The 64326-nt window shown below is 44.7% G+C and overlaps 1 protein-coding gene across 1 annotated transcript; it reads right to left on the bottom strand.

Annotated features, from left to right (window-relative positions):
• Window positions 1-18100: 18100 nt before the first annotated feature.
• Window positions 18101-57898, bottom strand: DUSP22 (dual specificity phosphatase 22). Its single transcript, XM_033154471.1, has 7 exons — window positions 57482-57898; window positions 51868-51901; window positions 43902-43984; window positions 36942-36991; window positions 30161-30235; window positions 27974-28145; window positions 18101-19484 (listed from the first exon to the last, which is right to left on the bottom strand). Exons 1-7 carry the CDS (start codon window positions 57500-57502, stop codon window positions 19293-19295), a joined length of 627 nt encoding a protein of 208 aa, XP_033010362.1. The 5' UTR covers window positions 57503-57898; the 3' UTR covers window positions 18101-19292.
• Between the last annotated feature and the right edge of the window lie 6428 nt (window positions 57899-64326).

A 64326-nucleotide genomic window follows, 5' to 3' on the forward strand; every position in this document is an offset into this window, starting at 1 on the left:
TAGGACGCATGTGCAGCGGCGCTATGCGTTGTACGTAGCAGTTCACCGCCGGCGCCACCCAGGCACTGTATGGACGGTGGTGGGATCCTCTGCTCGTGGCTGCAGCAGAGGCTCCACATGTGGCTCCACATGCAGCGGTGGTGGCACGATGGCTGCTGAGAGCCCGTGTGGTGTAGTGGTTAAGAGCGGTAGTCTCCTAATCTGGTGAACTGGGTTCGCATCTCCGCTCCTCCACATGCAGCTGCTGGGTGACCTTGGGCTAGTCACACTTCTGTGAAGTCTCTCAGCCCCACTCACCTCACAGAGTTTTTGTTGTGGGGGAGGAAGGGAAAGGAGAATGTTAGCCGCTTTGAGACTCCTTCGGGTAGTGATAAAGTAGGATATGAAATCCAAACTCCTCCTCCTCCTCCTCCTCTTCTTTAGCCGTCGCACGGGGGGGGGCAGGGTGAGCACCCCGCAGGAAGCCTTCTTGTCAGACATGGCACCCAGAACACACCTCCCCCCGCCTCTCCTTGCGACGCCACTGGTTGGACCCACTATTGGTCTTCTCCGCTCAAAGATGCAGGATTATCCAGTATTTCTATTCATTTCAATGGGAACTTTTTTAGCAATGCAAATTGCAGCCTCTCTCCTTCAGAGTCAGGCCCACCTAGAGATGTAGATTTTCTGTATTTTTATGCAGACATGGGAGGGGAGGGAACCTGAGTTTCATCCCAGGGAGGGGGAGGCATTGAAGGGGTAGGGGAAATGTTTTTGCAAAAATGAAGAATAAAAAAGTGCAATATTTCTCTTTAGCTCTCTTTACATTTCAAAAGTCACTTTGTTAATTTAGGAAAATAAAATGCATTCTGCATAACTTGGTTTACTATGGAGTTGTCATGCCTGGTATGTTAAAATTACAGTTTGTTCAGATAATAATTACAAACGGAGTTTCCTTTTCAAAGTTTTTGTTACACGTGGAGCTGAAAGCTGCCGAACTGTTAGGAAACTAGCATCTCTTTGGTTTTGCCACTTTTGAGGAGCCGGCAAAAACAATGAAAGCTGGAACCATCAACATTATAGTAAAACATATTATTATTTATTCTGAAAATTATTATGACTACTCCAGTCCTCCACAGTGTTGAGCAGAGATAAATATTCATTTCCACAGAAAGAGCTGAGAAAAAGAGGGGCGGAGGAACATAGCACCATATAAAATGTAATCAATCTCTTTTTTTAAGGTATCACTATGTTTCTGTTTCTTCCTATTTGTCATCATATTTATCGTGGACTTCTAGAAACTGAAGGCTTGCCCAGATTGAAACAAGCTTCTACACTTTCATATGTCAGTTTGTTTCTTGATTTGCTGTGAGTATTTCCAGACATGGACAAGTTTCTTTCACATGCTGCAGAAGATGGAGGAATTTGAAGTACCGGTAGGTAAAACGCAATAGGTGTCTTTTTTTTTCCCTTTCGGAGATTTACTCAAAAAAAGCTTTAAACCCCCCCCCCCCCATTTTTATTTTTGCCAGATTTTCACTTTTTAAAATATGGCAAACCTAGCTGTGCAAAAGCTTTGCTGTCACGTTGCAGGAGGAATATACTTGGCAAAATCCCAGACCACATTCCTTGGCCAAATACCCAAAGATGTTTTATACCAGGGGTGGCCAACTCCCAAGAGACTGCGATCTACTCACAGAGTTAAAAACTGGCAGTGATCTACCCCCTTTTGGGGGGTTCGGGTCAAAGTTGTTGGGTTTTTTCAGGGAGGAGGTAAAATGTTGAGCTTTTTTTAAGGGGAGCCACAGTTACTCCGTTTCTTTGGGGGGGGGAGCCAATCATCTACCAGTGATCTACTGCAGATCTGCCTGTTGGACATGCCTGTTTTATACCATGGGCGTTATAAAGGGGGAGGGGCAGCTGCCCCCCCATCAAGTAAAACAATTGAAATACTTAACTAACTGACCAATTACGTCAGTTCTTCCCACCCTAACAAAAATCCTGGCCCATGTTCCATAACTTGCAACATTTGAAAGTAACTTTCCAGCATTAATGATGATGATGATGATGATGATGATAATCATAATCATAATATATTATATTATTTATACCCCACCCATCTGGCTGGGTTTCCCCAGCCACTCTGCGCAGCTCCCAACAGAATATTTAACAGGAGAAAACATCAAACATTAAAAACTTCCCTAAACAGGGCTGCCTTCAGATGTCTTCTAAGTGTGCTGCTTGCTTTGTAATTTCGTCAAATGCATATGCTGCATTATCATCATTTACACTTCTGCCTTTGAATCTTGGATCCGGCGAATTTGCAACACCATGAAGTGGATGGCAACAACTTCAGCAGCAGCAGCAACAACAACAACAACAACGGAATAGGATGCACCTATTTTCATCAGATAAATGTTGGAGAGTATGAACTAAGCCAGCAAAAGGGAGGCCACATGCAAATACGACATCCATCTTCCTTCTCTTCAGACCATGTCAGGGCCCTCCAAAAGGCAGAAATGCATCTTGCTCAGGGCTTGCTTGTACTCAGTATACAGAAATTATAATGACCTGACTTAAATAAATGTTTCAGAAATCATTTTGGGGGACTAAATATACGAACACCTTGTCTTAAGTGTTCTGATCATCTTTCTAAAATAGCCTACTATTTCGTAAGTCTTTCTTCTTCAAAAAAATAATTTGGGGGGAGAGAAAGGCTTTGGGGCAAAATGGGGGAAGTCCCCCCACATCTGTCTTTTCCTGTTTGAGCCTTTACATCTTTAGGCCCACCCACACACAGGATCAAAGGGTTAGAGTCCATCTGGCATCCCCCCAAATGTGGGCTCGAGGTCCCAACCGTGTTGTTTTTCTTTTTTCTTTTTAAACCAAGCCAACAAAGCGCAGACCTATGTGACTAACATCGGGTGTCATTTGCCTTTGGTCACAAGGTCATGGGACAGATTTGGGCTCCCATTAAAGGATGTATCTATCTATCTATCTATCTATCTATCTATCTATCTATCTATCTATTTCTATAATATTGTGCATCTCTTCTGTATGATTCTGAGGCATCAACTGACACCATAAAGTCGTGGTATTACCACCTCCATTATTGGTCTGAATCTTCCTCTGGTCTAAGCAGCTCTCTTCTATTTCAGTATGAAGAGTTCCCAGAAGATGTCAAATTCACATAGAAAACAGAAATTAGCCCAGCGCCGATTGGAGTGGGCGGTGTTACATTCATAAAGGATTACTGTAGAGCACAGCCCATGAAGAAGTCCATAGTCTAGGCAGGGCCAGATTAAAACCATGAGTACTTAAAAGAGTTTGGTGCCCCCATATATATCTAATTTGAAATATAAACAATGATAAAATTTCATTTTTCGAAGTGAAACAAAACCTACAGTGAGGTGGAAAGCAATGTTTATTTTACTATACTTCCACTTTATCGGGGGGGGGGGATTTTCCCTACTTTTTCCAATTGCAAAGTCCTTTATCAGACCCTCAAAATTAATCTTACGTAACACATCTGCTTCTATGCTTAGCCTGCCTTGTTGCATGGTTGCTCTGTTGGGATTTTTAAAAATTATACTTCGACTGATAAAATGAATGCTCAGCTGAGCAATTTGTGACCATTAGTGCTAAAAATGTCTGTGGTTGGCCCCCTTCTCTTGATGCCCTAAGCACGAGTTTATTTTGCTGAATGGGTAATCCAGCCCTGAGTCCAGATCTACAAAGGACCACTGCATTTGACCCAACACTCTGCAGAAAATGATGAGTCACTGTTCTCGACAGCTCTTTGGGAAGCAGCATATTCACACAGAAGATGCAAAACAAGAAGGGCCATATCAGGGAGCACAGAATGAGTTCGACACGATTAGCAGTTTAAATGATTTTCATAAGAAAACTGCAGATCTTAATAACCGACCTTATATTTCGTAAATATTTTAATTTATTTTAATTGGAACACGGGGTACTAAAACACATTCCTTAAAAAACCATTTAATTTTAATCTTTGAAAACTTCCTTATCTCATATGCATCCCTTCATGGAGATCAAGCAGATGTACATTTTAGGGCTGTCATATTTTGAAGATCAAAAAAGAGGACACATTTGCCAGCTTTCTACTTTTAACTACTTTTTACGGAAGTGAGAGCTGGACCATAAAGAAGGCTGGTCGCCGAAGAATTGATGCTTTTGAATTATGGTGCTGGAGGAGACTCTTGAGAGTCCCATGGACTGCAAGAAGATCAAACCTATCCATTCTTAAAGAAATCAGCCCTGAGTGCTCACTAGAAGGACAGATCCTGAAGTTGAGGCTCCAGTAATTTGGCCACCTCATGAGAAGAGAAGACTCCCTAGAAAAGACCCTGATGTTGGGAAAGATTGAGGGCACAAGGAGAAGGGGACGACAGAGGATGAGATGGTTGGACAGTGTTCTCGAAGCTACTAACATGAGTTTGGCCAAACTGCGAGAGGCAGTGAAGGATAGGCGTGCCTGGCGTGCTCTGGTCCATGGGGTCACGAAGAGTCGGACACGACTGAACGACTGATCAACAACAACAACTTTTAACTATGGATTGCCATGACGACTCTCATTTTACATGCCCACAAAAAAGAGGACGTGTCCTGGAAAAAGAGGGCACATGGCAACCCTACATTTTATCCTCTTACTCACCCTATAAAGTAAGCTGGGTTGACAAGCTTCACGGTTGTGGGGACAATTGAATCTAGTGAGCTCTAGAAAGAAGTGTTTGAAGTAATTTCTGAATAGTAAACTCTAGAAATGAATATGTACCAATAAATAACCTGCAATGCTTTGGACTAACCCAATGCCTCTAAGTCATAATCCTCTCAACATGGTTGTAATAAGAATCCTGCTCAACGGAAGACAAATTGAAGGGTAAAGTATATGTGCCTGGGTGAGAAATCTCTGGGGCAATGGTGCCATAATTATGACTGAGTACAGTGGTGCCTTGGTTCTCAAACTTAATCCGTTCTTCTGGATGTCTGTTCCAAAACCAAAGTGTTCCAAAACCAAGATGCGCTTTCCCATAGAAAGTAATGCAAAATGGATTAATCTGTGCCAGACATTTAAAAAAAACCCTAACACAGCAATTTAACATTAATTTTTCTAACAAGACAAAGGTACGTATCGTTAAAGCTATGGTTTTCCCAGTAGTGATGCATGGAAGTGAGAGCTGGACCATAAAGAAGGCTGATCGCCGAAGAATTGATGCTTTTGAATTATGGTGCTGGAGGAGACTCTTGAGAGTCCCATGGACTGCAAGAAGATCAAACCTATCCATTCTGAAGGAAATCAGCCCTGAGTGCTCACTGGACGGACTGATCCTGAAGCTGAGGCTCCAATACTTTGGCCACCTCATGAGAAGAGAAGACTCCCTGGAAAAGACCCTGATGTTGGGAAAGATGGAGGGCACAAGGAGTAGGGGACTACAGAGGATGAGATGGTTGGACAGTGTTCTCGAAGCGACTAGCATGAGTTTGGCCAAACTGCGGGAGGCAGTGGAAGACAGGAGTGCCTGGCGAGCTCTGGTCCATGGGGTCACAAAGAGCCGGACATGACTAAACGACTAAACAACAACAATTGTTGTCCCACCCCTGGTTTTTGAAGCTGCATACGCACAACTGTAAGCCACAACCCACACCTATCATGTAGTTTCTTGAAATATACTGCATCTTGATGAATTTCCTCTAAAACCAACCACAGTCCAATTTGAAAATGGAAGCCATATAAAAACATCCACATCCTCTGTGTATGTGTGTGTCCAGTAGTATCAGAGCCAGCCCAAGACATTTTGGCACCTGAGGCAAACCACAGAATGAAGTCCCCCTTCCTGCCAGTGAAGAAGGGATAAGGGAAGATTTAAATCAGGAACAAGGGGCATATAAAGATCCACATCGAAAATAATATGAATGAACAAATGGTTCTCCTCGTCCTTAGAATCTGCAAATTCATTGCTTTTTAGTTTTTAATAGCTTTCAGTAGTTTATATTGAATCTTCATTGTTGTATTCGTTTTGTGAGCAACTTACATTTTGGGCTGGCTGTATAAATTCAGTTAATAGTAAACAAATATATCCTAGTGTGACTGAGGCTTTTTATTTTTGTTAAAACTTTTTTCTGTGTGACCTGTTTCCACATTAAAACCCAACAGAATTTTTGCTGATGTATCCTAGACAGCACTAGAGTTGCCAACTGTTACTAGTCCTTCTTCTGTGTAGAAATTATTCAGGTGACACTTTTCTCACTCGCTGCCGGAAAAAGTTTTCCCTGCTTCGTGTTTCCATGTTTTGAAATACGTGGAATCAAAATCAATAACAACCAGTGGGTCTCATAACAAAAGGTGAATGTAGAGTAGTCTTGGTCAAGCTACCACGTTCTATTCTCTCTCCCACAAATGCGACAATTATGATACAATAAAAAGCAATAATCAGTATTCTGTGGCCACTGAATATGCTCATTCTTCATTGGACTATACTGATGGGGGTCCCCACTTTAGGATTTCCCCCTCTTTTTAAAAAAAAGTACATTAGCAAACTCTGGGGTTTTCCTGAGCGTGCAAACACCCTCCTCTTCTGCGTGGGCAGTACTGTTTTGGTTACATAAGGACCAGTGCTAAGAAAATTAAGTTATTTTGTTAGTATACAATGCTGTGGAATCCTAGACATTGTGACCATGTAACAGGAAGAGTTCTGTCATTTTAAAATTAAATAACGAGGGAGGGAGGGCCATTAACAGATCATGAATGGAGTAAATTATAATCTTCATGGATATAGCTTGAGGAAAATTGAGCCTGGGTTTTTTTCAGCCAGCTTGGATAACGATATGCAGCGTCATTCTCGTTTTGTGACAAGTTCAACAAGTATTTTTAGATAATGAAAAGCCAACTTGTGACCCAGATAATATGAAGCCGTTGAGCTGGAGGCGTGAGGGGTGATTTCTGGACACGGTTGCGCCTCAAGGTAATACAGAAATCATAACAAGCTGTCACAGGATCATGACAATGGACTAGTTCATATATTACACATGCAGGTTTAACATCAAATACATACATGGCAGTCAGCTACAGCCAATCCCAGCTTTCTGATAACTGGGGGTCTGTAATGCATATGTTTTTAAACATACGTCACTTGGGGTGGGGGAAAGACATGCTCTTTTAATAAACCATAGAGTTATATCTTTAAAAGTAACATTTAAAAAAAACCCACAAAGGGAACAATGTTGCAAAAGCAATCAGGACGCATCACTCAGATCAAACTGGATTTTAAAACAGGTGGGTAGCCATGTTGGTCTGCCATAGTCAAAACAAAACAAAACAAAATAAAAAATTCTTTCCAGTAGCACCTTAGAGACCAACTAAGTTTGTTCTTGGGATGAGCTTTCGTGTGCATGCACACGAAAGCTCATACCAAGAACAAACTTAGTTGGTCTCTAAGGTGCTACTGGAAAGAATTTTTTATTTTATTGGATTTTAAAACACGTGCATCATTGGTTGGCATTTTCTAAAGAATGGAAATACATCCCAGTAAACTTAGCAGAATGTCTGAGTCAACATTTTTGGGGAGATAAGGTGGTCCATCAAAGACATTTCATTTGCTTCCGCCTCTGTTAGGAACATAGGAAGCAGCCTTATATCAAGTCAGAGCAGTGGTTCATCTACTCAGTATTTTCACTGGTTGGTAGCAACTCTCTGTTTGAGATATTTTCTTAGGTCTGCCTGGAGATGGCAGGGACAGAACCTCTTGCATGCAAAGGATGTGCTGACTCCTAGAAAACTCCACAGAGTTGTTGCTACGCCACAGTCTCAAATGTCGGCAAAAGGACCTTTTAGCACATGCACTCTGATCCTATGCCTCCTTGCCTTGAATTCAGTGAAAGAAACATACATCAGGTTGCAGCCTTAAAGAGGAACACATAGAGCATCAACAATCTGGCACCCCGTATCCCCCATGAAAGACTTTTGCTGGTTTAGAAAACAGTTGGAAGATCAGTAACTCTGCCTGCTCCACTCAACGATGAAATTATGAACAGGTTCTGAACGGATTGCAAATTTTGTCTGACAGTTAATGGTGACCCACAATTTATTCCCCTCCAACAAGCAGCTGCAACGGCTGTTGGCAGCTGATAGAATCTCAACTGCATCTCGCTAAAGCCCAGAGAGAATCGCCTTCCTCTCTTCTTCATGAAAAAAAAGTGCCACTAAATGCCTGACTGCTCACCGTGAACAGGAAGGAGACTCAAAAGGTTGAGCTCCCAGCATGGTTGAGCGCTTTGCTTTTAATTGTTTTAAATGATACACTTACAGGAGTTTTTTTTAAAAAAAAAATACAGAGAGCAACAACAACAACAACAAAAGTGGACTATGGACATATAGCCAAAGTAAAGTGAAAAGGGAGTCAAGAGAGGGGCATTGCATGTGAGTCACAAAAAGTGGGAGCTATCAATCAGACCATTGACGGAGAATTGAAATCGGAGAGGAGACAATGTGCTTTTTGCAACACTTTGGTAATGTTGTAGCAATGGCAATCTTCTGCTTGTTGTAGCAATGGTAATGTGCTAGATCAGGCATAGGCAAACCTGACCCTCCAGATGTTTTGGGACTACAACTCCCATCATCCCTAGCTAACAGGACCAGTGGTCAGGGATGATGGGAGTTGTAGTCCCAAAACATCTGGAGGGTCGAGTTTGCCTATGCCTGTGCTAGATGGTAATCCAGCTAGATGCTGGATGATTTTAATTGCATTTTTACAGACATGCCATGGACTACCTGAATGAAGCTTGCTGACCACTGGTGATCCACAGGTGACATTTTGAAAACTCTTGTCCTAAGTCATTTCCCCAAGTTTCCCTGAGCACTTGGGGATTCTATTAGCAATGCCAAAAAGGCTTTAAAATGTTTATTTTTTAAAAAAAATATTATATGGGTAATTTTTCTATTCAATAAAAAGAAAATGTATAAGCTACTTTTTCCAAGGGGTTCACAGATAAAACTATAGATATAACATGGCTAAAATCCTCAAGCCAATTAAAAAACCAAATACAGTGGTACCTCTGGTTACGTACTTAATTCGTTCTGGAGGTCCGTTCTTAACCAGAAACTGTTCGTAACCTGAAGCACCACTTTAGCTAATGGGGCCTCCCGCTGCCGCTGCACCGCCAGAGCACAATTTCTGTTCTTATCCTGAAGCAATTTTCTTAACCTGAAGCGTTATTTCTGGGTTAGCGGAGTATGTAACCTGAAGCGTCTGTAACCCGAGGTACCACTGTATACAGAAAAGCAAATATACCAAAATTTTAAAAATGCTTGAGGATAAGTTACTCAAGTTACTTGAGGATAAGTTATTCAAACCCTGAGGGGTTCTCTGCATACTCGATCAAGTCCCTGATTGTCGGTTAATGCCGACACATCAAGCTGCTGTTAATGGCACAGCTACAGAAATAGGCTGAATATTTGGCAATCTTGATAGACAGATGCCATTTACAACAGGGTTCCTGTACCATTGACAGCTGCATCGAAGTGGGAATTTCCTCAGGTGCACCCCTGCATGACAGGCTGCACCTGCCAGTTCTCCCCTCTCCCCCCACCCCCCACTGCAGTAACTTGGCATCTGGTTGCTTTATGTTAAACTTTAATACCAAGGCTGCAAGCTTTTAATGTTCCTAACATTTTTACTGACCCTTGCCCCTGGGCCTTTAATAGCAGCACAGCACACAAACCTTTCAGGCAACACTCTCCATGGCAGGAAACGTTGTGCCTGGTTCATTTTTGCCTGTGGGCACTCTCTCTTAGATGCAGAAGCAGGTTCAAGGTAGAAGGTGGCAGCTCTAACACTTCTCTGCAAAATGGATATCCCTGTCTTGCTTCCAAAATCACGGAAAGCTAAAAACAAATAACAAAAAGCCCAGTGTTCCCATAACAACAACGACACCCGATGCCTAGGGACAGCAGACGAAAAAGCTTTTTAAAAAATATAAAAAGAAACAGGGGGAATATTCAGGCCAAGGCCTTAAAAAACAACAACCAGGGTTTTTGTTTTTGTTTTTTCTGGCATCCTAAATCAAGGAAGAGACAGAATGTGGTGAAGCTCAGAGGAGCATTCCATAACGTGGCTCTCAGTGCAGAGAAATCTCTGTCCATGGTAGCTGCCCGTGAGGCAGACTTGAGGGACCCAGAGCCAAACTTCCAAGGTTGAACAACACACACAGGAAGGGAAAGAGGGGAAATGGTAGTCCTTAAAGAAGGTAAAGGTAAAGGTAAAGGACTCCTGGATGGTTAAGTCCAGTCAAATTCAATTATGGGGTGCGGTGCTCATTTCCACTTTCAGGCTGAGGGAGCCGGCGTTTGTCCACAGACAGCTTACTGGGTCATGTGGCCAGCAGGACTAAACTGCTTCTGGCATATGGGTTACTGTGATGAGTGCCAGAGTACACGGAAATACCATTTACCTTCCCGCCACAGTGGTACCTATTTATCTACTCGAGCTAGTATGCTTTCAAATGGTTAGGTTGCCAGGAGCTGGGACAAATCAACAGGAGCTCACCCCGTCATGCGGATTTGAACTGCTGACCAATCAGCAAGCCCAAGAGGCTCAGTCGTTTAGACCACAGCACCACCCGTGTCCCCAGTCCTTAAAATACTGTAATAGTTGTAGAGTTGTGTTTTTAATATTTTGTTGCGAGCTGCCCAGATCAGCTGGGGCAACGCAGTCAGGTGGGCAGCATATACATTAAAAGTATGAATTATCATCATCATCTGATGGAGCCCTGGATCTTCATGTGAACAAAGACCCACCCACTTCTTCCAATGCCTGTTTTGATACTGGATACCAATGATTGTCTGGCACTGAAGCAAGAGGGGTAGGTAAGACTCCCATAGAGTTTCCCCAGCATATTGGACCACCACACATGAAGCAGAGTTATTGGACTGGATCAGATGGAGCAATCCAAAAGAGCACAACCACATGAAGCTCTCGCATTTGGTTTTGTCCTGGGTATAACTGGAGACTCGGTGGCATTGGCTCTCAGGTAGCATATGAATTGAAAGGTTTTGTTGCTGGCTAGATCACCATCTAGGCCAGTGGTGGAGAACCAGGCATTCTGGGTAAATCACACCCACTTTCCCTGCACCTAAAATCATACATGATGTCCGCAGCAGGAAACTTCAAGTTGTGGCTAAAAATGAAGTAAGACCAGGAATAGACTCTCTTCATTCTCCCTTTGAATCAAAAGTCAGCTCTTTTAAAATTCAGGGTTGTGGGAACTCATAATCTGCCTGGAATCTACTCTCCCCTCTTATTTAAACTAAGGGTAGGCAGGCTATAGACATGTGAAATCTACTTTGTGTTGTGTTTTTTTGTTTGTTTGTTTGTTTACTAAAACCCCAGTTGCGAAAGACATACACTTATAATTAACAAAGAGGGTTAAGTACATTTTGCAGCTAGGAATTAGTTTTCAGTGCCACACCTCACAGACCTTTCACACAAAAGTCCACTGTGGTGTAGCTTTCTTCCATCAGCAACCGAATTTAGGTAAAAGGAAGTATTTTTGTTGCTGTTGTTTTTAAATGATTGGGCAGTGGAAAAACCTTGCTGATCCACTGCAAATCACAAGTGGATTCCAATCTACCTCCTGCCAACCTCTGATCTAAGAAATCACAGACAGCAGGTAGCTGAGATGCCCAAATTGCTTGAGGCATCCAGTCCCTTCTGTACATCAACATTGACTTTTGGATTGGAGAGAAATCATGCTCCATGTACAACTGCCACTGGTGGGAGATTCATGGTGCCTCTTGCCTTCCTCTGTAACACATAACTTGCCTGGTTGGCTTCCGTGTTTCTAAGCTGCTTTTGAAAGCTCCCTCCTGTAATCTTCCTACTCTGCTTATGGCACACTGCAGTGGGGAATGAGACTGTGGGTGGCTCTTTAGAGGGTGGCTGATCCTGCCTTTGAACTAGGACTTTGGATAGCAATGCGATGATGCCGGCTTTCTATAATTATCTAATTGACTCCCAAATCAGATCAGCCTGATGTCCACTGAGTAGCTTTCGTGATACATGCTGGAAGTCGCTCCACAATGGATGCAGGGTAACGGCATCGTTGGATAATGGAGGGATATAGTAAAGGTAAAGGGACCCCTGACCATTAGCTCCAGTCACGGACGACTCTGGGGTTGCGGTGCTTATCTTGCTCTATAGGCCGAGGGAGCTTCCAGGTCATGTGGCTAGCATGACTAAGCCGCTTCTGGCGAACCAGAGCAGCACACAGAAACGCTGTTTACCTTCCCACCAGAGGAGTACCTATTTATCTACTTGCACTTTGACGTGCTTTCAAACTGCTAGGTGGGCAGGAGCAGGGACCGAGCAACGGGAGTTCACCCCGTCGCAGGGATTCGAACCGCCGACCTTCTGATCGGCAAGCCCTAGGCTCTGTGGTTTAACCCACAGCACCACCCGCATCCCGTTGGGGGGGATAGTTGTGCGTTATTTCTCTTCTGCTTGTCTGTGCCTGAGCATAGAGTTGGCCTCTGCACATGGAGGGAGACCAGATGCAAATGAGGACAAGACTCTTCTACCTATGCTAGGGGATGAAGGAGGGGAATTTCACAGCAGCTGCAGCTCCACCTGCTCGCATGGTGAACTGCGTTGACCTAATTTCCCTTTGCCACACAACTATTAGCAAGCTGCAAGACAAGCCATGCCATCTTTTGCAGCTGGTTGTCTTAAGCTTTCCCACGGCCCATTTCCCCCCATATGTAAAAGTCTCAAGGTGCCAACTTTTATTGGCTCCTGCTCCTCTTCCTAACAGCCCCATGATCTTTCCAGACATTAGGAGGTGATAACGCTAAATAAATTCAGTGCTGTGAAAAGCCCCCCACTCTACCCATTTCTGCCAGGGAAACTGCTGTTAAAATCGGAAGACCATAGGTCATTTGGCAGCCCTAGTTAGGTCAGAATGAATGCCGAAAGACAGCTTCTCCCTGATCCTAAACATATGTTGTTGTTGTTCAGTCGTTCAGTCGTGTCCGACTCTTCGTGACCCCATGGACCAGAGCACGCCAGGCACGCCTATCCTTCACTGCCTCCCGCAGTTTGGCCAAACTCATGTTAGTAGCTTCGAGAACACTGTCCAACCATCTCATCCTCTGTCGTCCCCTTCTCCTTGTGCCCTCCATCTTTCCCAACATCAGGGTCTAAACATATACCTGGAAATAAATCCTGGTTTTGGTAGAATCCATGTAACATGTATTGAGGATTACTACCTTGATTATCTGTTTTTAAACTCATTGATACTTATTCAAAGATATACAAAAAATACACACCCATTACAAAGTATCTTTTTAATAATATACTGAGATAAAACAGCTACTTAGTCTAAAAGAGAACAAAGCCAGGAGGAAGAAAAGACAAGGAAAGGAGAAACCTGAAGAATGAGGAAGGAGAGGAAAGGGAAAGAAAGAAAAAAACTAAAGAAGGATAAAGAACTTTGTGTGTGTGTGTGTGTGTGTGTGTGTGTGTGTCTATTTACTACCTTAATTTCCCAACTCTAAACACAGAATGATTTAAACAACAACCATCAACCATTAATAACAACTCATGTGTACTAAGAATAATGATTTGAAGGGAAGACCGCCCCCCCCCAAATAGTTCTTTACTAAAGATATGCATTAAAAATTCTAAGCAGCCCTTCACCCAAAAGGATTCCAAGTTAATAATAATAATAATAATAATAATAATAATAATAATAATGTGCAATAAATGCAAAAGACCAAAACCAAAGAGCAGTCCAAAATGCAAATGTATGCCCCTTTCTACCTGCCTGGGCAAACAAAACTTAACCTGGCAGCTCTTACTGTCCTTCTAGAGTCATCCAGAAGAGGCTATTGAAAGCAACAGCCACTGGGGGGCCTTCATAAGCTTTCACAGGGGAAAAAAAAAGTGAAGCCAACTTCACAGTGCTACTTGCAAGGTTTAGGGAAGCTTTGCTGCTGTTTACAGTAGCATCTTCAAAGCAGGTAGTGCTTTTCCATGAACTGCAACTGTGGTGCAAGGAGCAGACAGACACATCTAGATTCCAGACAGATCAGGAGATTGAATGCACCCCCAGCCCTAACAGGTGGGAAAATCAAACAAAGCAATTAATACTGAAAGCAAATTGGAAGTGAAGATGCAATCCCTCTTAAATCGAATGCTTAAGGAGCAAGGGGGTGGGTGGAATAAGAATGGGAAGATGAAGGAGAAGAGCATTTAATATTAATTACACTTCTACCCACATCTTCCTGCAAGGATTCCCCCCCCCCTTCAATTTATCCTCACAACAACCCTGTAAGGTTGCTTAGGCAGAGAGATTGTGAGTGGCTCAAACTCACCCAGGGAGCTCCATGACTTAGCTGGGATTTGAACCTGGGTGTTCTTAGACCTGGTCCTGCAGGCTAACACTACACTTGACTTCCCTGATGGGCACCTTCTTCCCTGCACAACCTGATCAAAATGCTATTAACTCCCTCTCATAATCTGTGGCAAAAATGCCCCAGGATACCAAAAAAATGTTTGATTGATATATTAGTTCCCCCATCCCTAGCCCCACCTTTTGGTTCACAAGCTGCCCCTCCAGGCTCCTCTAACATCCTAATAATATACAGCAGAAAGACAAGGAAAAACATCAAGAGTCAATAAAACAACAGAGCCACACTGATAAGAAATGCAAGCTCAAGATTAATACAGCTAGTAGAGACTCTGAATGCTCCTGCAGTGTCACACACACACACACACACACACACACACACACACACGGATGCCAAGCATCAAAATTATGGTAATGTAAAGGTTTTCCCCACCCACTTTCTGAACAAAGAGCTGGCCTTCCAGGTAACTGTATAGGTATTATTCTACAGGGATGCTGACAGTGCAATCCTAAAACTTGTCTACTCAGAGTAAGCCCCATTGGGTTCAAAGGGACTTACTCCCAGGTAAGTGGGGCTAGAATAGCAGCCCTAATCTCTAAGACAGGGGTCAGCAAACCTTTTCAGCTGGAGGCCGGTCCACTGTCCCTCGGACCTTGTTGGGGGCCGGACTATATTTTTGGGGGGGAAATGAATGAATTCCTGTGCCCCACAAATAACCCAGAGATGCATTTTAAATAAAAGGACACATTCTACTCATGTAAAAACACACTGATTCCCGGGCCATCCGCGGGCCGGATTTAAAAAGCGATTTGGCCGGATCCGGTCCCCGGGCCTTAGTTTGCCTACCCATGCTCTAAGAGCAGCAACATACATAGCAAGGCCTCTAACAGCAACACCAGAGTTTAGAATCAGAAGTTGTAAACACAACGATACAGGCATGGGCCAGTCTGTTAAAATCACTTTTAAAGTTCTGTCGGTTTCTATGGGAGATATAAGTGCAGCATGGCAAATATGCCAATGCCAGTGTTAACTGAAAAAGACATTTCATTACCTTGTGCTTCCATTTAATCTAGGCCAGCATGATCCTTATTCGTTTTAGGGTGCATGGATATCCCATGAGCCTCAGCAACATCCACCCATTCAGCTGCTTTGAGCCACAGGCACGAAATGTAACAGAACCAGGGAGCCGTCTTCTTTCTGAGACAACCAGAGAGGGGGAAGTGTGGGATTTTTGAGTGTCGGTCTTTGGTGGCCAATGACTGTGATCTTTCTTTCCCCCTCATGTTATCATTACATCCAAGGATGACAATTATGGTCATCTACATATCTCAAATGACTGGTTGTCCTCACTCCTGTCTGAATCATCAACTCTTGGGTTTTTTCCTTCTCGCTTTCTTTTATCACTCAGGGATGGTTTGTCACACAGGGTGGGCGGGCCTTCAGACTAAATGGAAATATGGGTTTCTACAAACACAAAATCCAATTCTTGTTAAGTACTAGAGCCTGCATTTTCAAGAAGACACATTCTACGTCTGCATTAATGTTCAGTTGTTTTGATTTGAGGGCCTACACAACATTTGCCAACCTAGTGCCCTCCAGATATTTTTGGACAACTCCTGTCAGACACCAACAGCACATGTACACAAGTGTAGCCAACTAAGTTTTTACTTAGAGTAGAACCATTGAAATGGAGCTGTGTTACTCATCTGCATTTCAGTGGGTCTACTCTGGTGTGGACGAGCCATGGATACAACCCCAGGAGAGGCACTGAGTCTGTTCAAATTTTTAAAAGCTGCCTATAGAAAGTGGAGCAGAAACCTACACATTTATCAAGTAGCATCAGTACCACGAAAACTAGCTCTCTTCTTGATATTCCTGACCTCCGGCCCCACCTGCCTGCACTCATGCCTCTCTTCTGCTTGCTTGGTCCATCTCAGGCATAGGCAAACTCGGCCCTCCAGATGTTTTGGGACTACAACTCCCATCATCCCTAGCTAACAGGACCAGTGGTCAGGGATGATGGGAGCTGCAGTCCCAAAACATCTGGAGCACCGAGTTTGCCTATGCCTGGTCCACCTCATCTCTTTAGCTTGTTTCCTAGCAACCCAGGTGGGAATGGTTGTAGGGTTGTCAGGACACAAGCCTGTGAATTCTTTTAAGAGAGCATCACACCCAATGAAAAGAAGCTAAGTGGCCATGTTGTTTAGTGCTGATGGGAGTTGCAGAAAATAAAATCTAGAGAGCATCATGTTGCTTACTCCTGATCTAGAGAGAAAGAGTGAGCCAAGGAAGTAGCACATTTTCACATGCAAAGCTTATTTTGAAAATGTATTTGTACTTACAAGCCCATGCTTCCATGAACGGTCCCAAGGTGGGTTACCAAAAAAAAAAACACAAAATAAAAATGAACAAGCATAAAGGTAGAGGCTAGGCATTTGCAAATAAAGCCCAAAGGCTTTATTTTATTCACAAGAAACCTGTTTGAAGCAAAATTCATTGTAAGCTGCCTTGAACTTAGTTCAGATTTTGACTCTGCCATTAACTAATTTTGGAGGTAACCTTTTTGCATGATTATATGCTTTCGTACTTTATTGGTAGACCTTACGACGAATTGTAAGGGGCTTGTTTACGTAATTTCATGGTATATTTATGAATGAAGTATTTCCATCAACATTTTATTATTATTATTTAAATTTGGTTAAATTTTGTAACTTAGTGAATTCTGAGCATAGTCTGTGCTGAAGACAGGCTCGGGGTGAACTTGCTTTGTGTGTCTTAACCAAACTCTCTTCTCCCTATTATTCACCCTCCCCATCTACAATACAGTATAAAATACCTTGTTTGGTATTCATCCTTCCTTGTTCAGTGGCTGTAAGGTCAAGTACTTAAAGTACATTGAATACTAAAGTGCTACAAGTGTGACCAGCAACAAGAGGTTGCCATATGGAGTGCTCTGATTCAGGATTTTAGGCAACCACACCCTTTCCCAGGCATATGAAGAATTGGGGCACATCCATGCCAATGGCTTCCCCCAAAGAATCCTGGGAGCTGTAGTTTGTTAGGGGTACCTCCAGGATTCTATGGCATGTCCTAAACACATAGTGTCGTCGTGCTCTTGAAATTGCTATACAGGAGATTAATTTTACTCCTCCTGCTACCACTGCTTCAGGCAATCAGTATTCTAAGAATTGGATCTGCAATGTTTTAAAGAAATTCTAGTCCTAACGATCTGGGGAGGGGGTTCCCCACTTCTTAACTTTAGTGGGGCATTTTTCACCACCGTGATGAATCCAGATGGCTCGTTTCACCTATAGATAAGACACAGCTCACCAATCTGATGGTCTTCTGGGAGTTTGCTCAGTTTCCATAACACACTCAGGTTGGTTGATTGTTCGATGGCATCACCAACAACTGATGTCAACCGCAATCATTCTTATCCAGAAAAATGCAATGAAATAACACTGGCTTCTTCTTTTTATTTACAAAAAGGCTGGAGGTTTTATTGAATACATGCCATTGGGGAGGGCAATTAAAGATGGAACTCCATCAAGCTGACTTATATACAAGAAAGCTTTTTTCAGTAGTACTGTGAGAATAACATTCGGAACTTTAATTCAGCACAAAGCCATTGTATCTTTAGTTTCTCTCTATATATACATCTTGCAATATACTTTCAGATCCCTCCAAAATATAAAAATATTTTGAGCGAACAACTTCTCTGAGATGAAAGCATTAACAATAAATACTGATGAGGTTATTTGTGATACTTCTGCTTCACTCTAGAGCAAAATATATAACTTTATTAGCCATACATTCCAAGATAATTTAAGAAGGGATATACACAAGAAGAGACAACCATGCACACAACCAGAGCTTTGTCCCCTGATGGGACTGCAGCATTTCCCTGTCGCTGAAGAGAGCAGCTGGTTTTTTTACATTGGAAAATGGCTTGCCTCTTCAGCCAAGGGGCTTCCTGCAGCAAAACCAGAGCTCAAGGTGAGCACAAAGGCCTCCATGAAATGCACTGCCCTTATTTAGAGCATTATGTGCCGAAAGAACCAGAAACTTTGAAAAGTGCAACTGTGCCAAACCCTGGTAATACAGACAACCTGAAGAAAACGCGAGGGATACATAGAAAACAATTTGGCATCTCGACAGTTAGAACGTGGCATCCTCTTTACACAGCCACTGGAAGAGAAAGTGGGGCTTGGTGCCCACATAATGGAAGCCAATGTCAACCTGCAAGTGTGGTGCCAAGTTGGGAATTCTGGAGTTCTGCTCCTCATATCTCAAGAGATATGCTTACTAAGAAAACGTAAGACATCTCATCATGGAGCCATTACATACAAAACAAGCCCTCTTTGTGCATGTGCAGGAGGGCATAACAGGTGCCCTCCCTAGTGCCTGGCTGCATTCAGACATCATGATCAAACTATGGTTTACTGTGATGGAAATGAGTCTAGGAGGGCCTTGGGTTCATGTGCTTCCTCCCTCCCCTCTCTAGCACAGCCACAAGTGTTTGTTTTTTTACTTCTGTTTTTGATTAACTACCGTTTGTTGTGTCCTCTAAATTTAGGCAAATCTATGTCAATGGTTGGACATAGTTAATCTTAACTATGGTTTTCTGAAACAATCCAATGTCAAGCCATGGTTTACGAAGCTGTCTTGTTTCAACAAGCCGTAGTTATGATGAGCCACAATTTAGGGTTCAGACACAAGCTAAACTGTGGTTAATCTAAAACCTCGATTCTCTTTGTGGTTGTGCGGGGAGGAGAGGAGGGGAAACGTGTGAGTCCAAGACATACCTAGGTTCATTCCCACCATGATGATTTATCATGTTGTCCAAACGAAGCCACAGAAAAGCAATGCATTCGTGTGTTAGCTGCTGCTACTGAGGAGCAGGCATTGACCAGGAAGCTACCGATGAAAATCTATCATTCCACTGCCTTCCAGAAGTACTTGACTGAGCTGCTGCTGCTGCTGCTGCTGCATGTGCCTTGAACTTCTGCAGAAGATCTTGGGCTTCTTGCTTGTCTTGCAATGGGCTTTCTCCATACTCAGCCCTGAGCCACTCTCTGACCTGGAGGGACAAAACAAAGAAAAAGGCAAAGAAAAACATTTAAACGCAGCATAATATAAAAAGGGTTCGAGCGGCTTTAAATGTTTTAGGTGGCTTTAAATTTGATTTGGAAATGATTACAGATCTCGGAGAGGGATGCATGCAGTGCCGGATTTACGTATAAGCTAAACAAGCTATAGCTTATGGCCCCACTCTCTTGGGCCCCCCCCAAAAATTTAAAGGGTAAAAAACTGGATGTACATTTACAAAATATAAGATAAAAAAACAAATCAAATAAAATCCACATACCACAACCGTGTTTTGTGTTGTGTAGGCTCCTATGATGTAAGTAATGGGCCCCACCTGCTAGCCTGCTCCCTAAAATATCACTGGTTTGCTCATTTCTATGTATAGGGTGCCTACATTCTGCATGTGCAAATGGCTTTAGATACCTATTAGGTCCATAAATTACCATATAGCATATATTCAACACAAAAACAGCGACAATTTGTTGTTGACAAAAGACAGCTGGACATATAAAGGGCCCCGTTACCTTCAGTAGCTTAGGGCCTCATCAAACCTAAATCCGACCCTGGATGCATATGGCCCTCAGCTTCCTTTCATGAACCCCTCGGCCTAATGTCAAAAAGCCCTCTGTGAGTGGCCATTCAGACCTCTGGCAAGGGCAATTATCTCCCTCCACTGTTGGATGAGGAGGAAAGAGGAGGCAGCATCAAAAAAAGAGCGAGGAAAAGGGGTAGCCCTGCCCACTTTTGGCTCTGGCCCCTCCCACCTGTCCTTTGCCCCATCCACTGTTCACATGCAGCCCCCTGACAGATCCTCTAAAAGCGGATATGACCCTTGATAGAAAGAAGGCATCCCCTGTTTTGCCTAGACGACTTGTGCTATAGGAGGGTAGATGTCAGTTAACTATTAAGAGGAAATTCTTAGCGGTATATACAGGCAGTGGCGGAGCGTGTCTTCAAGGCGCCGATGGGTTGGCGGGCATGGGCATGCCAGGGGGAGTATGTGGAGGGCATGCGGAGGATGCAGAAGGGCAAGCCTGCATCCATAAAATCAGTCTGATTGCGCTGATTTTAAGGGTGCATGCCTGTTGCATCCTGCTAACGCCCTGCTAGCCTCACGCCGCTTTGAGAGGCTGGGATGAGTGATCGGACTCATAAAGCAGCTGGCAGGGGTGGCATGCGGAGCAAAAAACAAAACAAAAAAACAACAAACCAAAAACCTGTGCCCCAGCAATGGCCCCCCCTTTGTCCTGCCTATGACACGTCACTGTGTACAGGTGAACTGTGGAACCAATTGTTGTTGTTGTTTAGTCGTTCAGTCATGTCCGATTCTTCGTGATCCCATAGACCAGAGCACGCCAGGCACTCCTGTCTACCACTGCCTCCCACAGTTTGGTCAGACTCATGTTGGTAGCTTCGAGAACACGGTCCAACCATCTCATCCTCTGTCGTCCCCTTCTTCTTGTGCCCTCAGTCTTCCCCAACACCAGGGTCTTTTCCAGGGAGTCTTCTCTTCTCATGAGGTGGCCAAAGTATTGGAGCCTCAGCTTCAGGATCTGTCCTTCTAGTGAGCACTCAGGCCTGATTCCCTTCAGAATGGATAGTTTTGATCTTCTGGCAGTCCATGGGACTCTCAAGAGTCTCCTCCAGCACCATAATTCAAAAGCATCAATTCTTTGGCGATCAGTCTTCTTTATGGTCCAGCTCTCACTTCCATACATCGCTACTGGGAAAACCATAGCTTTAACTATACGGACCTTTGTCGGAAATGTTTTCTAATTGGATTGAAGCTGGTTTGAGGGGCGAAACACACACCAAAAAGCAGTATTTTTGTCAGAACCTGTGGATCAATATGGATTGTGGCTAATATCACGTGAGTGCACCTTCAGAAACGAGTAGAGGGTGTGGAGGAAACAGTAAGGTGAACATATCCTAGCTCTGGATTTCCTGCCTTAAGTAGGGGCTTGGGCCAGATGTCCTCCTCCAATTGGATGGTTTGGTTTTTTTTAAAGTTATGATTGGCTAAATAGGCCTTCAATTAATCAGGAGGCACTTTGAAAACAAAAAACCACTCTTTAAAATATAGGTACCTATACTAGACAAATATTTAAAGGGTATGAAAAGAACAATATGGGAAGCAGCACTTAAAATGAGAGGCATCTTGTCCTGTGAAAAAATAAATGTGGAGGTGGAAGTTTGCTTTAGCTCTTCTGGGAAAGAAGCGAACTGAAAATTTGCATTCAAAACTGGATCGTCAATACAGAATTCTTTTTAAAAACCACTATATACCCAAGCGATTTTAATCTAGGTGATTGGAATTTGAATAAAAATGTGATTTTTATCTAGTTGATTTGAATCTATGCAAAACAAAACAAAACAACCCACCTCTCGGTCCTTTTTTAATGTGAGGCTTTTGCCCCCTTACATAAAAACGTTATGCAGTGTCTGTATGTCTGTCTGACATTGTGGCAAAAATGGTATACCTGGGCTATGCAAAGATGTAAGATGACATTAGATGCTATTCGAAAGGTCAAAAGTTTGGGGAGAGATCTTTCCTGGAAGTACCAGAGGCTGTTTACAGAGAGAAATCTAAGTACAATTCGTGGTTATCTGATGCAAGTTTACATGGCCCCAGAGCTGTTTTTCTAGAAAAAGAGGTGCCGGAACGCACCATGAATGCCTCCCTTGGTTCCTTATGTCAATGGCACCCATCAGAGAGGTGCAGAAACTGAGGTCCAGCTTCTTCCAGCTGAAATAAAGCCCTGATCATCCCCAACATTTTAAAGGTTTATTTGAAAATACTTTACAGTGGTGCCTCGCAAGACGAAATTAATTCGTTCCACAAGTCTTTTCGTCTTGCGGAAATTTCGTCTTGCGAAGCACGGTTTCCCATAGGAATGCATTGAAACTTAATTAATGCGTTCCTATGGGAAAAAACCAGTCGGGGCCGGGTGTCGGGAAAGCGAGCGGGGAGAGCGGTTACTTACAGTACTGTAGTGAGCGGCGGTGGCGGGAGGAAGCCGGGTGTGGGGAGGGCGATGGGGAGCGCGGGGAAGGCGAGCAGGAGGAAGCCGGGTGTCAGGTGTGCGATGGGGCAGCGCGCGGAGGGCGAACGGGAGGATCCAGGCGTGGGGAGGGCGATGGGGAGCGCGGGGAAGGCAAGCAGGAGGAAGCCAGGTGTCGGGACTGCGATGGGGCAGCGCGCGGAGGGCGAGCAGGAGGAAGCCAGGTGTCGGGACTGCGATGGGGCAGCGCGCGGAGGGCGAGCAGGAGGATCCAGGCGTGGGGAGGGCGATGGGGAGCGCGGGGAAGGCAAGCAGGAGGAAGCCAGGTGTCGGGACTGCGATGGGGCAGCGCGCGGAGGGCGAGCAGGAGGATCCAGGCGTGGGGAGGGCGATGGGGAGCGCGGGGAAGGCAAGCAGGAGGAAGCCGGGTGTCAGGTGTGCGATGGGGCAGTGCGCGGAGGGCGAGCAGGAGGATCCAGGCGTGGGGAGGGCGATGGGGAGCGCGGGGAAGGCAAGCAGGAGGAAGCACGACCATAGAGAAATTCGTCTTGCGGGTCAACCAAAAAATCGCAAAACCCTTTCGTCTTGCGAGTTTTTCGTTGTGCGAGGCATTCGTCTTGCGGGGTACCACTGTATTTCGGGCTGAAGCCTTTATAGCCACCTTAATGTCCACTGGGATGGGGCTCAGCACCCACAATTTTGAGAGGGGGCAGAGGAGGCCTGGAAACATGTTACTCCGGGCCACGTAGCGTGGCCTGGCAGGAATCTGCCCCATGCCACACAGCATCGGGAGATGCCACACGGACCAGCGCAAGCTGGCGGGTGAATGTTACATTGAAAGTAGGCCCGGTCAGTCTCTGCTGATGCAACAGTCATCCTACATGTGAGACGCAATATGTCGTGCGCAATGTTGGGTGCAACTCAGCACCTGTCTTTGGTAGTGTTGCACTGGTTTCAAATATAAGGTTGCATCTTCTGGTAGTATAAGCTTGAATTAAATACTTATTGTGTTGCCATCCTGTTGTCTATAACTGGTAGCCTTATGTAGACCTGGCCTGGCTACTGCTACCAACGTATCTCTGTGGTTCCCCTCGATGTGTCTCCTGGCTCCTCCCCTTGGCTGCCTGTCACCCATTTCAACCCATCTGGAGCTGTCCCCTCAACCAATTCTGCTCATACAAGCTAAGCTGGGCCAACCCCGCCCCAACAAAGGCTTTTGAACCCATCAGCCCTTTTTAAAAAGAAGAGAAAACAAGGTCTGCGGAATCAGCCCAATGCTTGTTTCAGAAAAGATAATGAAATGTGGGCAAGCTAAAATGTAATATGCACCACTCACAGTTAGACTATCAGTGCAATCTAGGCCCCACTAACTAAGAGGAATGATGAGTGCAGTGGCAGAACATATACTCTGCATGCATAGGGCCCCGGATTCAATCCCTGGTGTCTTCCAGAAGGGATGGGGGGGAATTTCCATCTGAAATCCTGAAGAGCTGCTCTCCATCACTGTCGACAAACCTGAGCTAGATGCAGGGCTTTTTTCTACATAGCAGGAACTTGGCGGAACTGTGTTCCCTTACCTTTTAAAAATTAAATAGTTATTTTTGTTTGGTTGTGGTGGTGGTGGTGGGGAGTCTGGAACGGATATACACCCAATGTCTGAGCCAGAAATCCACTTCTATCTGTAATCAATAAAGCTGTGGCCATTTCTAATTCAGACCATTGTCTGCTGCAGTTTATTAATCACATCTTACATTTAGCCACTGCTGAGGTGGGGCGGGGCTGTGGCACTGTGACTTGGCCCACAATAAACAAACAAACAAACTTTATGGTGAGTTCCCCCACTCCCCCCCCCCAGAAAAAAGCACTGACTAGATGGATTAGCAGTCTAGCTTGGTATGAAGGGCTTCCTAGTTCAGTTTGGCTCACTCCTTAGCACAGGCATCCCCAATCTTCGGCCCTCCAGATGTTCTGGGCTACAATTCGCATCATCCCTGACCACTGGTCCTGTTAGCTAGGGATCATGGGAGTTGTAGGCCAAAACATCTGGAGGGCCGCAGGTTGGGGATGCCTGTCCTAGCAAGTGTGTTTAGGATTGCAGCAGCTTATAATATTTATACATTGAATAGAAAGGGAATATACAAATGACAGAGTGCCAGGAGTGCCAACTATGAAGGTGTGTAAAGGATGAAGGCAGCAGCATCTCTCTCAACTATTCTCATACTAGGATAGCCAACCCAGTAGTAGCAGCAGCAGTTTTCTGGTTGTGGGAGGCGGACACAAGCCTGGCAGTAATGTGGTCTTTAAATAAAACAAACAGGAAATAGTTTCCCTTGGGGGACCAGGAAGGGACAGCCGGCATCCTTTGAAAGGGGGGGGGGAAATCATATTAAAAATATTTGTGAAATGGCTAAACATAGCTGAGAGAGAGAAATAACCTTAGCCAAAGGAGGTTCCTTTTCTGCTCCTTTGAAAAGGCTCATGTAGCAGAGAAAAGCAGAGCTTACCCTAATGGGTAACTAACGGAGGGAGGTAGAATTAAAGGTGGTCACCAATGAATTTAAGTCAATTTATTTCCCTGGCTCTAACTCTTGGGATCTCATTCCAGGTGTTATTGAGAGCCAGCTCCCATCATGCCTGACTGCCGGTCATGATATCTGGGGCTGACGGGAGTTGGGAGTCCAACAAGAGTTGGAGGCCGCCATATGGGCTACTCTGAGCACGACCATCCTTAAAGCAAAACGAACGTTAATAAAAATGCCTCAGACTGCACTAGGGTCAGCCTTTCTCAACCTTGGGTCCCCAGATGTTTTTGACCTACAACTCCCATCATCCCTGACCACTGGTCCTGCTACCTAGGGATGATGGGAGTTGTAGGCCAAAAACATCTGGGGACCCAAGGTTGAGAAAGGCTGCACTAGGTGAAGAGGAGAGATGGATTGCATCTCACCCATCCTTGGCAGCTACATTATTCTGAGGTGTCACATGACTTGAAGGGGCAGGGAAAAGCAGGGATCAGGGCTGCAATGCACAAACATATAGAGACCCATTGAGCTGAGAAGGATTCGTTGCTCAGGGTTGAATGCTGTTATCAGTCAACATCAAAGCTGCTCATTTCTTGGCAACAGATACATAATACAGAGGATAGGAGCCAACTCCTAGGGGCCAAAGTCCCTTTGGGTCCACCCAATAAAATATTGGAGGGTCCCACCGCAAAGTTGATGGGCATTGCCATTCAAATGGTGTGCAAGTGTCATGTCATGTGATTATGTGGGGTGGGGCTTACCTCCCCATCCCAATATTTTATTTCAGTTGGCACCCCTGATTCAGAGGGAGAAATGTACAGATACCACACATACGGTGCTTTTTCCTTAAAAAAATGTTTAGGGGTACTCTCATTTTCCTACTCATATTGAAATGTTGCCCCTCAACGAGGTCAAACTTAGATTCACAAAATGTTTAGGGGCATGCGTACCCCTGCATTCCCTCCCCTCCTCCGAAAAAATCACTGCACACATACAGTATGTAGCAGGGGTGAGGAACTGGATCTGGTCTGCAAGCCAGATTACTTCCCCTACCCTTCGCAGGCCATGTTTGTCAGGTAGGCAGGGAGACCCACCTGCCAATCACCCAAAGTTCCAATGACATCAGGGGATGCAATATGCTCCACAAGATGGCGCTTTCAAAGAGGCTCAGCAAGATCCACCAATCAGATGACTGTTTAGTCTTGAGAGCCTATTTCCAAGTGCTATACTGGGCACTGATCCACCTGCCAACCCACTTTTGGCTCAGGCATGTTTTCACCTTCACTATATATATGATGGCAGGTGGACATGGCACCCTTGCCATATGGGCAAGATTGATGGAGCTGCCCCTATTTGTAGGAATATATAGTATGTGCTTTTCTATGAAAGCTGCAGACTCTTCTCCTACATGGAATTGGAAAAAAGGAAAGGGGAAAAAAAAAGCACGAAATGCCAAACCCACATACATGCTATGATCTTCCTAATCACCATGTGCATAATGCAAGGACAATCCATCATTTCAAGTCAAAACTTTATCAGATCAGAAATGACTGTGAGGGTTCAAATTAAGGAGGGGGACAACCAGGCTGGAAAGTTCCTCTGTGATGTAAAGTCAGATTATTTCCATGGACTCTACTTCTCCATAAGTTTGGGAATGGTAAGCCTTTGAGATGAAACAAATATTCAGAGCTGAATAATACATTCATGTTATACACAGAAGCAGATTCAGAGCTACCAAGCACGTTCTAACAAAGCCAGTTTGCCTTTCCTTTAAAAGATAAGGGACTAAACAGACTTTACAAAGGCACTGAGTTGCCCAAAATGTACTAACGAATGCATCATATATTAGAGGACATTTGACATGTCAGATCCATGCTGCCATCCAGGGAGGCCTTGGAGACAGAGGTCCACAGCCCCACTCGGCAAAGAAGAAGAAGAGTTTGGATTCGATATCCCGCTTTTTCACTACCCGAAGGAGTCTCAAAGCGGCTAACGTTCTCCTTTCCCTTTCTCCCCCACAACAAACACTCTGTGAGGTGAGTGGGGCTGAGAGACTTCAAAGAAGTGTGACTAGCCCAAGGTCACCCAGCAGCTGCATGTGGAGGAGCAGGGAATCGAACCCGGTTCACCAGATTACAAGTCCACTGCTCTTAACCACTATACCATAGGATGAAAAGCAGGATGGCCCCCAAACACAAGAGGGAAGACTTACCACACTGTCAAGTAAACTAATACACATTCCCATTCTTCTGGGGTAGTCCCCACCCTGCACTCAGCTCTCACCTGTGGCTCCTAGAAGCTGTCAGCATCCAACAGCAGCCACACCCCAAGAAATGGTTTTGATTTGCCGGGTGAGGGTAGCTGATGGGTCTCAAATGCTTGGCAAGTTAGGGACTTCCTCTGCATGCAAAGTTACAGGTGGGTAGCCGTGTTGGTCTGCCATAGTCAAAACAAAATCGAAAATTCTTTCTAGTAGCACCTTAGAGACCAACTGAGTTTGTTCCTGGTATGAGCTTTTGTGTGCATGCACACTTCTTCAGATACGAATGCAAAGACAGACTCTGGCAGATGAGACTAATAGTGGGTCCAATGGCCAAGCAGGCGGTTTCTGCATGTGCTGCAGGGGGAAGTGAGGGTCAGATGGGGCTCATCCACCTGGGAAGGTAGCCCATCTAGGAGGAGGTAAACTCTGATCCTCAACCTCCGCTGCCTTGCGGGATATCTTCGGGGAAAGGCTAAGGAGTAAATCCAGAGTGGAGTCCCTAAGATGGTTGGATGACGGCTTGTATGCCTCCTTCCAGCAACTCCTGCAGCCAAGCTGCTGCTAAATGTCTTGGTCTGGCCCCACCCTCTGCCAGCAAGTGGCCCCAGAAGGCTACCGAAGAGAGGGAACGTGACCCTCAGGTTAAGAGAAGTCCCCCAACCTTGATTCTCGCGTGGAGTCCCTACGTACTTACGTGAGCAAGCTCAGTTTTCTCAAACTCTTCCAGCTGCCGTTGGAAGCCTGCGTTTGGGTTGACGCATGATCTCGACGCTCGCACCACCGACAGGGCGTCCTCCCAGCCGAGATCAGTGATTGTCATTATGTAGGCCACAACCAAGGTGGCACTCCTGGAAACGCCGGCAAGGCTGCATTGCCAAGCAGGTGTGGACAAGTAGATACACAGAGGTTATAGTAAGTTGAAAGAGCATCTTGGACATTAGGTTCGACAGAAAGCACGTTTTTCTTTTTTTTAAAACAAACCATGCAAAATAATGATGATTCTCATTCGACAAGCGTATAAATTTAAAGTTTCAAAGCAAGGCATACTTCCCATAGCAGTGCAGTGCTGAATATGATGGCAATGTTCAAAAATATGAGCGTTTGCGGAAAATGTTACAGGTTTAGTGGGCATGAGGTCCCGCTAAGAATTCTAGGAATTGTAGTTTGGTAAAAAAATACCCTGCTCTCAATGAACCTTATTTCTGAAGACACTGCACCAGCAGGAAACCTAAAATGGGCAACTTCATGCCTTCAGCAACATAGATGCTCCGTGCAACTCGAAACAATGCACAGCTGGAATGCGGTATCACATGCATGCGCATAGTCAGGCTTCAGCGACATTGTGGGTATAGCCCAGTTCTCAATGCCCATGGAAGGAATGGCCCAAGTGGGCCTATTGCCTCTCTCCAGTACAATAAGCAACAGGGGGAAGCGGCAATGCTTCAGAGGCGCATTTGCTTCCCCCAGTCTTCGGGAGTAGAAGGCAAGATCATGACTGAGACTGGAAAGGCTGAGAAGCAAAAAGGGTGCATCCTGCCAGACTGCATGGTAATCTAATGGGGCAGAATTTATCTCTGCCCTGCCCTGTGCTCATCCCAGAACACTGTTTTGAAGTCAGGCAGAGGCTGATGCACAGAGAAGATTCCCATTTGGCTAAGCGTCAGGCTGATGGGGCTCGGCCACCCTCCCTCTGTTGTGATCTGTGCAGGCCCAGCTCTACTCCGGCTAACAGACTGAGGTTGAATCCTGACAAGACACAAGTATTGTTTTAGGGGACGGGGCGGGCAGGTGTGGAGGACTCCCTGGTCCTGAATGGGGTAACTGTGCCCCTGAAGGACCAGGTGCGCAGCCTGGGAGTCATTTTGGACTCCCAGCTGTCCATGGAGGTGCAGGTCAATTCTGTGTCCAGGGCAGCTGTCTACCAGCTCCATCTGGTACGCAGGCTGAGACCCTACCTGCCCGCAGACTGTCTCACCACGAGTGGTGCATGCTCTAGTTATCTCCCGCTTGGACTACTGCAATGCGCTCTACATGGGGCTACCTTTGAAGGTGACACAGAAACTGCATTTAATCCAGAATGCGGCAGCTAGACTGGTAGCTGGGAGTGGCTGCCAGGACCACATAACACCGGTCCTGAGAGATCTACAATGCCTCCCAATACGTTTCCGAGCACAATTCAAAGTGTTGGTGCTGACCTTTAAAGCCCTAAACGGCCTCGGTCCTGTATACCTGAAGGAGCATCTCCACCCCTATCAGTCAGCCTGGATACTGAGATCCAGCACCAAGGGCCTTCTGGAGGTTCCCTCATTGCGAGGTTACAGGGAACCAGGCAGAGGGCCTTCTTGGTAGTGGCGCCCACCCTGTGGAACACCCTTCCATCAGATGTCAAGGAAATAAGCAGCTATCCTATTTTTAAAAGACATCTGAAGGCAGCCCTGTTTAGGGAAGTTTAAAATATTTAATGCTGTATTGTTTTAACACTTCAATGGGAGCTGCCCAGAGTGGCTGGGGAAACTCAGCCAATTGGGCGGGATACAAATAATAAATTATTATTATTACTATTATTCAGTTGAAAAGCTACCTTTGCCAAACTGAAAGATCATAGAAGCTACAATTGCTGAAACCCTGCCCCCCCAAATACTCCTACCCTCCCCACCACCACAACGGTGGTCTCAAATTATTTCGCCTTTTATGAAATTCAGAGCTGAGTGTGGATCCTTACGCAGCCAAGACACACCATTCACACACCAAAGGCATCAGCAGAGGGAACCCAAAGGGTTACAGGACAAAACATCTTCACAGGGGAGAACCTAAGGAGGGAAGCCTGAAAACAGAAACCAGGAATAACCAAATGTAGAATAGTCTTAAATGAAATACGTACCAGTGAACAAGGCAGCTGTGACCTCCAAGTCGGCATTCATGGATAAATTCAATGCTTTCTTTGAAGTGTCTGACCCTTAAAAATTAGATGTAGACTTGATTTAGTCCCATTTAAGCTAAGGGATTTCTTATTTCTCTGTCCCATTGATTTGCCTTCTGAAATGTAGAGGTTTGCAGTATTGCCCAGTGCTGTCTTTTAGAGAGACATAGTTGCCTTTCCAGCCAAATATTTTGATAGCAACTGCAGCATGCTGAGTAACATCAACATAGTGGGTTTCTGGGGAAAAGGGCAAAGGCATTCTTGTTCTCCCAGGCATGTGGAACTTGATGTGGTTTGATTTGTGGCCTGTTCTTGCTTTTCATCTTTTCGTTGGGTGGGGAAGGACATTCCCCTTGTTACTGAAGGGGCATCTCTACCCCCATCGCTCAGCCCAAACACTGAGCTCTAGCTCCGAGGGCCTTCTGGTGGTTTCCTCACCGCAAGAAGTGAAGCTACAGGGAAATAGGCAAAGGGCCTTCTCAGTAGTAGTGACACCCACCCTGTGAAACACCCTCACATCAGATGCCAAGGAGATGAGTAACTATAACCTTCAGAAGACATCTGAAGGCAGCCTTGTATAGGGAAGCTTTTTAATGTGTCATGTTTTCTTACGTTTTTATAAATGTGGTGTCATCTCAAACTCTGCATGTATGATGGCTACCTTGCCGGGGATTATCACAAGGAGATCGAGGTAGCAAGCATCCTTCATGCTCATTTCTTATTCCCAAATTCCCCGGCCTCCCACTTTTTGCAGCCAGTAAATTGGGCGGTGACATGTGGCTGTACACGCGCACACAGTGTGGTCCAGATGTATGAATAACACCAAGCAGCTCAGTGGTTAGAAGCACACTCTGCGCGCCAGGACCCCTTGCTCCAAGTGGCAACTCCTTGGCTTGATCAAATCTCAGCCCAGCCATGAAGCCTCTGGGTAACCTTAGGCAAGCTACAGCAAACAGCTGTCAACTGTAATACTGTAAAGAGATATTTCATTTCTTCTTTACATTTACCGTATTTTTCGCTCCATAAGACGCACTCCTTTTCTCCTAAAAAGTAAGGGGAAATATCTGTGCGTCTTATGGAGCGAATGGAGGTCCCTGGAGCTGAATTGCCCAGGGGCCAAAAGAGGATCATGCTTTTTATTTTACAAAGAGAAAAGGGTGTGTTGAAAGGACCCAGCTCAGCAGCTGATCAGCAAGAGGTCGGGAGAGAGATAAGAGTCCCTGGCTCCCTTTCAGCCCCGCCCCCTTGCCCAGGCCTCCATTGTTGAATGTGCTGCAGAGGGAGGTTGTTTGTTTCCCCAGCGACATGTGACTGGCTGATTAGATTATCTGTCTGGAAACTAGAAAAGGCTCCCTTTCCTTTAGAAGCTGCAGAAATGTGAGTTGAACCCCATAAAAATGGGGCTTTTCGTCTTTGCTTTTTCCCCTTTGCAAAAAAAGCTGCAAAACTTTTAGCTGATCCTTAAAAAACCGGGTTTTCCCCTTTGCAAAAAAGCTGCAAAACTTTTAGCTGGTCCTCAAACAAACCAGGGCTTTTAGAGGAGGAAAACAAGAAAACAAAATTTCCTTGTTTCCTCCTCTAAAAATGAGGTGCACCCTATGGTCCGGTGCGCCCTATGGAGCGAAAAATACAGTATACACCACCTTTGTCTTCCAAGTACCTCAACGTGGTGTCCTAGTCTACTTTACACGTCTGTTGTAAGGATTGATGGGATAATGGGTGCTAAAATATTAGGATTTAGTGCTCCCTCCCCCTTCCCCAAACTGTAACTATAGGTGAAACTCGAAAAATTAGAATATCGTGGAAAGGTTCATTTCTTTCAGTAATTCAACTTAAAAGGTGAAACTAATATATGAGATAGACTCATGACATGCAAAGCGATGTATGTCAAGCCTTTATTTGTTATAATTGTGATGATTACGGCGTACAGCTGATGAGAACCCCAAATTAACAATTTCAACTTTGGGGTTTCCATCAGCTGTACGTCATAATCATCACAATTATAACAAACAAAGGCTTGACATATCTCGCTTTGCATGTCATAAGTCTATCACGTATATTAAACTCCACTAGCTAATGAAAACAATTGCTTACATAAATGGAATTTTCCATGATATTCTAATTTTTCAAGTTTCACCTGTATAGCAGCTGCTCCACGGTTGGGGACATTTCTCCACCACCCACAGCACGGTCTGAAATAAACGTTTGCACCCAACGCAGAAGAAATCCCCACAATCGTTCTCAGAGTGTAAACTTCCTAAATCTTACATCTGCAAGGCTAGAGTCTTCCCACCCACCCCTAGCCTTTCAGCTCTGGCAGCACGGCCTTGGGAAATTACAACCCCTTTTGTGGGGTTCATATTCAGCTTAGACAACAATTGTGTTGAGAGAAGGTACACATCATGGAGGATAAGTCTATCAGTGGCTACTAGCCACAATGGGCATGTTACATCTCCACTGTTGGAGGCACTATGCCAGGCATAGGCAAACTCGGCCCTCCAGATGTTTTGGGACTACAACTCCCACCATCCCTAGCTAACAGGACCAGTGGTCAGGGATTGTAGTCTCAAAACATATGGAGGGCCAAGTTGCCTATGCCTGCACTATGCCTTGACTACTGCTGGAAATCACCGGTGGAGAGAGTGCTGTTGCAATCAGGTTCTGCTGACTGTCTTCCCATGGGCATACAGTTGGCCGCTGTGAGAACAGGATGCTGGACTATGAGGGCCTTTGGAGCTGACCCAGCAGGGCTCTTTGCACTTTGTTCTTACTGCTATAACAGGTCTTACAGCTATTAAGAGCCCATCTTCTCACCCTTGCCATTTTGTGGAGCCACTAAATGCTTGGGCCCTTCCTGGTGTCGTAGCGTACCCAGGGCCACTCAGAAGGGGTCCCTGGGAGGGAGGTGCATGGCGTACGCATGCATGTTCAATGGCCTGATGGTGTCCATGTCACCCGGGAGACTGCAGCCACCGAAATAATAAAAAAGAGTCATTACGTTGTCTGGAGAGGTCACTTCCCGGTTCGTTTCCAATGGAGCCCAGCTATATTGAGGCAGCACTGGGTGTTGAAATCTCACGCATCCTAACAATGTTGTGCCCGGGGCAACCGCTCCTGTGGCCCACCTGAGGCAATGCGAGTGCCCCAGGGGAATAAATGGAATGCCCAGGGAAATCCAGAACACAGGAGATCTGGGGCTTGGTTATTTAAATTGGGAAAGCTACCAGATCACATATACACAAAGGCAGATACTAGTATAGTCACGGTAACCACAGTGAGAGGCACAGTGTCTCAAGGGAACTCACTGAACCGAACAGCCAGGAGGGGAAGCCTGTAAGTCAGCGGTTAGGTTCATGTTTTGCATGCAGAAGGTACCAGGTTCTGCTGGGGGACTCCTCTTTGAAACCTGGTGAGCCATTGCCAGTCAGCATAGACAATCCTGGCCTAGATGGACTTAACAGTCTGCCTTGGAAGAAGGCAGCTCCTACGTCCCCATCTTGCCCTTTCGCCCAGTGACAGTGCCAAGTGCACATCTGGTTTCTGGGAAAGAGCTGCATGCTGGCAGCTCATTCAAGAACCAGTTCAGCAGGCCGGAAGCACGACTCATTAGGAAACAGGGATCACATTGGGGGCTTTTCCACGCTCACCATTTATAGTGGCCTGGCAGCTGTTTGATCCAATGTTTTCAAGAGTGAATTTGTAGCTGCCCTGGCTGCACTTTCGGTCACACATTGCCATTATTAGACAGCGAGTGTGGGGTTTTCCTTTCCACACTAATGGCGGGTTGTGCCCAAGTTGAGAAATGTTCCGTGTCCGTAGTCACACCCCTGGTGTACTTTTGTGCTCCTCCAGCCCAGTACACATTGGAGCATGCATATGGAGATGCTTCCTTTGGGTGTATGTGTGTTTAATGCTCAGCACCCCTGTATGTAGGAGATTAGAAAAAGAACCGCGTTTGTGCCTGAGCTATGGAAAACCTGGCTACTGTGATGAAATTTTGTCTGTAGCTAATGACTGCTGTCGTGGACAGGACTTTGAGTCAGGACCATTATATCTCTCTCTGCCATCTCTTTTCTTTGAGCTGAGATCACAGACCGCTTGCACAGGTAAGAGGGGAAGGAGTGCAAGACAGGTGTCTCCCAAACCACACCCAACAACCAGGACCATGATTGTGCACATGCCACACAAATGGAAATAGCGAGGATCCATTCCGGATCTCTCTCAAAAGTTTGATTCTTTCTGCAATAGAAAGAAATGGATGTTTTGGGTATATTGTTCTGGAACCATGCCATTTAAAAAAAAAAAACCCACCAGCAACTATATCACTATAAATGGTAAATTTGGAAAGGCCAGGGGTCAGCAAACTTTTTCAGCAGTGGGCCGATCCACTGTCCCTCAGACCTTGGGGGGGGGGACTATATTTTGAAGAAGAAGAAAAAAGAACGAATTCCTATGCTCCACAAATAACCCAGAGATGCATTTTAAATAAAAGCACATGTTCTACTCATGTAAAAACACGCTGATTCCCGGACCGTCCGTGGGCCGGATTTAGAAGGCGATTGGGCCGGATCTGGCCCCCAGGCCTTAGTTTGCCTACCCATGCCTTAGACTCACAACCTTCCAACATTTTGATTCACCTTGGGGTGGGTGGGGATGCCACATAATTCACTTCAGGGTGGTAGTTTTTCAAGACATCCAAATGCACCTGAATTCATTGAATCTGTAGCTGGAAACTCTTCCAATGGTACAAAAATGTCACATCTTGTTTTTTGCTCCAAATTATTATTTTAAGTCTCTTAACTTGTCTAGTAGATAAAAAGCCTTAACTAGTGTAACATAAAGATGACCCAAGAGGAACTGCAAAAAGGCTTAACACAGAGATAACCCAGGAGGCACTGCAGAAACCATCAGCGGAGAAGAATATCCTTCTGACAAAGAGCTTGGTCACCAGGAACAGCCAACTTCCTTTGCAAAGAACCCAACATGGTGCTTTGACTTCCCAGTGAGCAGCTGATTGTCAGGACTCTAAAGTGCTGCATCACTCAGTGTCATTGTCTTGCCAAGCGACTGAACAGGAGGAGTTCCTGCCAACCTGTTATATTTAGCCCGAGGTTGGGGGATAGATTTAGGGGACAGAGGATCTGCTCTGCTGGCCAGATCCAGCTCCCTAAGCCACATTAGAACGCTTGGGAACCACCAGTAAACAGAGATGAAAATATTCTATGTACCAAGCACCAGTCAAGTATGGCACTGAATCCTCAGATCAGCAGGTAAAGGGAGTGTCAATTTCGGGCAACTCTGTGAGGATCTAAGGGCATAAATGGAACTATATAAGCAACACCACCGTGAAAAGAGGAAAGGTGCTCAAATATTGCCGCCCAGATCAGTATTGCCAACACGAACTGAAATAATCAATCAGCTCGTTTTCCAAGATACTTGGGATCTCTCTGTTGCACGAGAGAAGCAAATCGACTAAAAATATCTCTCGAAAGCATCGGGCCAAAGAGGCAGTGCTTTGATCTGAGAGAAAAAGGCAGCGCTGCGTTTCCTTCCGTAGGCACCAGGCAGGCCCTTTGAAACTACTTTTGTTTCTCTATAAAACAAATTATCAGGAAGTGGCTGAAACCCCCCTCCCTCCCTCCTCACCTCTCACACGCATAAACAGTGAAGACGAGAAGAAAAACTTGGTCCCTGTCCAAGCGCTCTTGTAAAGTTGATGCAATTACTCTTTAGAGTCAAGGTAGCCCAAAGACCCTTTGCACTGAAATGATATGGGGTGGGGTGGGTGGGGGAGAAACCTGACAGGACAACCCAACCTGAGAACTGGCAACTCAAATGCAGCTCCCCCAGCCAACTATTGTGGCCTGTGAGGTGCATGACTATCTCTCCTCTCCTACCCTTCCCAATTCTTGCATTTCTGGGTAGGAGGCAAAAAAGAAAGAAAGAAAGAGGTTTTTTTGGCTGCATTTGGCTTGGTGCATCTCCAGTCGTACAGTCCTGTTTTAGGAGACTGTAGCCAGGCTCACAGACACCATGTTTCTGATTCCCATTATTTACCAACTTTTCTATCCTGGCATAACTCTTCCAGCAGCACTGATTCCCTTTATCCTCCCAACAACCTTAGGGCTGCCATACGTCTGGAATTTCCCAGACACAGATGGGATTTGGCCCTTGTAAACAGCGTTCGGGCGGAAATCGCTGAAACGTCCAGGAATATCTGGCAACACATGTCGGAAGTGTAGATTTTGGCAAGTTTCCTTAAAAATAGCTCAAAACAACTTCTTTTTTCTTTTTTTGAGATTTTGGCCAATTTTTTTTTAAACAACTCAACAACTTTTGTGTTTTTGAAATATGGCAGATAAGGAGACATCAACTTGCTCAAAGCTATCTAGAAAACTTCATGGCACTGATAGACATTTGAACCCAGATCTCCAGAGTCAAAGAGTCCACCATTACACATATCTCTCACCAGTAACAGGACTTTCAGACATTGGGCTGTATTCAGCAAACTTCTACACAGAGTAGAGCCAATAAAATCAAGGGACACAAGCTAGCCCATTAACTTTAGCAGAACTATTCCGTGTAGGATTAAGCACACCTGTTGCATGTAAAAATAAAAAGGGAAATGGAGTCGTTAAGAAGTCAAAGGTATTTACATATCCAAGAGGGGGGCATTCCCTATCAAACAGTACCAGGTCTATTGTTCACTTGTCCAGTGTTGCCATTAAAAAAAAATACTTACAAATTCTGTGAGGGCGAATCTGCAGCAGGAATACACAGATACTTCACTCCCTGCATAAAAAAAAAAAAAATATATGAAAGAAGAGAAAGTGCACACACATTCAAAGACTGTCTTCTTTCACTTTATTGGTGCTGCTCCCGGGAAGCCATTTTAAGATCTGGTTTCATCGGCACAAAATCGCAAATTACCATGTACGCAGAAGTCAAAGTGAATGTTGGTGGTGGAAACATTACCTCCAGCTTTTCTGCTGTATTTGTCATTTTAACATGTCTTCTTTGTTCTGCAGTGCTATAAATTGCTAATGTGCTATTTTACACAACTTACCGCTTTCTTAAAATGAATGTAGATTAAGTAAGTGTGCATTCAGTGTTGGTTGGGTAAGGCTGTTACTATTTGCAGTGCTATATTGAATTAGTTAAATAAGTAATGGAAAGCAAAGAGTAACGGTGTAGCATGGGTATTACTTTTTAATAGATGTTTTCGTTCTCAAGATTATTGCAGTGCTGAGCTGAATGAAGCCTTCCCTCCCCACAATAAAACGTATTCTTAATCAGTCCTCACCAAAATAATTCAATCTCAGACAGAGTTAGAAGTGGGCCTCTCGGTAGAAAGAGACAGAAACATAAGCTAAAAATTGCTTCACTAGATACATATAACTCGTGGAAGGGACTCATCTAGTCCAACATTTCAACTGCAGCCAGTCAGACAACGGCTATTTAGGGAAGGAGCATTTGAACATTTTCTTCAGCTCGTTATAAATCATTTTCCAGAACTGTCTAATCTTTTTACAGTTCCACCACATGTGGATCCATGTGCCTTCAGCCTCCCCGATTTGCAAGAATTGTTACATATATATATATATATATATATATATATATATATATATATAATGATGTGTTCAATATTTCAGGGCTCACTTTGCAGTCATAGTTCAGCAAAAGCAGAATTCTTCCTGTGCACACCCTCATGCAAGCTGTCTAAGACAGTGTTTTTCAACCTTTTTTGGGCAAAGGCACACTTGCTTCATGAAAAAAATCACGAGGCACACCACCATTAGAAAATGTTAAAAAATTTAACTCTGTGCCTATATTGACTATATATAAAGTAATTCTCTTGAATAGGAATCAAATAAACACAATTTTTCCCACGGCACACCAGGCAACATCTCGCGGCACACTAGTGTGCCACGGAACAGTGGTTGAAAAACACTGGTCTAAGAATTGTCCCAAAATGACCTCCAATTGTCAACAAGCCACTGTTCTAGTGCATATATTCTATCTATCTATCTATCTATCTATCTATCTATCATCTTTCTATTTTTGATATGTATACATTACATTCAACAACAACAAACTTTTCTGCTTATTATGCAAGCAGTCTTCATTGGGGGTTTTGTGGCTAAGTGTGGACGACTAAAGGAAATCTGGCTGCATAATGCAAGAAGAATAAAAGCAAACGAAAGAACAAGAGGAAAGGGGAAACGACAGCCACCAGTGTAACTGATTCAAGGTGCAGATAATATCAAAGGCAAGGCTGGCAACTACATGGCAGTGGGGTGAATGGAAGATCCCGCTGATTCCAGCTGGTCTTTTCTTTGAATCACATTCTCTGCAGGTCCAATTCCAATGATTCTGTGGCATTGTGAACAACTTCATCCCATCTGCATTGAATTTCACAATACAAAGAGCTAGATAGAGGCATAAAAACTGGGTTATTTATGTATGGTGGGGGAAGCAGCATCAAACATAGTTACCAGGCATGAGCAGTTTCATGCAAATTCCCAATTTTGTGTAGGCATTTTCTAAGTGGCGCCGTAAAAAAAAAAATATCTGTCTTATCACAGGTTATCATGACAAGAGCCTCACCCTGAAACTTACTACATCAAGGTGGCCTACCCCACAACTGTCCCAGAAAAAAGGGACATCCCATTTTTTTCCTGCAAGAGCATGGAGGATATTTTGGGCACCATGACCTCATGTGATTTCGGGATGTCATCTCACCCCCAAAAAACACAATCTCACACATTTTGGGGCATTATGCCTGAAAAAAAGCTTTTTTGGGGGGCACAATCTTGTGTGGTGCCCAAAAATGCACTTTTGGGGTGCAGTATCCAAAAAAGTGCTTTCTTTGGGACTGCAATCTTGCACAGGTCACATGACTCAAGTGGGAGTGCGGCCCCAGAATACGGTGTTCTCATTTTTCCTGACGTCATGTTGGAGGGTATGGGGTTGCTGGCATAATATCTAGAGTGGGACATCAACCAACAGAAACAAAAAGTCTGTCAAAATACAACTAGGCCAATTTCTCCAAATTCCAGTGCCTTTGAAAAGGCGTACATTGGAAGCCAATAAATTCATTTTCCTCTCAGTTTTCTATTTCATCAGACAAGAGTAACCACAAAGAGAAGCTTTTTTATTGCTCTTTAGGCCCTGAAAGTCAAGAGAACTGTTAAACCGATACAAAGGGAGAGTTAACAAAACTAGCGCAAGTATTCAGATTTCAAGATTGTCAAAGCTGAAAGAAGCAAGAGTTCAGCTCTGCAGAATCTCTGATATCCGCTCTTATTGCTCAAACAGCCACCACACTGGTACCAGGTCAAGATGCTGGAAAATTCTGATGTTAGACTTTGACCAGATAAAAACTACTCGCTCAATTTTGCATTTTAAAGAAAAGCTGTCATCAAATTTTACATATATTTCAGATTTTCCAAACCCATGTATTCATTTTCAGCTAACAGGGAAATTGTGACAGTAAGTATTTTAAGCTAGTTAACAGATTTGCTCATTGAAACCCACAATGAGTTTATATAGAAAATACGAATAAAAATTGTATAAAATACAAATAAAAATTGTATAAAGTACAAACAAAAATTGTATAAAGAAAATGCTTTAAAATTCCTAGGGCATGGAACTGAATAGCTGGTTATCTCTTTAGAAAGGTATTTTAGCCTCTGTTTTAACACTCTAGAGGACCGACAACAATTTGAAAATTCTGCTTCACAATTTTGTTAGCCACATAACACCACTTCTGATTCTGAAGGAGACGGACCACTCAGTAATTGTTGTTTTTAACTAGGTCCCAATTCTTGTTCATTTAAAAGAATGAAGAATGAGCAAACACAGGCTAGTAAGATCAAAATCTCCGAAATGTACAAGAGCAACTTGCATTCGATTGCTATAAATGAATCTGAACAACAGATATTTTTTTAAAAAAGTAATGAAGCCAAAGAGTAATTTCTTTACTTTCAAAGAAACTTAAATGGAACAAATGTCCACATTAAAGATCATTAAACAAGTTGTTTCATTCTTAGATGCACATTCTCAGCGAAAAGAATACTTATTCAAATTCTTTAAGCTAGTAATCCAAGTACTCTAAATTTGTGGTGAAAGAAGAGAATGTAACCATCTACTTTTAAGTACGTTCTATCAATTACATGCTGTTCAAACAAATTTAGGATCAGATATTTAATTCCCCTGATCTAACACCAATCTCCCATTTGAAAGTTTGCTTTGAGACTTCAGAAACTTTGAAACTTTAGATGCCTGTCTTCTCGGAGACTTATGAATCATCATCTTTTTTAAAATGGAAAGGGCAATAACCAATCAGAACTTTTGAGCTGTCCTGAATGACCACAAATTTCTAGGCTGAAATTAAGCAGTTTAAAAAGAAAGAAAGAAAGAAAGAAATGCCTTATTTTTGGCATTGAACTTCTCGGTATTTAAATTTATGTAAACCTTTCAACGACAGCTTCCAAGAAACACTTTAAGAGCCAAAAACAAAACCTCAGGGCACCTCATTTTGAAGGCAGATGCAAATAAAAACCCTCGAACACCTGGCAAGTTCTTTCAGGTTAGCCCAAAAAAAAACCCCATGTGTTATTTTGACTTGCCACATCAACAGATGAGGGGTGGACATACCTCTTTCGGATGAGAGGCATTTCATCACAACGGCTTAAGTAGGAAACAGTTGGTTTCTCAAGGTTTTCTTGAGCACAACAAGAGGTTATCAAGAGTTCTGCCCAGTACAGCTACAGAACCGCATCGGGGGGAAGGGGGGAAAAAACCCCAGTAATTTGTTTATTTGTCCTTTCAGTTGCTTTAAGGAGCAGCCATCCAAGTACGGTACAAATGCTCATGACTCATTTTATTATTGAAAATATTCAAAGGTTTCAGCAATAAGCAAAGCCATTTCGCCGTTATTTTATCGTTGAAATATTTGTTGAAAACGCATGAAGAAAACAGGCTGTGCAAAATTCAAAAACAAGAAGACAACCAACTAAGGGGGATCGTGCAATTATTTCCGAACTCAAGAGAATAACCAACCAGGACAAGTTCCATTCCACCACTAATAAAAGTGGTCATTGAATCACACTCTTAAGATTGAATTTGCTTCAGAAATGCACTGGCCATCATTGAGCGTTGTTCCGATTGACATCGCCTTACAAAAATAGATCATCACGCAACTGAATTAATGGTGTTGAGAACCAAAATATGAGAAACATTAAAACTCCAACGGCAAACTCTTAAATGAAAACTTCTTCAGATGAAGTCAAAAGGATCATTTCAAGTAAACCTAATGCTTCCCTGAAGAGATCAGTGGAACCTGGGCTTTCCCCAGATTCCAAACAATAGCTTTCAGATCACGATTGTGTTTGATTCTTTAACGCTATGAGGGCACAGACTACAGAAGAGGCCGGTGGGGGAGGGGGTCCTGGCCTCAGCTTGGAGAATAAGGATTAAAAATCAAATGTGCTTAGTAACAGGGAAACTGATACCCATCAAATGAAATCCGACAGTGCTTCACACATAGAAAAATCTCAAATACAAAACAGAGAAACATTTAATTTGCCTGATAGCATGTGCTATGAAACCTCTGAATCTTAAAAGCCACAAATTTGACAGTAAATTGATAAAACGGATCAAGGTGTGAGGAAATTTACAGCACCATTCCCCGCAGAATTGCAACTGTGAAGAGGTCAACTGCATCCTGTAACCAAAGAAAAATAAAACTGCCTCCCAGATTTCTCAGTCAATTCATAAAGCATTAAGAGTGAACAATCATCCCTATTATAATCTGGAACAAATCCAAGTCAGTGTCTTATTGACTATTTTTTGAAGATCTACATGCACAACTCATGTGAAACTATCCTGCCAGAAGCATATAGGTGGAATAGTGTTTTTTTTATTAGCAGAGTTTCCCCCATCAGTTTTGTAAAACGTGAACTTGCTGTGAAAATTCACCCTGTAAACTCTGACAGACGTGTTAGTCAGAGTGCCCTTGTGCCTTTAAATTTGGATCTTCTTAAAAGTATGCATCCACATCTAAAGAGAAGAGATGCCAGAACTCCCACTGATTTTTAACCTAACTGCTATCCAATTCAACCCATCTGTACTATACTGTACATTTAAAGCAGTTATCATGCCAGCCATGGCTTCCTCTGAAGAATCCTTTCTAGGGTGCTGAGTGTAGGAGATTCCTATTCCTCTCGCAGAGCTACAATTTCCAGAGTGGTTTAACAATCAACCCCTCTTCCCAGGGAACTATGAGAATTCTGGCTCTGACCACGGAATTGGCGGGGGTGGGGGGTGTGTCTCCTAACAACTCCCAGCACCCTTAACAAACTAAAATTCCTAGGGGGTTGGACTGGATGGCCCTTGTGGTCTCTTCCAACTCTATGATTCTAGGATACTGTGGGAGAAGCCAGGGCTGTTTAACATGACATGATACTGCTTTAAATGCATAGTGCGGATGGAGCCTTTGTCGCTGATCACAGAAAATTCAAGGCAACTTTCCAAGTGGATGGCAATATATGTAAAAATAAATAAATAAATAAACCCAGCCAGGTGCACATTAAGCTCGCCAAATTTGTTACACATCAAATGACCACAGTGTAACCTAGACTTTCAAACTGAGCAAACCTTTCTTGCTGTGGTGCTGGTGGTGGGGTTAATTGTGAGATTATGATCTGGACCATAAATTCCAGCCTTTCTGAATGTTGCCAACCAAATACCGGGCCCTCCATCCCCCTTGCAAGCAAGCAAGCAAGCTGGATTATCACAGCCCAAGGATCCTAACCCAAGTCTTGTGAAAACAGGTGGGAGAGAGCGAGCTTCTGCATCATCCGTTGTCCAGGACAGTGCTCCACCATCAAACATTTGCTCCGATTCAGCACTAAAGATTGGGTTTCCCCTGGGGGAAAGAGAGGAGACAAGGGGAAGTCTGGATGAACCCATAGATTGTTTCCCAGCTGAACCTGGGAAGTTGGCGAGCGAGCCGCGTAGGCAACTGGCTTTGGGTAAGATCATGTCAGACACCAGGTACTGCTCTGATGAGGAATAATGGGAGCCTCCCCCTCTCCCTGCTCCTGACCAGCATCCTGAAGCTGCCCAGGAGCAGTGGAGCAGTATAGACTTGGAACAGCGGTTTGCAGAGGGGCATAGTTCTGAAGGCAAAAGTTGGGGTGAACTGGGGGGTGAACAGCAAGGTGAAGAAGAACTGGAAGAGAGAGAGCTAACGGACTCTCTCTCACTGGAAAGTGTCCAGCCTATCAGTCCAAGGTCACGTAGAGCAGATAAGGTGGCGATACAAAAAGCAGGGGTGGGGTGGGGTGCGAAATCAGGTTGCAAGATAGAAGTGACTAGGGGGGAATTGGGTGGAATCTTTAAGTGGAAATACCTTTATTCTGAGAATGGATGCTTTGTTCTTTTGCTGTGATCATTAAGGACTCTTTAAACGGTAAGGGAATCTTTTTGCTTATCTACAGCCAAAGGGGGGGGGGGAGCCAAGTCCCTAGAGCCTGACAGATCAGGTGAAAGCCAGGTGACAATGCCTACAATGCACTGACCACTGTACCAGGCAAGTTTAAAACACAGTGATGGAGTAAGGTAACGGGAAGTTTAAGAGAAGGCTGTGGCGAGGGAAACGATGATGGCTCAAGCTGGACCAGCTTTCTTCCCTTACCTCCAGCATGGGCCTGGCGCTGTCATGGATCGAAAGAATGTGTGTTATGTTGTTCTTTTTCAGCTGTTCGGTGTCACGAGCATCTGTGGCAAAAGGAGACCAGGGAGGAAAAACCATTAGCAGGGTCAGCGGTATTTAACTCAATTATCAAGTAGCACCACAAAAGCATAACTTTGGGACGTGCTCCTCTCCCTATTCACAGTGGATTGCTGAGCTACAAAGAAGAAAAGCATTCCTGAACATCAGCTGCCACACAGAAGCACTGGCTACTTAATGGTCCTATGTCAACAACAACAACAACAACAGTGTGCTGTGCTGACTAGAGTGCTGGGAGTAAGGCAGCGGAGACCCGGGTTCAAATCCCCACTCAGGAATGAAGTTCAATGGGTGAGCTGGGCCCAGTTACATTTTCCAAACCTAACCCACCTCACTGGGGTGTTGTGGGGAGAGAACAATGGGTGCCGACTTGAGCTCCTTAAAGGGACGGGAAGATGTAAATGCTATAAATAGATTGTGCTGGGTGAGTTCTTTTTGGGGGAAGTCAATGGCTCTTTTACAACCAGACATAAATGATCACGAGAATTGTCACCGTAACACGAATTGGCTCAGGCACCTTTAAAAGCTGCATAATAGCTCAAAATTCAGCAGTCACAATCTTTGTCACCAATCATAGCATCTCCATGCGGGGTTGCGGGGGGGGGCGAGAAAAGCTTTTGAACAAACACATAAACTGGGGAAGGACGTTTTCTGAAGAAGGGAAAATCCCTGGCATCTCCCATTATAAACCACGAGCCCCAAAAGGAGTTCATTCAATGGAAAGTGCTGCTCTGTAGATGTTCAGTTAATCTTCTTAATCATTTTAACAAACAATTCATGTCACAATGAGGAGAATAGAGGGGGCGGAATCTAGATTTACCACCAATTACGACCTTAAAAGTCGTACATTAGACCTCAATGTAAATAGGGGGGAAAGTGAATTCTAGGCCAGAGGTTGTTGTTGTTTAGTCGTTTAGCCGTGTCCGACTCTTTGTGACCCCATGGACCAGAGCACACCAGGCACTCCTGTCTTCCACTGCCTCCCAGTTTGGTCAGACTCATGTTGGTAGCTTCGAGAACACTGTCCAACCATCTCATCCTCTGTGGTCCCCTTCTCCTTGTGCCCTCAATCTTTCCCAACATCAGGGTCTTTTCCAGGGAGTCTTCTCTTCTCATGAGGTGACCAAAGTATTGGAGCCTCAGCTTCAAGATCTGTCCTTCCAGCGAGCACTCAGGGCTGATTTCCTTCAGAATGGATAGGTTTGATCTTCTGGCAGTCCATGGGACTCTCAAGAGTCTTCTCCAGCACCATAATTCAAAAGCATCAGCGATCAGCCTTTCATTTCCAGGTTCAATTCAAGATACTGATTTTAACTTTTAAAGTCCTAAATGCACCCACCTCTCCAGGTAAAGGTACTGAGCTCTCTCCCAGAGGATCTGGTGTGAATCTCTCCTAACTTTAAAAAACAGGCCATAGGTTGTTTAATTAAGACTTTGTAGGTCAAAACCTAGAAATATACCCATGCTGTCATTTGCTTTTCAGTAAAGGGAAGAAAGGTACTGCTCGCCTCCTATATACTGTAAAATGACACCCAAAATTTGTGCATTGAAGATTTCTTGCAGGAAAGAATACATGGGCAATAAGACTATCAGTGGCTACTAACCCTGATGGCGGCCTCTAGTGTTTGGACACAGATGCTTTTGAAAACCATTTGCTGGGAAATGCAGGAGAGGGGAGAGTCTTCCTTGTTATTTTTATTAAAGATTTCTTGGTTTACAAAAGTATTGCAATGTCTCTTTTTTTCAAGTTACATTTTCTACAGATCAGTTTCATTTGTTGAGACATTCATGTTACATTAGGAAGAAAAGGGGGAAAGGGGTGGAGGGGGGAGTGGTGAGTGGGGTGGGGTCGGGTGACAGTGCTTCTATTCTACTTCGTGTATGTGTGGGGTTTTGTGTCAGTGTCACTTGTGCGAGTTCTCTTTACTCTTCACTTGTATTCCTTTGGTGGTGAAAGAGGTTGGCCTAGGCCTAGGGTGTGGTTGGTTGTCTTTGATTGGCTTTAGTGAAATTTGTTGTTGTGTGTGAGTGGTGTTGGTGGGTTTGTGTGTGTGTGTGTGTGTTTGGATCAGGTTAGCCAGATTGATTCGAATGCTGTCAGCAGGTTCTTGTCGTTGTCTTGTTGGGCTGTGTATATGACAAAGGGGAACCAAACCGGGGTGAAGGCATCTTCTTCTATTTGTCCCAGTGTCAGTTTCAGTTTGTTGGTTAGTTTTTCTAACAAGGCTGTTTCCCATACTATTTGATACCATTGGTCTATGCTTACTCCTGACAGGTCTCTACAGTGTCTGGCTATGATGTTTCTGGTTGCTGAGAGTAGGTGAGTTATGAGCTCTTTGTGTTGTGAGTGGGCATTATTGTCTTGGGAGATGTTGAGTAGGACCAGTTCTGTGGTGACTTCTAATACTTGCTTAGTTATTTTATGTATTTCTTGTATGATTAATGTCAAGAAGAGTTGGATTTTGGGACATTCCCACCACATGTGGAGGTATATGCCTGAGAGTCCTCCTTGTAGTAATAATAATAATAATAATAATAATAATAATAATAATAATGTGGGCTTCGCTGCTGGACTAGATGGGCCACTGATCCAGCAGGACCTTATGTTCTTATTTATTCATTTATTTGTTTATTTTCTTACACTTGTACCATACCTTTCTTCTGCATGGAAACCCAAGTCAACATACACATAGGCAAGTCTAAGTGGTGGTGACCCACCGAGGCCTGTTGACCAGACCAAGGCCTGTTGACCTTCAGCAAGGCGGTGGCTTCATGTGCTTGCAGACCATACCCAGAGATCTACAAATATTGCCTAGGTTCTATCGACATTTGACATTTGAAGTACACGTTGGTGTTTTGAATAGATGTATGCTCCTCTCCTACCAAGCAAATATCAACTTTGGATTTGTGGGCAGCTTGGATTTACAGTCTATGGAAAGTACAGATAGAACCATGGCTTGGCTGTAGGGCATGTGCTTTGCATGCTCCCAAGGTCCCATGTTCAACTCCCGGTTCCTCTAGGCAGGGCTCAGAAAGGCTCCTGTCCGAATGAAACCAAGGAGAGCCATTGTAGAGTCTAGACTGTGTGGACTGTTCTGAGCTAGATGGGAAATGCTCTGACTCAGTAAGGCACTGGCAGGTTTTTAATGTAACATGCTTTGTTTTGTTTTGTTGCTGTGTTATTTGGTGGCCTTGAGGTAGGTGGAGGAGTATGTTATGAGTAGATTTCAGTTTCCTTTGGAGAGACCAGAAGAAACCAACTCTCTCATCCTTCTACACCTTTAGATATCTTCAAATATCTAAAGGGCTGTCACACATACGATGGAGCAAGTTTGTTTTCTCCTGCTCCCGAACCAATGGATCCAAGCTACAAGGGAAAAGATTCTGACTAAACAACAGGAAGAACTTTCTGACAATAAGAGCTGGGTGCCACATCTTTGAGGGGGAGCGCCACCAGTGACAGGGTCTTTCCCCCCTCATGGTGCCCTGACTACAGAGCGCCCTCCCCAAACACATTCACCTGAGGCCTACTTTGTTTTGAAGTTTTGTGACTTATATACATGCTACAGAATATGCCATTTTTACATCTCATAGAATAAAGTTTAGAAAATTTCTCCATTCAAGATTTCCCTAATGTCAGTTGGACATTGCCTAACGATAAACGTGATCCAGACTTGAAATATCAGTAATTCCAGTGGAACATTGGGGGAGCCAATAGCTGGGGCGAGGAGTTGCGAGCCTCAAATCCACTCGTCTGTTCCTTCCAAACACGAAAACCGTAAAAACTATGGCAGTTAAAAAGAGGCCTTTCAAATGTAGCCATCTTACATTTTAAGTCCAGAACAACCAAGACAAGGGGAGAGAGCTACTTATTTAGAAATTGGCATTCTACTTAGCATGCTGAAACACAACCAACTGCAGATCTTATTGCTGAATTGGGAAGAGTCCCCAGCAGTCCTCCTGGTGAACTAACGGGCAGCTTGCTGAAGGATTAAACTGCTGCAGCTTAACCACCAGCATTTATATATCGCCTCCATAGAAACAATGGACAACACTTCACAGGCCAACTGACGCAGCAGCCAGCAGAGGTTGCAAGGCAGAAAAGCTGCACAGCTCGAACTCGGTGGTTAAGTGCTGACTCACTCTGCAATATCACCCAGCTTCTTTTTGCCTCGACTCAATCACAGAGGGAGAAATCTAAAAAGAACCAAATTGGGAAACAGATACCAGGTCTCGGTTTCGCCGCACTGGGTGTATTCAACCTTTAGCCACCAAGGTCTCGGTGTTACAGTCGACGAACCTCAGATCAGTTTGTACGTTTGTTTCTCACAAACACAAAACCACACCGCCGTGTTATTTAATCCACATTACTTAACTTCTTCCCATGTTCACCAGTTTTATTCTTTATCCACCATTTAATCATTTATTTACATTCCCCAAATGACACATTCTTGTCAACTGCCAAAGCACTGAACCAATAAAAGGGCTAATCTTTTAGTCAAACCTGATAAAAAACATAGTGCTGCCAAGGTTACACAACTACGCCTCTTTGGTTTGGGGCCTGTTTTTTGGAACTGTAGCATGATCCTTTTCAAGTATGAACTTAAGCAGTGCTACTGTCCCAAGGTGTGCCTTGGGATACAGTTGGCAACAGTGTCTAACCCTGCCATCTCTTCCTTGCACCCCTCCGGTCTTTAGGTAAAGGTAAAGGTACTGGTGGCTCCAGTACTTTGGCCACCTCATGAGAAGAGAAGACTCCCTGGAAAAGACCCTGATGTTGGGAAAGATGGAGGGCACAAGGAGAAGTGGACGACAGAGGATGAGATGGTTGGACAGTGTTCTCGAAGCGACTAGCATGAGTTTGGCCAAACTGCGGGAGGCAGTGAAGGATAGGCGTGCCTGGCGTGCTCTGGTCCATGGGGTCACGAAGAGTCGGACACGACTGAATGACTGAACAACAACAACAAAGGGACCCCTGACAATTACGTCCAGTTGCAAACAACTCTGGGGTTGCGGCACTCATCTCACTTTACAGGCCGAGGGAGCCGGCGTTTGTCCGCTTCCGCAGACAGTTTTTCCGGGTCATGTGGCCGGCATGACTAAGCGGATTCTGGCGAAACCAGAGCAGCACACGGGAACGCCGTTTACCTTCCCAGTGGAGCGGTACCTATTTATCTACTTGCACTGCATGCTTCGAACTGCTAGGTTGGCAGGAGCTGGGACCAAACAACAGGAGCTCACCCCGTCACGGGGATTCGAACTGCCAACCTTTCAATCGGCAGGCCCAAGCGGCACAGTGGTTTAACCCACAGCGCCACCCGCGCCATCCGGTCTTTACCTGTTTGAAAATGCCGTTCCTCTACCATGAGGCTGAAACTGTACCATGGCCCACTACAACTTTAGAGCAAAAAAGAAGTAACGTCGACATAGGATATGCCATCGTCATCTCGTTTTCCCTTAAAATGGTTGTGGGCAGAGGTGAAAAGGGAAAGCCTCTCAATCTCACTTTTAAAAATTAAAATCTCTACTGACGCACAGTCTAGCACTGGTGTCGGTGCAAATACTCCAACATTAGTCACATGTCATACTAAACTACATGAATTGCATGAACAAATCTCGAAAAGGAGGCTGGAAGTTTACCATCACATCTGAATTTAAACTGAGCTTAATCTGAACAATGGATTATTGAATAGTTTAATGAAACAAGCCAACTCCATAAGCTGCAATCTGAAGTTGGCTTGCTTCAGGAAACCGGAGTCAAGCCTTACCACAGTTTGTTGAGGTTTGGCCAATACATAAACTGTGGTTAATTGAAAACAAAAGTAAAAGCTTCCAATCTTCTGCACTGCAGGGGGTTGGACTAGATGACCATTGGGTTCCCTTCCAACTCTACAGTTCTATGATCCTTACAGATCATGCTTGAGCTATGTGGCCCATGCAGGGGAGCTCTGTGGTCTAAACCACTGAGCCTCTTGGGCTTGCTGATTGGAAGGTCAGCGGTTTGGATCCCTGCGACGGAGTGAGCTCCCATTGCTCTCTCCCAGCTTCTGCCAACCTAGCCGTTGGAACGCACACCACTGCAAGTAGATAAATAGGTACCACTGCAGCGGGAATGTAAACAGCGTTTTCCCTGCACTCTGGCACTCGTCGTTGTGACCCGTTGCGCGAGAAGCGGTTTAGTCCTCCTGGCCACATGACCCAGAAAGTTGGCTGTGGACAAACGCCGGCTCCCTCGGCCTCAAGCGAGATGAGCGCTGCAACCCCATAGTCACCTTTGACTGGACTTAACCATCCAGGGGTCCTTTAACTTCTACTTCTGTGGCACCAGATGCTGAGCTTGCCCCTAAAGTACCATTTTACATTCTACTGTGTCTAAGACTTACAGCATGAGCCTCATTCATCCATTCTTCAGCCAATGTCTACATAGGCTGTGCTGAGCTGAGGAAAGCAGGGTAGCTAAAGACAAAAATGAGTAGGTAGCAGTGATGGAACAGATGTGAGGAACTAGCGCCAGACTTACCGCTTAGAAAAGCTTCTTCATATTGTTCTGTGAGAGCCTGCTGGGCTCTGTCACATGACCTTTTTCCTTTCCTTTTTTTAATTGGGCAAACCCAAATTTGTCTTCCTCAGATTTTGGAGTGTGCACCATGCTAGCTTCAAATACAAGGCTCTACAGGCTGTGGCAATGTACTCTGCACCAAAGGGGAAGGAGTGGACAGATACCCCACTTGAAAGCTTAGTGGTGATGATCACAAAACCAGACAGGTTTAGGTGGAGACTTGTGTCTCTTTCACATAAGCAACTGTTGGCCAGGGGCAAGGAACCTGTGGTTTTTGATGGCTTTTATTAGAATACAATTCCCATCACCCGTGACATCAGCCACGGTAGCTCGTCCTGATGGGTAGAATCATAGAATCATAGAGCTGGAAGAGACCACAAGGGCCATCCAGTCCAACCCCCTGCCAAGCAGGAAACACCATCAAAGCATTCCTGACAGATGGCTGTCAAGCCTCCGCTTAAAGACCTCCAAAGAAGGAGACTCCACCACACTCCTTGGCAGCAAATTCCACTGCCGAACAGCTCTCACTGTCAGGAAGTTCTTCCTAATGTTTAGGTGGAATCTTCTTTCTTGTAGTTTGAATCCATTGCTCCGTGTCCGCTTCTCTGGAGCAGCAGAAAACAACCTTTCTCCCTCCTCTATATGACATCCTTTTATATATTTGAACATGGCTATCATATCACCTTCTCTTCTCCAGGCTAAACATACCCAGCTCCCTAAGCCGTTCCTCATAAGGCATCGTTTCCAGGCCTTTGACCATTTTGGTTGCCCTCCTCTGGACACGTTCCAGCTTGTCAGTATCCTTCTTGAACTGTGGTGCCCAGAACTGGACACAGTATTCCAGGTGAGGTCTGACCAGAGCGGAATACAGTGGTACTATTACTTCCCTTGATCTAGATGCTATACTCCTATTGATGCAGCCCAGAATTGCATTGGCTTTTTTAGCAATAACAGGAGAGCCACAGGTTTCCTACTCCTGCCTCAGATGAACCATCCAAAGTTTGGGAGAGACAAAGCTAGGGTTGCCATATTTCAAAAAGTAAAATTCCTGACATTCCTGTTGAGCTTTTTTTTTTTAGGAAGACCTCCCCCCCCAAATAGTGATACATCCAGGTTTTCCCTGACATTTTGCCAATTCGGCAAAATTCTCCCCCACGCCCGACGCCATTTTTACACCCAAAAACCAGGACATGTCAGGAAGTTTCCTGTTGTATGGCAAGCCTAGACAAAGCTGTCACACACAGAGAGACACACAAAGTTTGGAAACAAAATGTGGCTGGGCACTATGGCTGCGAATGACACTGAACTTACCTTTAAAATTTCCAAGGAACAAGCCAGGAAGAATCTGTGAGAAAGAAAGAAATATAATATCAAATGTACATCTCTTGTGGTAACATGATCTGACGCAATTCAATTTGCATACAGAATGGAACATAACACTGTTTATACAGATATAGAGTCTGGCAACGCAGTAAGGGCAGCGTGTTTTTCCTTCCAACACTTAATAGCAGTTTAATAAAGGCGGGAGGGGACCAGTAAAACAAAGCTAAACCAGTGTTTCTCAAACTCGAGTCTCCAGGTTGTTGTTTTTTGGATTACAATTCCCATCATCCCTGACCACTGGTCCTGCTAGCCAGGGGTGATGGGAGTTGTAGTCTGAAAACAGCTAGGAAACCCTGCTCTAAACTAAGAATCTATCACTCATTTTACACCAAAAATAGTGTAATGGGATCAGTAATGGGAATGGCTTGATTTGAAGCTATCTCTGAACTCGGGGCTGGTCCTCAGTTGTCCCTTAGATGGTTTCTGCCTTCTTTTTAAGTGTCGTGAACTTAATGACATTACATCTTAATATAATGTTGTACCCATTGGTTTATGTGTCCTTCAGCATGGATCTTCATCACCATCCACAATCTATCTCTTACACATTTGGAATTAGAGGAAGGAGCAGACACTGGCAGTCCAAGGACCATCTCTGAACCTTGAGGGTTTCATTTGGAAACTTAGAGGCAAAAGACATGAGGGGATTGTGGCTGTGGAAACAGGACTGGAGATTATGGGAGATGGGACAACTCTCCATGCCCTCTTCATTATATGGCCATCATATATATATTGATAGCCAGAAAATTTTGGGGTGGACTATCCGTGTCCATGGTGGCGCTGTGGTCTAAACCACTGAGCCTAGGGTTTGCCGATCAGAAGGTTGGCTGTTTGAATCCCTGCGACGGGGTGAGCTCCCGTTGCTCGGTCCCTGCTCCTCCCCACCTAGCAGATTGAAAGCACGTCAAAGTGCAAGTAGATAAATAGGTACCGCTCCAGCAGGAAGGTAAACGGCATTTCCGTGCACTGCTCTGGTTCGCCAGAAGCAGCTTAGTCATGCTGGCCACATGACCCAGAAGCTGTCTGCGGACAAACACCAGCTCCCTCGGCCTATAGAGCGAGAAGAGCACCGCAACCCCAGAGTCGTCCGCAACTGGACCTAACGGGCAGGGGTACCTTTACCTTTATCCATGTCCATGGTATGATTTTCAGCCCAGATCTGCTATGAGCTCCCAGCTACATGGTATCTGCTGGACAAAGGGAGCTATTTGTGTGTGGAGGCTTTTGTGGCAGGGCATCTCCAGCCCTCCCGCCATTTTGTAGAGGTGGGGAGGGTTTGAAGTAACAAGCTCATGCAAACAAACAGCTCCTGGCCTATAAAGCAGCTCCAATGTCAGATTCGGGTGGTTTTGGTTTGCCCTATTTAATTAGCTACCAGGGAAGGAGGACAGAGAGAGAGAGAGAGAGAGAACACACAGCATGTGAAAGAGGAAAAGCTGGTTAAATCTTCTGCCCCATGCTGCAGCTCTGATGAATATATCCCTCTCCTAAGGTGCCATGGCCATTGGTGGCATCCCCCATATGGGTCACTCGAAGCCACTTGACAGCCGGGGCGCTGACCAGTGCCTCATTTTTATCGTTCCTGAGTCCTGAATGAAATCCAAACTCAAAGCAAGCAAATGCAAAAGGCTGCAAGCCACATGGATCGAGCGTGGCAAGAGGTTATATATCAAAAGCCTGCCAGCTTGAACAAAGAATGTGCTCAAGATTTATCCGGCCTCTCATGATCTTTGGCAGACCAGCCTTCTTGTGACAATGACACAGAAATGGGGGGGGGGCAGGAAACTTGCTTGTCATTTTAGGAATGTACACAGGCTGATATCAGAGGTATGACAATGGCAAGGAACATGCAACTTGACATTTTTTTAAAAAAAAAAATTGGCCAGCACCAAGAGGCACATGCCAGTTAAAGTCACAGGAAGCTTTTCCATGCTCTGGTTCACCAGAGAACCATGGCAGCCAGAACAATGCAACCCTCATACATCACTTATGCTTGCCTCTCTCTGAAGGTGTGACCTGCATATGTGCCAAGATATGTGTGGACTAGGGTGCCATCCCCTTTTCCTGCCACAGTTGCCATTCCTCTCACCACAACACTTCTTAGGGCAGATGGGCCTTTGCACAAGGACTAGGCCGCATCACAGTCCTGAGGGATCTTTTCAGTATGCGCGCCATACTTTTCAGATGGTCTCGAACCCTCGCTGGCTGGCTGGGGTACAAGCCCCTCGAAATGACCATGCTGTAAGATCTGGACTCCCTCCTTGCAGACTGAAGGTGGAAATAGGTGAATAAACCATATTTCTTAAAGCTGCAACAGTCTCCGCTGTGCCTGGAACTCCATGGGCTTTTGCCACTGCTTGGCAGACAGAGGGCGAGGCACCCAACTTTTGTAACAATATCATGGCACGTCAGATCCCAGAGGAGGGAATTACAGTTCAGCAGTACAGCACAAGCTTTCTGTTCCAAAGATGCCAAGGTCAACCTCTCACATCTCCAAGAAGGGCCGGAAGAGACTCCTGCGTGAACCCCTGGAAACCTTGCTACCAGTTCCGTGTGGACAAGATGAACGAGATAGAGCAGTGTTTTTCAACCACCGTTCCGCGGCACACTAGTGTGCCGTGAGATGTTGCCTGGTGTGCCGTGGGAAAATTACTTTATATATAGTCAATATAGGCATAGAGTTAAATTTTTTTAACATTTTCTAATGGTGGTGTGCCTCGTGATTTTTTTCATGAAACAAGTGTGCCTTTGCCCAAAAAAGGTTGAAAAACACTGAGATAGAGCATTGGTCTGACTCGGAACAAAGCATCTTCGATGACTTGCCAAAGTTACTGAGGCAGATCCCCGCCCCCAGGGAGCTTACAAGATGAAACAGAGAGTGGGGGGAAACCGAAGGCGCAAAGGGTGGGAGAGACCACAGTGTGTGAGAGGAAGAATGTGAGCAAATGCTGCCGATTCCGCTTCAGGGAGGTTCCAGCAGCAGGCGAGCGACTGAACGCAGCATTATAGACGGGTCAGGCAATGGGCAGGAGCAAACAACAGCCAGATGATCCAATTGTGGCAACAGCAGCTGTTAGCAATCTCTGGGGGTTGCCTTTTGTCAGAAACGTTAAGGAAGCGAGTAAGCCAGTCTGGCTTACGAACAAAGGGCTGCGGTGTTTTTGGAAAAATTCAAGTAATCCACTGCTGGCCGATTTCTCTTGCCTACACCATACATGGTTACAGGAAAAGGGTACACTCCGTTTACCAACTAAGGGCATTGATACCGACAGGCCTGGTCATCTCCAGGGGGTGCATGGCTTTGCAGTTAGCCTCTGAGCTTCTTGCGACATGTCATTAGAGCCCCAAGCATAGCATCACGGTAATTATGGATGAAAAAGGTGTCCAAAAGCAGCTCACAAGCCCACTCACTCAGCAGCCACTTCCTCTCCTAATTGCACACTTATGATCCCAGCTACAGCCAAACTTGCCTGCTCCTGTTGGGGTCAAGATCTAGCCCAGTAAATCAAAGTACAATGTGGGTGGGACTCTTCATGGGCACGCCCACCTTTCCTACTTAGCCCTGCCCACACACTTGGCCAGAGCATCCTATCAATCTATGTGAAGCAGGCCTTTTATGTAAGCTGCATTAAAGGCCATCTCCAAGTACCTTAAATAATACTAAGTGGATTAGAACCCTAAACCTTCATTATGATGGATAGGACTTCCACTTCCACAATGTTCTAAGTAACCCCAGCATAGTAGTAGAGAATACGCCCCAGTATCAAACCCCAGTATCTTAAGGGCCGGGAAATATTCATGTCAGGAACACTGGAAAGCCATTGCCTTTGGGTCCCTAGATGTTGCTGGACTACAACTCCCACCATTCCTAGCCAACATGGCCAATAGTCAGAGATGAGGGGAGTTGCAGTTCAAGAACATCTGGGAACCCAAGGATGAGAAAGGCTGGTGTAGGTAATACAAAGCTGGGTGGACCGACGATCTGACTTAGAATCATAGAACCGTAGCATTGGAAGGGACCCCAAGTGTCATCTAGCCCAGCCCCCCTGCAATGCAGGAATCTTTTGCCCAGCATGAGGCTCAAACTTGTGACCCTGAGATTAAGAGCCTCCTACCAACTGAGCTATTGATATAAGGCAGCTTCCTGCGTCCTCCTTTTTATTAAGAGAGACATCATAGTGTATCATGAGGTGGGCATGAAGCATATCATCCAACTTCTTGTCAGGCAGAGATAACCAAAAAGTGTTCTATTTCTCCTTTCCTCTTCTCCCACCTCCAACTTTGAAACTATCCAGCTTCCTTTTTTCAGCCTCCCACTTTGAAATACATGCATTACTCCTTGGTAAACTGTAGCATCAGGAAGCCATTGGTAGCAGCAACAAGCCATCACACACTGAACACCACCAACTTCCAACACAATCCATATCAGTGGGGGAAGCTGGGATGCACACGCATGCGAACCACCAGCCCGTGTGGAAATGTGCAAGAAGTCCAGGATCTCCTCTTCATTTATTTATTTTTTAAAATATAAACCAAGGATGGGGAATCTGTGACCCTCCAGCCCCCATCAGCCCTGACCACTGGCCAAATGCAGGTCCATTCCTGCATTGCAGGGGGTTAGACTGGATGACCCTTGGACGGGAGGACCCTTCCAGCTCTACAATTCTATAATTCTATAAAGCTAACACCACCCTTCTTTATGACCAAAGGAGAAGGCGACTGCAAGAGGCTCCTCTAGCGATTTAAAGAGCATGCACGAGCTGGCCGAGGACCCCAGCTGCAACTTCTTAGACTAACCCGGAGCGTTTCCGCCTGTCTATGCAAAAGACAAAATGCGCCTCCAGGAAACGAGCCGTGAAAATAGCACACTATGTGCGGTGGTGGTTGGTGCGTGGCAGGGCTGGCGCAGATCCAGCCGCGCGAATTATGAGTCGTTTGTTTTCCCCACTATTGGGGGACTCGGGTGTGAAGGATGGTACGAGCTTGCCCAACTGTGTAGGCTTACAGGCTCACAAAACCAGCCTACGCACATGATGCGTGTGCCCAGAAGGAAGTCCCACTGGCACTTTACACACACACACACACACACCCCGGCAGCATATAAAATTGCAGCCTCAAGTCTCAGACATTGACCTCGGTGCGGCTTACTTCCGAGTAAACAATGGGGAGGGGGGGAGGTCGGGATGCATGTACGGACGGCACTCGCCCCACCTGGGGCAGGGGGCAGAGACGGGGCAAACCCAGCCTCCCATTTCTTCAAGCGCCTTCGTTTGCCAGCCACCCACGGTGCCCACCACTACCACAAAAGCAGTCGCTTGTTGCCACTCAGTATCCAGAAATTTCCCCTAAAGGAAGCGTCGCTTTTAAAGCCCTATTTCCCACGGATCAAAACAAGCATCGAGTGGGTGGCTTAGTTTGGGGTTGGGTGGGGTGGGGGTGAATCTCCTCTATTTGTTTCTTCACTGGATCGTTTCTGAAACCTCGCGCGCGAACGCATTAAAAAACAAACAAACCGGAAACAAAACAGAATAAGCAGCGTTTTTACCTTGTTCATCCCATTCCCCATGGCTCTAAGCGGTTTGAAACTTTAGCACCAGAGACTGGAAGCAGCCCAATTGGTGGGACGCTGCAAATAAAATAAAATAAAAATGCGCGATGGGCAGAGGAGGAAGTATTTACTCCGTTGTGAATGGGAAACTGGGTAAACGGGGTGGTTATGTTGTTATTTTGCTGCGCAGCCTGCCAGCATCTCCCCCACCCCGCCCGCAAAAACTGTCTGCGAGCCCGGGACTTTCCTCCTAGGCGTCTTATGATCGGAGGTTTTTCCGCCCGGCCGCCCCTGGACTCGGCTGGAATCGGAGAAGCAGCTCAGCTTGAACTAGTTGCGAGCTCGCCCTTGCCAGGAATTGCGTATCGCTCCGGCCCTCCTTGCCTTCAACCACTCCCACGTGCGGTTAAAATCCAGGCGCGGAGCGAGCTTCCCCCCCATCTTGCCGCCAGCGGCTCTGGGACTCGTAGTTTTCACGCTAACCCCGCGCCGGGCTAAGCCGCGGCTCGAAGACTACAACTCCCGGCATGCGCTGCGCCAAGCACGGGCTCCGCCCTTTCGAACGCGTAGCGGAGCGTGAGCTTTCATTCCTGGAAGGATGAGTAAGCGGCGTCTGGGGGTTCTGTGCGAACTGTGGGCGTGGACGTTCAGTTTCTGAGCATTGGCAGCCCAATTCCGCGACTTATTTCTCTTGCATATAAAATATTTCTATTTTTTGCCTTTCATGCAAATCAGCACTTGTCAGAAAAGAGTTCAAGCCCTCGTTACAGGATCTTTTTTTCCAGTAAATGGCTACTTTGGAACATTGTTTACCACTACGTGTATTTCGATGTCCCAGTTATAGCAAAGTTTTCGGACGCTGGAGATAAGCAGGTTTTGTGGGCGTGTCGAAGGTAGTGTTATCGGCTGTGGTGTGTGCCGTGTTTTCATCCCATCCGTTTTTGCAAATTCCGCCTCCTTTCCCCTCAAAAACCCTGTTGTTGTTGTTTTTTACCAGAACCTATCGTGGGGATTTCTGCATGCAGTTTTTGATCCATCACAACTTACTCAGCTTTAGTGCAGTGGAATCCTATGCATGTTTGCATGTTTACACCCAGTTAAATACAGTACTCCCTTTAATTTTAAAAAAGAAAAAGTGGAGCTTACTCCCAGGTAAAAGGGTCATAGAGCTACAAGCTTTAAGAACTTTTTGTGTCTCCTACAGTAGCTAATGTTTTTCTGGTGCTTTGGGTACCTCAACAGTTAGAGAAACAAGCTTGAAACAGCTGCACGTTTAACAAAAAAGAATAAATTTAAAACCCAAATATAGTTTACAGCAGGAGTGGGGAACCTGTGGCTCTCCAGATGTTGTTGAACTACAACTCTCATCATCCCTGTTTGTTGGGCATGCTGGCTGGGGCTGATGGGAGTTGGAGTGTGGCAACTGGAGAGCCACAACTTTATGGAACCACACTATTTAAAAGCCATTCTTATAGTTGACAATCCTTTTTATTTCGAAGAATCTGCAGTTGCTAGTAATTTAACAGACCACACCTCCTCCTGACCCTTTATTCTGTTTTGAATAGCCAGATAATAATTTATAGGGTTGGGATGTTTGTCTTGCAAGCTTTATAATCTGCTGAGATTCCTTTTTTGAAGCCAGGAAATAAGATTCATAGCATCTCAAGAGGAACCCTGCCCATATTCCATCAAAGAAATAGGACATAATTAAGACATTGCTCCAATATTAGGTGCTAATTTATCACATTTGTATCTCTCTCCAAGGAACTCAAAGCTGCTTTGTTTAATTTAGGCTATGAGACAATTGGCTGCACAATGAGCTTCTGCTAGAATTTTCACATAAAAATCCCAAGGACTCTTACAACTGCACCACGTGTATAGTTCAGTGGGCAGCCATGATTGGAATAGTTTGGAGAAAATAGGTATCTCAGACTGGGGGTATGGATTTTTATACATAAAATATCCACTCAGGAAGTCCTACTACGGTCATTCCGATTTAATGCCATATACTAAATGAACCACACTTCTCTCCTAGCCCAAAGGGGATGGCTGGGATTATGTACAGCCCACTAGGCAAAATAGTATCATCCTTCAGTAATCTGTCATACAGTGATAAGAATAAGGCATTCCTCCAGCAACAAAAAAGGCATCGTAGCTAATTTTGCACAGCTGAGAATAATGGAGATAAAAAGCCAAAAATACTTGGTTGGTTGACTTCCATATCTTTTGCTTGTATGTGTATGCCTATTTATAGCAAGGAAAGGGGACAGGTGACTTTGCTGATGTAGTTGGACCGCAGCTCTCATCACCTCTGGCTGAGGCTGATGGTAGCTGGAGTTCAGCAACATCTGGAAAACCACAGGTTCACTACCCTGACTCATAGCCCCATTCTCAAAAGCCCGAGTCCCTTAAAAAATGAATACCCATGTTCCTTTTGCAATCTGAAGGATGGTTCTGCGCATTATTGGCCTTTGTTCAAATGCAGCAAAGGTCCTAACCTTCCGGATGCAGGAAAGGGTAATGCTAGAATGACACTTGTTGCAAATCTCTGTCTTGATAAATTGGGCAGAAGGAAAAAGGAAGGTCTGTCAAGCCTGGGACCTGTTGAAGGAGGAAGGGTACCTTCATCCCATTGTTATAGACGGCATGGCCTGTGTGAAGTTCCCAAAGCTTACTGTGGCCTACATTGTGGGTGGGAAGTGACAGGCAAACAATGACATACTCCCACCTTTAGGACCACAAAATGCATGAAAACCTCAGCCAGTTCCTCTCTGTCCAAATGCAATGACAGATCATTGCATGGCACTGACCAGTGTGGAGGATGAAGTCCTCTAAAAATCATTGCTCTCCATTGTTAAATTTCACCTTGGAAAAAGCAGCCAAAGTTAACCCTCACCCCCCAACATAAGAGGAGTGGTGGCAGAAAGAATTACTTTGCAATCAGGGCGGCAGCTACTGCAATGACAACCCACCTCTCCCCGCTAGAAGGCAAGTATGTAATCAAAGAGACAGGAAATATGTGAACTGGTGACTTCTACAAAGTGGAAGCTGAATGGGCTGAATGGACCGGGGAGGTTTTCGTCCCACTGCCCTGCTTCATCCAGAAATTGATTTCAGGGTAGATAAAATAATTTAAAATCAAGAATTGCAATATAAAGCATCACCAACAATCCCCTAAAGTTAAGAGGTTAAAAAACTATTCAGCCAGCTAGAAATGCCCTAATGTAAAACGCTGAGGCAAAAGGGGTTTAATCTGATGCTGGAAATAATATGATTTCGGTGCCAGATCCCACCTCAGAGCAGATTATTATTATTATTATTATTATTCAGTTCATCTAATGATGGAACATGAGGATGGGCACACAAAATATAATAGTCTTTGCCACAGCTTTCCACTGGAAACTGTCACCCTCAGCGAAGTCATTTCACTAGCAAACCAATCACTTGACCAAATATTTCTGTAAATAAAAGCAAGCAGCCACTCCAGGAAATTTCACAATATCCTTCTTTATTATTGTTGTTGTTATTTCACCTGCTGCGATGGTTCCTTTATTTGTCACTGTCGCACAGAAAATGAAACTTATCTGAATCTGCTTGAATATCTGGGCAGTGCAGTAATGTAGAGAGACAATTTCATATTTAGGAGCGTTGCCACTGCTGAGTAATTTTACTGTTTAATATAAACTGATAGTATCTGGGCAAATATTCAGGGGGTTAAGTCACTATAGAAATGAAGGTAGGTTTCCTGTGTTGGTTGGAGTATTTTGCCAAAATGTCTTGTCGTAGTTTCAGAGCTGAAACCATATCAAACCATTTTCAGAGTTTCACTGTTTCTTCTGGCGTCGTGAAGCAGGTGTGTTTCACCGGCTTAGTCAGCTGTGCCTCTCAACATGATTTTCAGCACAGAACCAGTCAGCAGTATTTTCTAACTCAAAATTGCATATACTGTACAGGAGGACGTCTCAAAATGTACGATGACAAATGTACGTATTGCAAAGCTGGAAGGGCAAAAACTCACTGTCCCCTAATTGGCGGTCTGAAGATCTTGCTGCACTTTCTACATTTAAACACATGGCTTATAATGATCAATATTTAGATATCTGTTTGGAGATATGGACTGCATATGTCCTGTTGAGTGCAATGAGGTTTGCTTCCAGGTAAATTAGTATAGCAGGTTAGTATAGTAGAGCCAGTGTGGTGTAGTGGTTAAGAGCAGTAGACTCGTAATCTGGTGAACCGGGTTCGTGTCCCCGCTCCTCCACATGCTGCTGCTGGGTGACCTTGGGCTAGTCACACTTCTCTGAAGTCTCTCAGCCCCACTCACCTCACAGAGTGTTTGTTGTGGGGGAGGAAGGGAAAGGAGATTGTGAGCCGCTTTGAGACTCCTTCGGGTAGTGATAAAGCGGGATATCAAATCCAAAATCCTCCTCCTCTTCTTCTACAACATCTGGAAAGCCAAAGGTTCCCCCACACATGAAGTAGGGAAGGATTGGACTAGGATTGCAACAGAAGTGTGTAGATACAAATACATTTAGGCAACAATGAGTCCTGTGGCATCTTTGAGACTAAACAAATTTGTTGTGGGTGGACATTTTATGCCACAATGTATTTGCTTTTTCTTTTTTTTTTTACTTTTTCTTTGCCACAATATATTTTTTATTTTTTCAAAGTGCTGCAAGACTCTTCCTTCTTTTTGCAACACAGCTCCCTCTCGATACAATATGTATATTCCTCTGACTGTTTCCAAAGGTGGTGGGTTTTGACATTCATAATCTCAGATGAGCTTCATGGATTTGCTTCTACAGGTATATTCCCACACCAGAGAATATTAACAAGCAGATTATAAGAGGCTGCCAACCCCAAATTGCACACGTGTTGCTCTTTGGCATTCACAGTTTGAAGTCCAACACAGGATGCATACTATGGTTTGTTCTCAGTGAACCAAACTACAGTTTACTTTGCACCTCCCCAGTCCTTTTTGTTCCTGCACCACACTGAGCTAAGCAAAGGTTTCACTTAATGCTTTTACTTGGAATAGTAGGGGGAGAAATCCCCAAGAAGGACATTACATTCTTTCTGTATGCCACAACTACAGCGAGGCATACTACTTGCTAAGAATTGGAAAACCCAAGATATACCAACTATAGATGATTGGCAGATCAGGATGATTGACTTGATGGAACTTGCCGAAATGACTGGGAGGATCTGCGAACAGTCGGAAGAGACGGTGGAAGAAGATTGGAAGAAATTTAAATTGTATTTCAAGAAATATTGCAATATTTAATGTACCTTAGGGAAGTTAATATAGGCTTTCGGTGTAGATTTAGAATTTTGGTTAAGTTTTATAGAATGTATATGTTAATTTTTTGTTTTTTGTTTTTCTTTTAGAACTGTCTAGAATGATTAGTAATGAAATTCAGGTGGGGGGTACCGGGAAGTCACCCAACAATGTTAAAGAAGGTTATGATTATATAAGAAATATTTGTGTTTTGTTTGTTTTTATGTTTGTATGTTTCTTTTTTTTCTTCTTATAAAAATGAATAAAAATTATTTTTTTAAAGAAGATTTCACTTAATGCAGGGATGGGAAACTTTTGGCCCTCCTGGGAGTTGTTGGACTACAACTCCCATCAACCTTGACTATTGGCCATACTGGCGAAGGCTGATGGGAGAGGTGGTCCAGAAATATCCGGAGGTTCAAAGGTTCCCCAGTCCTGGCTTAGTATGATTTCTCTCCTTACTGAACACAAACTGATCTAACACAGGCATAGATGCAAGGAAGCCAGTACGGTCAGGGATGATGGGAGTTGTAGTTCCATAACATCTGGAAAACACCACATTAGCATATTGCCAGAGCACCCCAGTGCTACAGTGCAACAAAAGCAGGAACACACCCCATAATGTCTCTCTCTCTCTCTCTCTCTCTCTCTCTCTCTCTCTCTCTGTGTGTGTGTGTGTGTGTGTGTTATGAAAAATGACAGGATTTCAGCAGGAAGCTATGGGCCATGTGTGGTGAACTAATTATGCCACATATTCATCCCTGGAAAGTTTTAAATTCACAGATCATCTTGACTGTGGAAGTGCCTCTGACACCCCCTATAGTATCAGAAAGCGCAAATCCTATTGAGTGCACATTAAAAGGCTTGTCCAGTGGTGCCCCCAGCTCTTATCTTAAGGCCTTATCTTTTGGGAATCAGCTGGGAAAGGCACAAGAAAATGACTTTTGCACAATGTGTTCATCAAATTGCATATATTTGTGAAAATAACAGATTCAGTTAGAGGAAATGGCATGTAAAAATGCATATATTGTGTTAAAATGTAGGTGTTCGGGGAAATTTGCACTAAATCGCCGGTGAATTTCCATGCGGTTTTAACAATAATAAACGAACTAGCGAAGATGTGAACCTAAGACTGGAAAAATAAGAAACGGAGAGAAACTGAAATTGACAGGTACATCCATTCTCTGCGCCTCAGATGGCATTGATGAAGATTCCAGGTTTCAGGGAAAGAGTGGGCGAGTGTATAACTGAGGCATGCTTTATGCTTTCTGTTCTGCTAAAAGTCTGTCACCTTCCTAGAGACTTCGCTCTTTGGTCTTGAGTGGCTCACCACAGGACAGCGATATGAAAGCCCCTAGTTCAAGGCCCAGCTATTACTGACAGCTTATCGCTTCCATTTTGATCGTGTTTTAAATTCGCCGTTTTGGTTTCGTAAGATCATGCAATCACATTTTTCCTGGTTTGGCCCACTGATGAGGTAGCAGATCGTTACTCTAGTTGCATTGTGCACGATCCGTTGAAACGTGATAGATATGATGTCATGGACTGACTGGACGGACTACTG

This window comes from Lacerta agilis, chromosome 7 (genome assembly GCF_009819535.1).
Source record: "Lacerta agilis isolate rLacAgi1 chromosome 7, rLacAgi1.pri, whole genome shotgun sequence".
Taxonomy (NCBI): Eukaryota; Metazoa; Chordata; class Lepidosauria; order Squamata; family Lacertidae; genus Lacerta; species Lacerta agilis.

What these genes read in the sequence shown, in the direction of transcription:
- DUSP22 (XM_033154471.1), bottom strand. Translation starts at nt 57,502, where the DNA reads ATGGGGAATGGGATGAACAAG. An exon ending in GTTCCTTGGAAATTTTAAAG is followed by an intron (nt 43,985 to 51,867) that starts GTAAGTTCAGTG and finishes CTTTTGCCACAG; the next exon opens with ATGCTCGTGACACCGAACAG. An exon ending in GATTCGCCCTCACAGAATTT is followed by an intron (nt 30,236 to 36,941) that starts GTAAGTATTTTT and finishes CTAATTTTTAAG; the next exon opens with GGTCAGACACTTCAAAGAAA.